Genomic DNA, 72,089 nt, shown 5'->3' on the forward strand with positions numbered 1-72,089 from the left:
AAAGCCTTAGATATCAGCAACTCAATCAAGATATTGATCCAATCATATAAATATAAGGTTTCAACAACAAACTTTAGAATTACATGTCAAACTCTACTAGGGTCTCTCGAAAAACCCTATTTTTATCAACAATCAAGTTAGCATACTCACATATACATATCTAGGATTTCATTATCATGCACCAGTACCTCATTTCGATATCTACAAATTAAACTCTAAATACAAATATTAAGGCAACAATTTTGACCAGGCTAGGGTTTCAATGATACAAACGAATATACACCTAGGGTTTCATTCCTAGGATCTTAGTTTTGCTATCGCACTAATTCAACAAACCCTAAAGAACTAGGTTTTTTACCAAAACATTATCAAAACCTTAAACATCAAAGGAATAGGATTTCATATGTTATATAATTTATCAACGTCCCATAAGTACACTAAGGTTCCATTATTAACATCGACATACCCTTAGCATCCAAAGGTGAGGGTTTCATAGTGAACCCATAAATTAGGGCTTTTGTGAAAAATGAACAAATGACAAGAGACAATATGATGAGGGTAGATTTAATTTAATGATTAATCACCCTAACACAAATATATATGATTCAAAACCCTAGACACAAAGAAGGTTAGTAATACAAGCAAAATTATATTTTTAAAAAGTTTATCTAGAAAATATTATGGTCTTATACATACCTTGAGTTGTTTCAATTTACAAATTTTTTGTAGGGTTTCCTTGAATTGATCATTCTAAATTTAGCCATAATTTTAATACTTGAAATACTTATTGACAAATACAACCAAGAAAAATATCTGATACTAAAAGCATGATGTTAATTTGATGATCTAGAGTTTCCATGAAACAAAAAAGGATGAAATCCTAGGGTTTCTAGTTACAAACACTACATTTAGTAACAATCAAATTATCCTCCCTTTTAATCAATACTAGGGTTTATTCTACATCCTATATAACCTACAAACCCTATAAGAAAATACTAGTGAGTGATTAGGATTAGGATTTCTATTTGACTAGGGTTTTTCATGTGACATTTTTTGGGTTTTCAATCCTAGATAAGAATATTTATTATAGTGGAAACTACAAACCCTATATTCATATGAATCATTAAATCATAAGGAAATTCATGTTAGAAACTTATTAAATGAATATTCCATGCCTCACAATTACGTACCTTAGTCCTTCATGATCATAGAAGTTGGTATAGAGCCTTCCTTTGGATGCCAAGATTTCCTTGTTCTTCAAGACTGTCAAAAGATGCCTTCAAGGGGTACTTCATTTTTTCATTGATATCATGAATACTGCTAACTGACGTAGACTGATTCCTTCCTGAAGAAAAAGATATATTTTATTTGAAATGGTTCCTGAGAAGTGCCAAGATATATCTTCTCTTATTGATGCAAAAAGGAACACCTGTAGCTCTTCCTTGTAGAAAAAATTTAGAGATTGTAGTGAGTTATTTGATAGGTTTGTTATTTTCATCAGATCTTCAAGAAGAAATAATTACACCTCCCCTTTTCCACTTATTGTTAGGTCATAATTGTAGACTTTACATACTATCTTCAACAAGAAGGACTTCTTCCTTTACTGTTGTAGTTAATATGGCTGATTCTCTTATAAATTTAATGCAAATCCCCAGGATATGTACTAGATACGTGAGAGATTGCTACAAGCCTAGAAAATATATGTTTCTTGAGAGATAGACACTATGATTAAGGATTTCTATAGACCTTAAAAATAGGCCTAATGATCTTCATATAATGCATGCATACTTTGATTTCAAGAGACATCCTGCAAAGTACTGTTAGGACGTGGATAAATATATGATCACAAGTCTGTATCTTATCTTCATAGGAGTCTCGATTCCCTTTTCTAAGTTACTATCTTTATGAGTTAGACTTTGCAATTCTTGTTGGATAACTTGGTCTCGAATCATTTCTTTAAGAATTTGTAAGAGATACTTAAAATCTAATTCAGTCATCCCTCAATTATGCACAAAAATCTCAGAAAGTATTAAAATTTTAGATTTCTAAAAGTATGATTTTAGACCTTCATTTGTATGCTCAGATCCTACATTTATTTTGCAATGGACTTGGCCTTTACTAGACTATATTCTTAGCATTACGATCCTTATAAATTGAGCTTCTAGGTTCTTCTTTGTGATGGTTCAAATTTCCCATGTTTATAGTCAAACTGTAAAGGAAATGTTTTATAGTCATGCCTAGAAATAAGTTTGGTATTTCTTCTATATGCTTCTATCTACAATTGTAGATGTGAAACCATTTTTATTTTAACACAAAATTAATCTTTATCTATATTGATTCACTGACCTTATATCTGATACCATGTTGAGAAATCCATTAAGACAAAATTATGGTTTCTTATTTATTGGATTTCTCCTTTACTTGGAAATTCCTTGTGATTAGTTATTATTTATTATTCTTAATTATATTTTCATCATGAAGAGAATTGTAAGAACTTAAAATACAACAAGAGAACAAAAGATGTAGGCACTCAGCCAGGGCAGAACCCCGAAGAAGGGGAAAACCTAGTCAAACTCTTCCACTATAGATTCAAATCAAGATGAGACAACCAAGACCTATTGACTAAGACAAGAACTCTTCTCCATCCACCAAATTGAAATAATTATGACAACATAAATATGCTTTAGTTAGAATCTTATACCTTTACTCCAACACTATTCCCTTGTTTTATTATTCGCATAGGTGAGAAAGTCACATAAATTTTGGCCAAGAACATTCTCTCTTTCTATTTAGATCTTGTCCTTATTCACTTCCCTTCAAAACCTCTTTTTTCTCACTTCAATGTACAACCTTTTTTCACCTCAAATTTCAAATAAACTTCATGAATCAAATATCTGTAAAATAGGGGGAGTATGGTTATTATATAAAGTGATTGAAGTCTCTACTTTTGAGGCCAACATGATGAGATTGAGGTTGACTTGTGAGGAAGTTGACTTTGTGGACAATAGACACAAAAAATATTTTTTCTTTCTTGACCTTAGGAGGGTCTCTTACAAAACTGACTTGGAGTTTGACTCAACAAAAGTCCTAGAACCATTCAATGGCAGCTTGGACTATTGACCATTTACCCAAGCATGAAACCCATGCTTTAATAAGTTAGTTTGTATTCAAATATATATATATATACAAATACATTACAATATGACTCAAATAAAATTATGAAGATCGACACTAGTTACATTGCTCAACACATTGGAAGCTTATGAATTTTGGAACCTCATTGTCTTGATCTGCCCATAAATATTACTGAATATAAGGTTGCATTTCCAAAGAAATGGTAGTTATATGCTATGAGCATGGCATTGTTGAGGGTGAAAAACTATATGAAATGGACATAAGTGTTTACATGGGAGAGATACTTAGAAATTATGAATTTAGGGATGTGTGCATCTATACATTGCTATGTTAGATGGTCAATAAATAAGTTGGTGAAAAATAAAATCTAAATGTTAAAGGTTAATTAGAAGTTGAAGTAGCCACCAAGGGAGATGGGATGGTGATATTTATAATGAAAAGGATATAGGATAATATGATATCATTTAACAAGGCCATATGAAATAATTAAAAAAGTTATAGCTATAAAAAAAGTTGCAAAATGTCAAAAACACAAACATGAAGAGAATGAAATATGAATTTTTGTTGAGGATGAATTTTGTAAATTCTAACTTCATGAGCATGTGTATGGGGAGAAAATCTAGTCTTGAGACTGATATTTAGCACATAAATGAAAATCACATAGTTGTTTGTCTTGAATTCACTCCTTTCAAATACAATGTAGTTGTGAGAACTAATATAGAGAAGATAAAGAAAAATGGTATATTGATTTATTTTTATTTTTTTTGAATTCAGTCCTCTCAAATGACAAAGAGCCATGTCCCTATCCTGTCTCATATTATTATGGATATAAAGAATATGAAATTTAATAAGAATATTATTTTTGAGAAAGAATGATATAAGATGCAATACTTTTCAAAGAACCTTCAATAACTACATTGATTATTTCCAGCATAGATTCTTCAAATAAATGTTGTAAACAAGATAACTATTGGTTGGGGGAGGGTGTGATGAATCAGTTGTGATAGCCTTTATATAAAATTTAAAAACTTTTTACCATAATATCAAAATGACCACATCCACAATAATAGCTTTATCAAAAAATGTAAGTAGAAATAAACTCAAAACATAACGACCATGAGAAATATCAACACAAGCATGCACACATAAGAACACAAGTATTTCTAGTGGAAACCCTTTCAGTAGAAAACCACCTTATTGTTGTTGCGTCACTAAAATATTTTATTAATCTGCTAAAAAAATTGTACATGGATTAAATTACACCCTTAATTCAGAAGATTTGGTTTTCTCTATAGTATGTTGGCATCTATCAGACAGGAAAATTGTTTCTCTCATGGATCTACATAAATATCTGAGCTGGAAGCTCCCACAACCAATGACCCTCACCCAACTACCATTAGACTATCCAATTCCTATTGGATGGAGAAATATCATCCTACTACTGCATTCACCAAATCACTGTATACTCTGAAGCCTCCATGCCCTCACTTGCTCCATGTGAACCAAGATTCATAAATGTTTCATACTAGTTTCTCAATTTTCCCAACATGAGAAAACCAACAAAGCCATCATTCTACACATCAAATATGAATCACAAATTTTTCCTTGGAGAGGATTATTTCTTATCTTCTACTCACAACAATCTCTACTCCTAAACACACACAAACTCAAAATTCTCTTCCACTCTGAAACACATAAAATCTAAAAAATTTCTTCTCAAATCATCTCTTGTTTCTACATACACAATACTAATATATCTCTGCAATAATATGTGAATAGATGCAACAATATATACTTAGTCACAATTCCCTTAGAATGGCATGCTCTCACACTCTCAAAAAACCCAACCAAATAGATCTAAAGCCTTCCTCTATTTATCATTTTTATTTGTTGAGTAACTTAGTAAATGCTATAGGTTATGAATCACTCAAAAATTATTTTCGAACGCTTCATATTTGGTTAATATAGACTTTATAGCCAAATAAACCAATAACTCCACTAACATTGTGATATATTTAACCTTGATCAGGTTCTGGAGGCCAAAAGAATGATTCTGACCATATGCTGGATTTTTTTGATCAAGAACATGAACACAACACCAAAATTAGTTGAGTAGTGTGAGGAATACAGAGAAAAACTCATGAAATACCTTAGTCACACACATGACACTAGCTGCATGCAACTTAAAACTTCAGTTGTTCCTATAGGCCTATATTCTAGGGACTCGAGCCTTTTAGTCGCTTCCATAGGCTTGGATCCATGCGGCTGTAGCTAAGATGATCAAAAATTAGTCAACTCAACTTAGATACTGCTCAACCTTTTTCCAGAGCTTGAAAATCCTCTATAGGGCCTATGGAAGTCAATGGAACCTCTGGAAAACTTCAAAAATCACTGCCACATCACTATCATCATCAACATCAATCAAACTAGGTTGAATAGGATTCCAACCAAGAAGCGTAATAAACATCTGGTCCATCAAACTTATCTCTGCCATCAATATGTAGCTCTAGTGCCTATAAAAGATCCTCCAACACCTGTAAAACCATATAATTCATTCACTGAAACTTGTATATACTCTCCAAGCACAACGTATAACATCATCAACAAGGGATACCTAATCTAGGACATGGAGACCTAATCAATAAGGATCCTCAACTCAAACTTCTGTAGCATCCACCAAATCCTGTATGTAACAACATGATCAACATATTGATCATGTGAGGGCCTCTGAACAAGTGCAACACACCACCATCTAATTCAACAACAATAACATGATCATGAGGACCATGACATCCTATGATCACACTCCATATGCAACAACTGCAAGTCACACATAAACATGCATAACTAATTTACCTGCAACACAAATAACTAGTTTGACATCAATGCCAACCAAAAACACACGTGCAACACTACAACACATATCAATTCCAACAATATCCCTCTTTGGCGTTGATGACAACACCAATTGAAACAATCATCTAAATCTATCCTTTGAAAATTGATCCTCATCCTAACATTCTCCCCCATTGAAATCAATGGAAAAGGGATAAACATGTCAAGGAAGAATGCTACATACTCCTCTACATGCAATGGGTTCGATCAAGAAAAACATATACTCCACTCAAATTCATATGTAGGTGATGAATAAAGGAGTGTAAAAATAAAAGATAACAACAACACTCCCTTGGAAAATATGTGCACTAAATCCCCTTGGACTTAAGTTATGCCTAATCGAAAACACACATAACAACAATATACATCTCCTATTAGTAGCAATAACTAAAACAAATGCTCTCTCTCCTAAGCAACAATAACATAATCCATGGCATAATAGTAATAAGAGATCAAATCACCAATACATAGTAAGCAACAACATATTGTGACCAACTAGCATCAACAACTCTAATCAATTCTATAGCCGCATCAACATATATCCAACCAAATATGGAACAACATCAACAAGTACATCCTCTCCACACTAAACTATCCAGTAGCAAAAAACTCATACATCATCAACAACAATGATTATCTCCATAGCTAAAAGTAAACTGATATATATAACTGCCAATACCACCATTCCATATGCAAGATGCTGCTCCACATGGACCAATGACTATGACCAAATGATATGAAATAGAGTACATGGATTCATAGGCCTATCACATGACTACCAAAATGATAATACATGATTGTAACACCAATAAACCCATATATGGATGAACCATGACTCATGTACCTATCTCTCTCAATGCATTTATGACTCAAGAATGTCCCACCATGATAAGTATGAGAGTGTAAAATAATAATACATGAAATACATGGTTGAAAAAAGACTACTAACAACCCATACATAGCCAAACTAACAATCATGACTTATTATTCATAAACACTACTAACAACCCATACATAGTTGGACTAACTCTCATGACTTATTATGAAACATATGCCAAACATGGATCTCATAACAATCCTCATTAATGCATGTCTAATACAATGTAATAGTACAAGCACATATAGCATATGATTAGTCACATATCCTCTTTATGATAGCAAGATAATGTCAATATAAATCACATAAGAGACATGTATCAACCTCTATAAATCATCAACCATGGATTTATATATCAACAATAATCATCTACACATAACAATGTATAGTGGCCCAACAATAGCCTGTATCAACAACATCATGAATCAAAAATATAATAGCCAATTAGACTAGTATGTCAGCTCTCTATAGCAATACATGGAAGCAACAATAACTGTCATATGGAGCATGATCCTTTACAAGATACTCAAAAGCTGATAGTAACAAATACACATATAATTATGTAATGACAACAACAACATCACACCAACAACCATACTAAAAAATATAAGCATCATCATATGTAGCAACATCATGAATATGAAACACATCCATCATAAATATAATCATCACGCAACATCATCATCATACTAATATCCATGGAACCACCACATCCATAAAATCATAAACCCAAAATACATGATACAAGCCAACTGCATAAGTAGAAAATTATCCATTCATAATCAAAATAAAAGCTCTTGCAACAATGACATATCAAATAAACATATAGCATGGAACATATAGTTGAAGCCTCCAAGGAACCATGGTGCCATCAAAACCATCAAAATTTTGGAACCATATAAAGCGCTCTTGCTGAACATGTGCTATCTCTCTCCTTGATCACACCTTAGCAAAAACAATATGAGTAGCAAAAATCCATCATAAAGAAAACATAGTCAAAGAGATAAACATCAATACAAACTACTACATGCTGAAAAAAATGTGTCATATACTTCCCCTAAGCCTATGAAGGCTACACATCCATTTTACATTCTAAAATATCTATCATGCAAGAGCGGACTTAAATATGTGTTGATCTCTTCTACTTTTAATTTGAAGATGAAGAGCACTTATTTGATCTCCTTTCTTTGCTTACTCTTCCCTTTAATATAGCCATTGGAGCATCAAGTGTGGCCTAGGCCTAAAAGACCTAGGGATCTTATCCCATGCTCTCAGTGCTAAGGTGTTGTGGAGGTGGAATGCCAAATATGGGATCAAGTGTGGATAGCAGCCCTTGCAACATCATTCACAACTCCCTAACAGATCCTCATTATAGAACTAGGCTAAAATTCAGCAAGCCTTCATCCACACATGGATTTTGGGAAATTAGGAATGGTGGCAGTGCGATATATTGGAGTGAATGCTAGATGCAGCATCTAGGACTACATCAAGAACATGCCTTCTTAGTGGCTAGGGACTCCACCTCTCGACTAGGAGTAGAATTCATCAAGGACTTATGGAAGGAATCCCTTCTAGAATCAAAATGGTGGGAATGAAATACCTCTCTGGACTGCCCCACATAGGGCATGGGAGGTCCTCCTTAAAACTCTTCGATAATGACCCATCCTCAATAATGGAGAACCAGATAAGCTATGCTAGGGATACAGACCGCACAGAATGTTCACCTTGAAGGAAGCATACTCCCTTTTGTCGATGGAAGGGAATATGGAGCCGAACTCCATATGGAAATGAATTTCATATTATCACCTATTGCCTAAAGTGTTCTTCTTTTGGTTAGCAAGAATGGGTATGAAAGGCTTCAGTGGGCCATCACGTTTCCCTCTATCTTACAAGGAGGAGGAAACAATTAACCATCTCTTAAACTCATGCCCATAGCACTAGAAGTATGGGAGCATCACTTGGAGCTCTTTGAAGCTCAGAAAAATCAAATAATAGCCTTGAGGAAACTATAGAAACATGGATATGGCCTGTGTTCAACAACCCTATCGTCAACAAATCTTGGTGCCTCTCACAGGGCTTAATACTATGGAACATATGGAAAGCGAGGAAAAAAGTAATCTTCCATTTAGAACCCTTTCATCCACTCATGATCTAGACAACTATAATTCAGAACATCCAAGAGACCCTCACCATTGGTAAGTGGAAGGATGAAGATTGGAAGGAGGAAGGACGGGAGAATACCATCCTCTTGGTGATATATATTTCTCAAAATTCCTCTATCACACCTCTGACCCGAAACCTATATGTAAAGTAGGTGTCCTCCAGTAGGTTCCAATGCCCCCACAATGATTCCACAAATTGAACTTTGATGGAGCATCTAAGGGCAACCCTCAGATAGAGGGCTTGGGGGAATCATATGGAATGACAAAGGATAGGCGATTAGAATATATGCAGCTTCATTTGGACACACAAAAAGTAACATGGAAGAGTATTTAGCCCTATACAGAGGATTATAGATGGTCAAAGATCTTAGAATCACAAAACTACAAGTCACTAGGGACTCGCAGATTGCTATCTCTATGCTTTAGCGCCTTATCAACTACTCACCCTTAGTCAAGGTAATTAAAAGATGGTTCTTGGAATTGATAGGGGAACACATCCAATCCCACCTCTCATGTTTTGATTATGTGATCACGAAGCATGTTGATTGGAAATGTAACAAGGCAACGAACCTCCTAGAAAATCAGGGCTATGAGATACAGGGCTGGGAAATGCAGCAAGACTAGCCTCCATCCTGTGGAGGTAACCATCTGGAAGAGTTACAGACAATAGTGTGGGAGGAGGCCACTTCCCTAATGGGGGTGAGTACTGATAATAACGTGGCTATCAGGCCTCATGAAGAGTGACAAATGGGCCGCTGGAGAGGGTTGTACCTCCCAGTCACCTCTCCATATACGATGGAGGGAATGGCGTACAGGGACATTCGATTTGTGGTGTGTGAGTAATCAATGCGCCTCGAGAAGGGGAAGTGATGATGAATTGAAAGGTAGGATGAGGGAGGAGCATAGAATTCATTTCAATGCATAGGTCTGGTGGTGGAGCTACACTTGGTTTCTTGCTCGACGATGGAAGCAACATCGGAGGTGTGACAAAATTGGTGGTTTATGGATTTTATTTTGGAAATTGTGGTATGTTGCTTATAACGGAGTCCAAATTCTAGTTTTTCTAAAGCCTTGTAGGGCAAGACTAGGTTGACAAGTGCTAGGGGAAGGTAAATGCTATTTTTGGTTTATTTGGGATAAGGAATGTCTTTTCAAAAGCTGGCAATGCCATGGAGAGAGAGGTGATCAGAAAGCACCAACCTCATGGAAAACTATCGTCCTCCTGGTAGCCGGATCTATACAATGGAGTAACTGGTGTGGCAGGGACAAGGAAGGTGGTGTTAATGGTGATGGTTGTACTGACTCTCTGGGCTTCAAGCATGTGATCCTAGCTCTCGGGCGAATTGACAAGTGGAGTGAAGATGCATCTGGCGAGCGTTGGAGTAGGTGGGGCTCTAGGAGGCTGATCTACTGGATGAGAGGGTAGCAATTCAGGCCAATGGATGGGGTCACACTCTCGGCTATTGTGGGAGCACTTGGTTAGTGGTAAATGCACCCCTTTCCATGACACGAGTGGGATATCCTCCTAGTGGAGCCCAGAAAGGGGAGGGAGCAGGCCCTCACATTGCTAACCATGGTGGATAGAAGTAGGAGAAATCCAGTGGGAAGGGATTGAGGTGTAGCTTCTAGAGCGCATGGAGGGTGAGGTAGTGGATAGGTGAATCAGCGTGGCAGTAGTGGTGGCTCAAATAGATCCTGCACTGATAGAATCTCTCAGACGCTGGGCTCTTCGATGGGTGGTGGGCATAGGAGAGGTCAATTTACTCAATGCGATGATTGTGATGAAGAGCTTGACCCACAGGCATTCTAACATTGTTGCTGGGAAAATTTCCGTGGCCTAATTCAATCCTTAATGGACTGGGTAGATGTGGTAATGAAAATTAATCGGGAAAAGCATCAGGAGCTAATGGCAACTCTAGAACACATGCATTAATTCTAGTTCCAAGTTAGGGAGCGAGTGGTGGTAGTATAGTAGGGACAAAACCATCTAGCGAAGAAAGTGGAAAGGTTGGATACCTAGATGAAACACTTCAAAGGGCACATTCAGTGTAACTTCGGCTCTCTGCCTCCTCCAGGAAATGCTCTAGATAACCCTTCTTCTGTCATCTCAAATGATTAGTATGTCCTCTAGTTCTCTTTATGTTTTACATGTCTATTGGACCCTATGTCCCTCTTGTTTGTGGACACTACTACTAGTATCTTTTTTGTAGTTTTGCCATCTTCCACACACTTTGGTTAATAAACCTAGTCAGGGTGAGACTACATGTTTTTCTGCAGCATTAGATGTATATCTTTTTTTTTCTGAATGAATAGAATGTTGACTCACAATACATATATATATATATATATATATATATATATATATATATATATATATATATATATATATATATATATATATATATATATATATATATATATATATATATATATAAGAATTTTTAGATATATGTATTTATGGGAAAAACGATACCTTTCACACTTTAATGTGATATGTTTATTTTAAATGTTTATATGTCCCATGAAATTATGAATAGTGGTTATGAGTCTTATGAATAGTGAAATTAATTAATTAAATCCATATTAACTTTGGGTCTATTAAAAATTGAGATGGGTAAAATCTCTCGTGGTGCAAACCTCTTTTTTGAGTGCAAAATTTCAAGAAATGTTTGCACCTCAAGGGATTTGATCTCTCAAGAGATTTGATCTCTCTCAATGCTTCATAGATTCATAGTTAATATGGATCTAATTTGATATATATAATATCGGTAGTTAAGAAAGTGTACTTGAAGCTCTATTATTAGACTCTAAAACCTAATAAAATCCTCTGTTATTCCATAAAATTCAATAAGAATATATAACTTTGTTTTTGCAAGAATCGAAGATATTAACTATGTTCGATTTAATTTTATTTTTAACGTTACCATTCGATCTCATAAATAAGACTAAACTAATTTCTTATGAACATCTGAGAGACATATTCACTGAATTTTCATGCTGAGGTTAAAATCAATAGTTGGCACAGTCTAAACTAAGAAACTCTAATAAATTTTAATACACACAAAAAAATATAAACAAAATGTAGGACTACCTGAAACATTTTTTATTTTTTATTTTTATTTATTTATTTATTTATTTTTGATTATTTATTTATTTATTTATTTATTATTTATTTATTATTTTATTTTATTTTATTTTTATTTTTATTTTATTTTTATTTTTAATTTAATTTAATTTATTTATTTATTTATTTTCTGTGTTGTCGTTTCTCTTCATGGTCAAGAGTAAAATTTCAAACATATAAAATAAAATGAATAACATACACAACAATGTGCAAAAACATAATTTTTGAATTATATTTAACAAGGTGAGCAAGGTTGTTTTCCTAAGTTTTACCTAGAAGACATGCATCCACAAAACTATGAAGTATTCTTGTAATGTGCCTTTATTGAGTGGTTCTCTTTTCCAAATCATCTATGAAATTTGCTTAAGGTTATGCTATTTGTTGTGGAAATTGTGATTTATTTTGATCTAGCTAAAAGCTTTTATTGCAATCAATGTCTCATATTAGCAAATAATACCTTTAAAATAGGCTATATTAGAGAAGAATTCCTAGGGAAAAGCCATGGGTTTTGAAAACTTGGAGCCCAAAAATATCCATCCATAAATTTACTATTTATCTCAATTTAATTATTAATTAATTATTTTATTTTGTCTTTTATTTTTTAAAATTATTTATTAGTGTAATTTGGACATTAGAGAAGAATAACACGGGAAAAACCATGTGTTGTGAGAACTTCAAGCCCAAAGTCATCCATCTATAAAATTACTACCATCCATAAATTTACTATTGATTTGTCTAAGGGTCCAACTTTCTTATTTCTAGGCTTGCAGCTGCAAAGGTTTGCCTTGTTATGATGAATTTCCATCACGATACTATACATTGTAGTGTACTCACACATAATGATTGTGATGGTTCACAACATATGTTAATGTAACAACCTATACCTACCCTACATGGTGTTGCATGATGAATTAGGCCCTAGATTGAAGGTTGTTCATGATTAATGTGACATGAGGCTTCAAAAATTTACTATTTAACCTCAATTTTATTAAAATTATTTTTTATTTTATTTTATTTTATTTTATTTTTTTTAATATAATTTGACCATTAGAGAAGAATACCATCGGAACAACCATGGGTTGTGAAAACCTAGAGCCCAAAATATTACTATTTTATCTAAATTTTATTTTAATTATTTTATTTCTATTAATTAATTATTTATTTTTTTCATGTAATTTGACCAAGCCAAAATGTTTACATAACATAATATATGTATACTTATGAGCCCGACATTTAAAAAATATTCACATATTTAACTCCTACACATCTAACATCTAACACTTACACATCTACCCCATACTAAGGTTGTAGAGAGCCTGTTAGTGCAATAATTTATATTGTTAACATTTATTGCAACATTGATATTTATTTTAAAGTAATGTGAGATAAATATCATGTATTGGTAAAAAATTGATAAAAGCATTCATGAGTGTAACAGCTACCTCCCACTCTCTTAAAGAATTAAAGAATTTTCAAAATGTGGAAGGCGTTATCTATTTGACTTGATCTCCAAGGGTTATTATGAAGACGGGGTTAGAAAAAACCTCAATTTTGAAAATCTATAGAAATTTAATATGATACCACAATAGTGTTTAGCTTGTCGAGAATGTTTTGGTGATATAATATTTGTCTCACTTCGAGTCCTAAATTAAAATTTATGCTTGTTAGAAGTTTTTTGTTATCAAAAGAGGCCATGTCATCCCAACAACATGGCCTCCACGAGGCCTTAGTGACATTTCAAATTACTACTATAGGGCCCACACTCCCTTACTCAGTGGAGAACCAAGGCCATATCATGTTGCAATGGTCATTCCCTTACAAGCTCACCTGCTGCAAGGTAATCAATTACAAAAACATATCTATCTCTCAATGGGAAGGGTCCCTACACTAGAATCGTAGTGGGATCAACCTAAATCCCATCACTTTTCACTCATTTTGATATTTTAACAACATGCAAGGATTGTAGTAGTAGGTAGTGGCATGATGATAAGGTTCTGCTCTAAAACCATGGTTGGGTCATCTCGCTTGCCATGAGTCGCTTGTCTTTGCAAAGGTTACTAAAGCGTTGGAAATGGGTGGTGATAAGGTTCCATGATGGAACCATTTCCAAATCAGCCTATACTTCCTCAGCATTGATAGTTTTAACAAGGTTATCAAGGTGTAAGGATCACAATAGTGGTGATGGCTTAACATCATGGTTCCCCTAGCTGGAACATCGACCTAATTAAAAAGCTATCATTAGCATGTCCATTCACAAGATGTTAAGGTTCACAACACTCGTGATGGGTGGTGATAAGGTTCCATGCTGGAATCATGGCCAAATCAACCAACACTTTGTCAAAAATTTCAATTAGTAGAGTTGGGAAGTTGCAAGACTATTGGCAATGGGCGACCCTCTAGAGAGAATGTGAAATCATAGCCAACTTGAGATATAAATGGGTCCTCTGTTATAATGAATAATGGAGATTGAGACCCATTCTACACTAAGTGTTCCCATCGTCAAAGAGACCTGCCTATGTATCACCATGAACGAAATTTCATTAGCAAGGATTCTATATATGGTCCTTTAAGATCAATACAAGCCATAGTCATGGTATTAGAGTAAGTGTGAAAAAATGAATTACTTATTGCATTATTCATAAAGTAAATACCTAGGAGCACACTTCATGCATATGATCAACTCATAGCTTATAAAAATAATCTACAAATTATGAGCATGGAAACAACTCCACAATATTAGTAGTCATTGAAATCATGAAGAAATACAATAACTAGCAATGACTATAATAGCAATATTCAAGCATCTAAACATGAACATATAAAACCATAAAACAATCATTATCACAAAAGAAATATCATAGCCTAATATTCAAATATGCATAACCTTTATACTTATATTAAATATTGTAATGGTTGTAAACTCGAGGGATTTTCACTCTTCACCCAATAATAGGCCAACTACACTGCAATTTTCTTGTAGCTAATAATCCTTGAGTTAGATCTGACATTAGATGGAGTGCTTTCTCAGGGAAAATTCACACAAAAGCTTGGTAGACACTCAAGCAATGGATCCCACTACCCAGGAGGTTTCTCGACTACCTTTTGCCAATAAGCACCATAATGACTTACTTGCTTCTCTGGGTTCAATCATAGGGCTTCATCCAAGGTCCACGTGGGGAATGTTTTAGTAAAGCAGGTTGAATCCACTTTCTAGGTGGTCTATCAGTGGTATTTTTGTAGCAAGCACCACAATGGTATTCCATCCATTGTCGAGGTTGTTAATAACTCTCCAATAATCACCACAGTGACTTAGATTGCCTTGTCTAGGTGGTTGATATTTATACACCAAGCACCACAATGATTCGATCATCCACTGTGCCTCCTAATAACCACATAGTCATAAACAAACAATACAGTGGCCTCAAACATAATTAATATGGATTACATCTAAAGCTTAGATAGGGAATTTCTTAATACGGGAGGTGCAATCCAATCTCTAGGTGGTTTTTTAACTTCCTTCTAGTAGTAAGCACATAGTGTTTCATCATCCACTAAGCCACCACTAATAACACTTGCATAGGTAACATAGTGCAATTGACTCAATTTTTCTCTTTTAATTTCAATTCTCTAATAACACCTTATGGATGACTGCCAATTTCCAGGAAATTTTCCATGTCCATGGAGAACTAATATTCCCTCATATTATTACTCTCCCCTCCAACATTCTTCCACTAATCTCGTCTTCTACCACTTCCAAACTAGATCCTGTATTTCTTCTTTAATACTTGGTTCCTCAGCCTTAATCCCTAAGTGGACCAGGGATGAGAAAAATCATCTCCCTATACACCCAATCTCATCCCTTCAATTTTTGTTAATATTGGTGGTTTGGTGGGTAGTAAGTGGTGATGGGAATTTAATATGGATAGGTGTGGCTGCATAAAATCAAAGAAAATGGTATGGTTCAACCATATGACACAATTACCCTCCCTTAAAACTATGGATCTATGTGTCCCTCTATCTAGGCTAGTCATTAAATTTGCATTCACTCTTCAAGTGTTAACAAAGTTTTTCTTTTGCTAATCGTTTCTCTCATAATGGTAAAACACTATTATATTTACATACGTGGGGGTGTAGAAAAAACATTGTTATAGACCACACCCACTTAAGGGAATACAACACTTAGTTTCCTATAAACAAAAGACAAAAATAAATACTAAGCTTTATATATAAAACTATTACCTTCATTTATACATTCGAACAAATGGGTAGTGCACCATCATTTGATCTTCCATCTTCAAGGTTTCTTCATCAAGTCTAAGGCACTTCCATTAAACATTAACATGATATATTACTCAAATTTCAAGCATGATATATCTCTTGTGTAGGAAGCATAGTGTTTCTAGATGGAATTCTCACTTGGATTCCACCTTTATCACAAATCAATCAATGACATGATTAGTGTAACATACACATGTTTTAACCAAAGAAGTGTGAAATAGATCATGTGTTTTCATGGTAGGTGGTATGGCTAGTTCATAAGCCACTCATCCCAATCTTTCCAAAATATAGAATGGTCCAAAAAATGTAGGTGCTAACTTAGCATAAGAGCCCACTTTAGGTGAGCTATTCCTTTGTGTGATGTGGAGATATACACGCTCTCCCACTTGGAATTTTTTGTGTATTCTGTGATGATCTACATAAGTCTTTTTCATATCTTGGGAAACCTTCAATTTCTCCTTGATATTTCACACTTATTTCTCCATTTCCTTCATTATGTTAGGTCCAAGAACCAATATTTTTATTGGGTCATCCTATCTCATAGGAGTGTTAGATTTTTAGTGTAACACCCCTCCCTTGTATACTAAATTATTGTAAACCTAAGCTAAGTTAAAGCTAGGTGTGATATCCTCCCTTGTGTGTTAAATGTTTGTAAACCTAAGTTGAGGAAAGCTAGGTTTGATACCCTCCTTTATTGGTTGAACTATTCTAAACCTAAACCAAGGAAAGCTAGGTGATATGTAATATGAAAAGAAAATGTGTTATTAAATAAATTAATAAAATAAATCACTTGGAGGGTGGAGCACCAAGAGAGAGGAGATGCTTACCAAATCCCATGAGGAATTGGATAGAGATGAATCTTTCATGATAAAGCTTCTAGATGTGGTTCCAGATAAGCTTGGATGAATTAAAGATCCATTAGACATAAAAGCTTTGCAGGAGATAAAGGCAAGCTTTTATGAGGAAAAGCCTCGTGGGAGATAGATATGAGCTTTTCCGAGAAAGACCTAGGAAAATGAAAAATCCATAAAAGCGGGACTCTGCTAATGGTAAATAAATCATGAAAGAGGGATTAAATACCTAGTGCATTGATCAATTGAGGACAGTTGATCCTTGGCAGGATCTTTGGCTTGAGGGTAATGAGATGTGATTCATGGCTGGGTGGTGGTGCTCCTCCCTCCAAATGAGGTTTTAGTTGGTGTCAGATGCATGGAATGGTTGTATGATGATTCTTACTCTCTATCTATGTTATAGTTTGAATTTATTTATGAGAATAATTCTTAAGTTTTCTTCACCATGAGAATGCTTGATGAATAGTATATGCTTATGTATTAATAGATTTAATGATGTTTCCCTCTAATCTCATGAGATTCAATTGCATGGTATGTGTTTTGCGTTAATACTTACATGTTATGAGGTTAAAATCAATTAGCTCAGATATAATGATAGTGGAATTTATCTCTATTATGGAATGACAAATTTATTATGCAGGTTGCATTCCAGTGTGAAGTTAATAGTAGAAGCATGTTCAATGGGTAAAAGTTCTAGAACCCATTCATGGTAGAAATTGGCATGTGACAACTATTCATAAGTAGATTACATGTGTGAATGTTTCCTTATGAAATGCTTGCATCCATTGTGGCTTGATGTGCATATTAGTATTCCTTTGACCATGCTTAAGGAGTTGCAAAATGGTAACTATACCTGATAAATGATTTTGGTCCTAAGTATGAAATCGTGAAGCCAAATCTTTATGTTATTTAATCCATGCAATAAGTTACTATAAGCTCAATCTCTTTCCTTGATGTATTCCACTTATGTACTTTCATGGCATAAGATATTTGTTGATGCTTCTATATGTATTCTTATAATTAATCTCATTTTATGCATGTGGACGTGTCTAATATCTGATGAATCTAAAGGTAATCATCATTTTAAAGGATCAGAGTATGTATGTCTCTAGTTAACATGGCAGATAGTGGTGGCTACATGCAGAACATATGGTATAATTCATTTAATGCAACAGTTCATGATGGTCAAAAGATATATGGTATGTATACTCAATAAGGCTCGATCTTCATTCTTCCTGTTTCTTAAGAGTAATCTTTATGATGAAAATGATGGATTCTTATCATGCATATGTTCTTATTGCATTATGATGTAACAGTAGACATACTAAGTGTATGAAAACGTAAGTCGTTGATTTGAATTACAAACTCTGGCAAGGGGCTCTAAATGCCCTCATCTTAGTACTGGTTAAGGACAATGTAGGTATTCTTTCAAGTGCATAATAGATAAGACAATAGTAGCTTTGATTATGCCTAAAGTAGGATGCATGCCCATACTATCGAAAATAGATGTAGGGAAATGTTCTATTAATGTTGCATGGAATATTGCATGAAGACATTATAGTAGTTGTAAGGGTTGCATGTCAGGAGAGCATGTGATTTTACACCCAGGGTATATGATTCTCTACCTTGATATTTCACTGTGGTTATAATCTTGGGTCCAATAGATTCATGGTGACTGTGAAATCATAATTGTAGTCAAGAAAAAAATTTTAAATTTATGGGGCCAAGAGGCTATTTTCTTGGGTAGGCTAAGGAGGTTCATTACATTTAGCCATACAATGCCATAAAAGGACTTAGATTGAGTGACTTGTGATAGACAGTTTTCTATGCAAACTCGGCTAATGGTAGGAATTCTTCCCACCACTTTGGATGATGCATGAAATACATCCTCAACATGTCCTATAAAATTAAATTTAACCTTTTTGTTTGATCATTTGTCTAAGGATGATATGTTGTACTGAAAGTTGGATGAGTCCCAAATCCATCAAATAATTCCTTCAAAAAATTCGATGTGAGCTTGACATCCCGATATGAAATGATATTCTTGGGTATACCATGTAATATAATTATTTCTTTCATGAAAATATGAGCTATGTCAATGGACATGTGGGTGGAATTGAAAACTCTAAAGTGGGTTGTGTTTCTTAATTTCTTCATTACCACGAGAATGTCATCATGTTTTTTAAATCTCTTTGGAAATATTGTAAGAAGTCCATAAATATGACTTTCCATTTCCAGTCATGGATTGTGGTTGGTTGCAACAATCCTTTTGGGTGTTGATATTCCACTTTGACTTGCTAGCATTATACCCACTTGACAACGTACTAAACAATATACTCCATTCCTAGACGATAATATGGTTTATTTATGGATGCTATCCTTTTTTGTTAATGCGGATGAGTTGAATAAGGTCACTTATGAAATTCATCCATTACGAGCTTCTTTAACTTGGCCACACAAGGCACATACCACATATATTTGAAGAACATCATACCATGATCGTTAGTGAGCTTGTAATTCTTGCTCATTATTCCCTTTTCTTCTTGTCATAATAATTCCTTCACATGTAAAAAATTCTCACCATGTATCAAAGGATATTTAATCCTTTCTTTGATGTTAATCTCACAAGTGATATTTGTTGGGTTGTGTTATATTCTTTCCATGACTAGCCCATAGATTTAACTAGGGGGTTAGAGGGGGGGTCACAGAGGGTTTGAGGTGTACCTATAACACCACTTTATGGGGTCTGGGGCATCGCCCAGGAAAATTTTGGTTTTGGATCCTATGTTAGGTTGGGCGGACCCACCTATGTTTTTGTGCATGATTTTCGCACATGTTTTTTTGGAAGCGATGGTTTTCGGTCCATGGTATTGGATGCTTCAGCATGTATAAATATGTATTATAACATTGAAAGGAATATAATGAAAAATCAAGCTGGTAGTCCCGGTTTTAGTATCTAGGGGAAAATATCTATGTATATGTGTTTTACGTGTTATGCTCTCACATTTCTTATTTTCTATGTTTTAGAATTCATATGCAGGTAATTTCTGTACGGGATTAAAACCTACATTTGGTATTAGAGCTATTTTGGCTTCAAAAGGATGCCTTTGTTGCTGAGGGGTTTTGCTCAGGCCTGTGGTAGACCATGTTTAGTGGGAGATCTACGAGATCAATTCTAGTGGTGAAAGAAGATGGCGAGCAATGGAAAGATAGAGATCGAGAAATTTAATGGTCAAAGTTTTGAGTTGTGGAAACTCAAGATGGAGCATCTGTTGGTGGATAAGGATTAGCAGATCGTGGTAGATCTGGGTACTAAACCAACGGGAGTGTACGATGAAGAATGGAAGAAGTTGGATCGGAAGGCAAAGAGCATAATATGATTGTGTGTCTCAGATTTAGTATTGTTGAATGTATCAGAGGAAGCTAAGATAAAGGCTTTGTGGGACAAGTTAGGGACTTTGTACCAATCTAAGTCTTTGGTGAATAAACTGTTCCTATAGAAAAAGTTGTATAACCTGAGGATGAAAGATGGAGACTCAGTGACAGAGCATCTGAATGCATTTAATAGTGTGGTAAGTCAGTTAGCATCTTCTGATATTAAAATTTCAGATGAAGATAAGTGCATTGGTTTGTTGTGTTTTCTACCAGATTTGTGGGATAGTCTGGTTATTACAATAGGTAGCAATGTAACTACCTTGTAGTTTGATGAAATAGTCCCATCCTTGCTGATGGAGAAGATGAGACAGAAAAATATGGAGAGCCAGAATGGTGATCCCTTGTTTGCATGAGGAAGGTCCCTGAACAAAAACAAAAATAAGTCATTGAGTGGGAGATTTAAATCTACAGGGTGATCTAAATCTCTGGGACAACTTGTAAATGTGGTGTGTTGGAAATGTAGAGAGGAAGGGCACTACAAAAGTGAATGTAAATCTAAAGCTCTTGATAAAGGAAAGGGATCTGATGATGCTCCTTTCGCAAAGGTGAAAACCACCTCGGATGAAGATGGGTATGTGTACTTGGCTTCTTCAAGTACACATGTAGATCATGAGGCATGGCTGATTGACTCAGGTGCATCCTTTCACTTCACTCCGCATAGAGAGTGGTTTTGAGACTATGAGAAATACGATGGTGGTGATGTCTTCTTAGGGGATGATAGGAAGGCTAGAATTGTTGGTCGCAAAAAAGTAAAGTTGAAGTTGCGAGGTGGAAGGGTTAGAACACCTTTGGGTGTTCTGTATATTCCTGAATTGATTAGAAATTTGATTTTTGTAAGCAAGTTGGATGATGTAGTGGTAAAAACAGTGTTCGAGAAGGATACCTACAAGATGGTTCAGGGAGCACTAGTGTTGATGCCGGGAGTTCGGATTGGAACTGTGTACAAGCTACAAGGTAGCACTATTATTAAAGGGTGCAACAGTTTTGTGGTTCCTGAAAGTGGAGCAGAAAATCTAGTGGTCTCTAGAGAAAAGACCATGCTGTGGCATCAAAGGCTTGGACATATTGGAGAGAAGGGCATTCGAATACTTCATGGTAAAGGTATGGTAGAAGGTATGAGTAATAGCTCTCTAGATTTTGATTTCAGTAAAAATTGTGTATACGGGAATCAGAATCGGGTGAGTTTCCCTCTGGTGGTAAGAGGGAAAAACTGATATTAGAGCTTCTGCACAGTGATATGTTTGGACCTGTGAAGGTTCCATCACTAGGAATGTCTGGGTACTATGTATAATTTATAGATGACTTCTCAAGGAAGACATGGATATTGTTAGTGCCTAGATTTACCTCAGGCTGAAAAGGTAGGATCTGGGGCCAACATCAAACCATGCTTAGCCTGGTAGCTAGCCCTACCAGGCTACGAGAGGGCTCTCTCTGGGTCAATCTCAGCAAATTATGATCAATGAGGGCTTGATATGACTGATAGAAATATTTATCTTAGGCTAGGTATATGTGCAAGAGAGTTTGATTGAATAAAATGATGTTTTTGTTGGCTCATATGGAAAGGTAGATTTTGGGTGCGGGGATTGAGGCTCAGTTCTGCAGAGATCTTAATGGGACAAGGTAGGCAACCATTTTTGGCACTTAAAATTGAAAGAGATGGAAGGAATAGACAAGAGAGGTGTTGAAGAGGGAAAGAGCAACCATGGATCCTCCCCAAATAGCTAAAAACATCAAGAAACTAAAGCAAACTTCAAGTAGAGCACCGCAATTTCAATGGATTCTACTTACACTCTTGTTTGTTTAGTTCAGAAGAAACAAGATAGAGAATGGAATACAAGACATATAAGAAAATTCACAATTACAAAAGAAAGTGCTATACCAAGACAAATTGCCACATGAATCCGAAAGAGTGTTGCAAACCCTGGTCTCAATTCCTTAGCCAAAATGCTGATATGAGTGTACAACGAAGCTCAAGGCTTTCTCAAAAATCCAACCATGCTAATTACTGAAAAAACTCAAGATATAGGCAAAACAAAACTCATTATAGCCTCTATGGGTCGATCTCATGAGTTTAGGAGCTAATCCAACTGATTCTAAACTGAGAACTAGAAAATAGGCAATATAATACCATTCCTCTAGAAACAAGGGAACTGATTCATTCAGAACAACCTTTAAATTGATGAATCTACCTCTACAAGTGAAAATTTGACATGTTGACATCATGATCCATCAATGTACATTAAATTACATCACAAATTTGCCATTAAGAAAGTAAAAAAGTACCCGGATGCGGGTGGTATCACGTCAATTTAATGATAAGCCGCATACCAAAGGCAGTTGGCAGGGCAGACGGCAGGTGGAATGTCTGTCGAGGACGCGTAGCAGGTGGGCAGCAGTGCTTAAAGGTATGTGAATTCATTGCTGGGCAGTCTCGAATGTGGGTTCAGCAGGCCGGAGTTAATGCAGGCATGCATGATCGGCAGAGAATTTGTTATATTGCCATGGATCGGTTCATCACACCTGGTTCAGTCACTGGAGCGTTTCATTGTGCGGCAGAGCTGTCTCAGAACCTCTGTCTTGTATTCCGAATCTGGCTATTAGCGTGGATTGGTAAACTCCTTGAAGCTGCTTGCGTTCCTCAGGTAATTGATTTTCTCTGTTTCAATCTATCTGCTAGTCAATTTGTGCTCTGGAGAATGCCTCGACGCCGCGGTGTTCCTCGCAGAGGTAGTCATACAGGGGATAGAGGCCAACCGTCTCGCCCTGTTCCTCAAAATGTCATTCCTATTGCCTCTGCGTCTCCTTCTTCTCCGCCTCCGGAACAAGCCAGGCCCATTCCGAACAGCTCTTTCCAGACCGCCAGATTCACTTTCCAAAGCCGGCTTAATAGGCCCATTTTGACTGCAAGCCTCACTATTGTTCTCGCGGAGGAAGATAGTAATCAGGTGAGCTCGGCTAATACTACCCCCTCTCAGTCTCAGGGAGACAGCGTGCTTCTCGGGGACCTGACTGGGATGGTGTTCCAGGCAGATAACCAGCAAGAAGGTGGCCATGTCTCGGAGGTGCCACAACATCCTGTGGATCCGGCTCAAAATGATATTGTGCCTTGCGGCCCGACTCAGTGGGCAGGTGGTGTTTTAAATTTGGTGACCACTCCTGATGGTGGCGAACCTGTTTATGATGAAAGTGGATTTGTGACCTGGGTTGCTTCTACCAGTCAAGCGGAAGCGGAAATGCCAGACTCATCCAAGCATGCAGATTAGAACTGTTTACTCTCTGCCGGGGGGTCTAAGTAATTTTGGGTATGTGTCGTTAATTCTGAGGATAGATGTCTCTGTCTGGTCCATACTCTGGCTACGGAGAGGGGCCAATGTCATTCCAGTCTCTGTTTTCTGTTTTAGATATGGTTTTGTTAGCTGTGTCTTAATTTTTGTGGTCATTACAGGGCATGATGAACTCAGTCAGGGTAATCTTTTTAAGTATGTCAGTGCCCGAACCAAAAATTTTGCAGTATGTTTTGTAAATCTGGCATCAAGCCTGAACTGTAAGGTCCATGAGTTTTTGGTAGAGGAATGGCCGCGGCCTCCTCAGAGGTTCTAACCTCTTTGTATATATTTTTATCTTTCTTTAATAGAATTAGCATTTACGGAGAAAAAAAAAAAAAAAGTAAAAAAGTGAACCTAGAAAAATCCGGGCGAAAAACAGAGCAAAACTTGGTCAAACTGGTAATTTTTCCTCTATGCACCACACCTGATTCTCTATGCATTGCGCCTGTTTGGACCCACTTTTGTAGGCCTTCACAATGTTCAAATTCAATCCAAGTGTGCTTGTTGGAAAGGTCTGCCTGTCTACTTTCAAACCCAAGTGGAATTTTTCAATTTTGGCAGAGAGATGAAGTCATCCCAAGTGATGCCATGTAAACCAAGTTGATGAACGAACACAATTTTGATGAGATAAAAATGATAAATACTGTTAAACTGCTATTGAGGAGTCTTGTGCTGCACAAGGGTGGTCATATTCTCTATGTTCCGGCACATAAAGTAAGGGATGTTCATCATCCGCACTCAGGTAAAATGCATCAGTAGCTTGATATGATAAGCATATAAGCGGGAGAACCAGCGCTCATAGCTAAAATACTTCATGATGAGTTTCATTAAAGGAGCATATTCATCTTTGAGGTACCGAGAAGGAAACACTCTCTGAGCTGTCGCAAAAAGCCGGGCTTGATGTACGGTTCATAACGCTTCTGGTCAATTTTCAACCTCTTGTTCCATGGCTCTCCAATGTTAGGTATGCCAGTTGCTAATGAAATGGGTTCCGGTGTTAATGTGAAAGTGACACCAGCTAGAGTGGCTTGATCACCATGTAAATGCAGTACAAACAAGTGGGCCAACTCATGATGAAACTGAATATTATTAACCTTCTCACAAAATTCATAACATGACTGATGCTGGAAATAAAAGATGGCAAGAGGGTAGGCCTATAATTCAGCAAGAGTGGTTGGTCCTTCTCTAATGTGTTTGCCACCTTTATTAGGCCTCTTGGGTGCATGTCCCTCTGTAGGTGAGTCACTTTGGGTCACCTCTTCATAATCATATGAAGGAACAGATGCCATGTCTGCTGGTAGATAAACTATCTTGGAGAAATAGGCACTGATGTGTTAAACTGTCTTGACCTGTCTTCGATGATGTGTTTGACCTTTGCCACCAAGGGAAAACAGTGAAATGAGGGATTGTGGAGGGGGAATTTAGAGAAATAGGGAATTACGAAATGATTTGGGAGGGGCTAGGGTTTGCGATTTTAATTATGAGACTAGGGTTTGGTGCATTTGGGATTTTGGGAAAGGGAACTTGGGATAGGGGATTAGGGGTATGTGAATTTGGGGAATTAACAAAGCAAGGAAAATATGAAATAAGGGAGTAATGAGGTGAGGGTATACTTGGTGGCAAAACAACCAAATACAAAACCCTAATAGCAATCTCCTTTGAAAATGTTGAAAAGTAGGGTTTGATTTTTTTAAACATTCACCATGTAACACACACCATCAAACAATCATCAAATTTGGACGAAGAGCAATGACAAAGGGTCAACCTACTTGGACTAGTGAGAATCCATGTGTTTTTGGGAATTGGAGCAAGTTTTGGAAGTTTTTGGGCTCTTTGGCTATGTGCGCCACACATCCAACCCAATGCACCGCGCCCAGTGTATGCGCCGCGCCCGTGCTTTTTTACGCTATAAAATGCGGCCCAATGTGCCGCCCTCCTGCCCAGTGCGCCGTGCCGGTCAACTTGGAGTGATTTTCACCCAATATCCTCACTTGCTGACCACAACCACTTTGCCTTGTTTTCTCTTTGCTCTTGGAGTGAAAATGAGCTTTAAACATTTGGAGAAATGATTTATACATGGATCTTTTCAATTTTAATTTTGCCAAACCCACTTTCATAATGTTTTGCAAATGAATTTATTTTCAAACTCTGTTTTTTGGAATTTTTCACTTCTTTTAAGTTTTGTGATGAACTAAATGACCTGAGCTTTGCTTGTTTTGCAGGTGTTGGAACTACTGGGGCTAAGGAAAGAAACCAGGGTTGCAGATGGAGTGCTATGCAATGAGGAAAACAAAATTTCATGATTTTTGTACAATAAAAGCTAAATACTTTGTTTTTTCCTCAAAACAGAGTTTTGAGGAAAAACACATTTTTGAACACTTGGTGATGAAATTTATTGATGTTGAAACCTCCTCATGGCCTGCTGGTAATTATTGGACACTTTGAAACATTTTTTGACGAAACCCTAATGAAACCCTAGACCTAATTGACAATGAAACCCTAAAGACAACCTTTGCAATCTTAAGATAAAAAGAAGACTGTATATGCTTTTTTAATGAATAAACATGAGCCAGCAGGTAGATAACATGAGGGAAACTGTAGGAATGCCACTTTTGTTAGATAACCTATGCGCCTAATGGAATGCAAATGACTGGGCGGGACACCTAATATGACATGCAATAAGAGGATTTGATCTCTAACAGAGGGATGAAGATACCGACACTAACATTGGCTCCAATGGGGATGGTAGCTCTTTGGACGTGCCAAGAACTACAGATCTCTAGGAAAGCAGGCAGTGCCATCGTCCATTGGGCTATGGAGTCAATAACATCGACAAACGAAAACTAATATCTTGACAACAAAACATCAAAACTCAAGACTTAAGACTCATAATTGAAATGAGTAAGACTAACTCAAACTGAAACAAGATACTCAAAAGCTGAAACTAGACATTCAGCAGCTGAAAGTGACGAAAACAAAATATGACTCAAGGCTTAACTGAAACAAGTACTTACAAATATTTTTAATGGAAATAGACCATCGAGATTTGAGAGCTTCAAATCATGATGACAACCACCTACCTACTGATGAAATATGTACAATCATGTGTAGTGAGCCTTCTAATGTAACCAATCCAGCAGATGGTTACATACCGAAATTCTGCTCTCACGTTTCCTGAACAAGTAGAACAATGTACATGCAGGAAACTCACAATAACCACTAAAACCAAGTTTTATGATAATGAACCAGGAAACATTTATCTTTTCTAATGCTTGTAAAAGAATGCCGAAGGGATCTCGAAAATCATGAAGCACTAGCTTGTCTTGAGATCCAGCAGTAAAAGTACAAGTACTCCCTTCATTCTGATCTGAAAGACTAATTGATTTCCGAGTGACAGGAAGGCATAGAGAGGTATAAGCTTTTGCTATTTGATAGTTAGTTGTAATGCCCTCGAACATGAGAGATTCTGGCATATTATCTCTCTCAGGCTCGTATTCCTCAATTGCATGGTCTAGGTCATTCTTAAACAAAAAACAATCTTCAGGATTATCAAACATGATAGCCTTATCATCTTCATGAAAGAAAATATTATCTATTTCCTAATCTATAAAGCTAATTACATGACTGTCATAATTTTCAAAAGAGGAAGAAGTTTCACTAACACTTTCTTGACCATGTGCACATTGCAAACCTGCATTAGCTTTGGCTGTAATCTGACCTTTCAAGAGTCGATCTATCTCATCTTCAGACATAGGAGATAATACTTTCTATTTTGTTTTGCTCAAGTGATTTTTGTCTTCTTGAAATAGCATTTCAAAACATGAAAAACTTGAATGACAATCCTCGTTTCCCTGATCTTCTGAAATTTGAAAACATTGTTGATCATCTTCATATGACATGGCAATCAAATTATCATTTACCACTGAGTTATCGAAAGAGGATTTTTCACTTACTTGAATAAAGATCTCATCTTGTTTTTCATGAAATGACTGGATTACCTCCTCATGAAGGCTTGGATCAGTAACTTTGTCTTATTTATTCCAGATGATCTCAATAACAAATCTCTCCTTCATGGGATTCAAAACAAGGTAGTCTTCATCATTACAATCTGAATCTAGATCTGCAATAGTTGACTTGAATTTATCACATTCTGAGATTGAAACTTGACTTTCCTACATGCTATATTCTTCTATGGACAGATCTAAAATAAAAACTTCTCTTTCATCATTTTCCATTGTACTAAGATCTTGATCCTGCTGCAAATTTTCCTGATCATCTTGATAAGTATCACTCTCTTTATGCTGCTGAAATGGATTTTCATACAGGGCTTCCATAATCTCATCATCCATGAAATCATAATCTTCATACACCTTCTCAAGACTTTCTATAAAACTAAAAACATGTTTGCAACAGTTCTGAACTAAATTTAATGATGGATAAGATTCTTTATACCTTGCAAAGAACATGGCATGAAAATCCTTTAAACAATAAATACAAGCAGGTGGAAAACTTTCATACCAAGATCGGGCTTCACCTTCCAGAGTGGCCATGAATATCTTCATCAAGCAATATTCAGGAAAATCAACCTTCAACTTGTGAATATGTATGTGAAATCTAACCGGATGTAAAGCAACATCCTTCCTATCATCATCTTTAAACATAGGCAAATTCCTTTGCCAATCTACCTTAAGAATTTTATTTCGAAAACCTGGAATGTGATCTCAGCTCATGGGAGGATACCTTCGATCCAACAAAACCATTTTGATAACAATGAATTCACCAAGAAATCCTTCAGGCTACTGGTTCTTGAAGAGTAGAGTCACCATAAAAAGTCTGAACCTTGGGATTTTCGACACTGGAGTCGCCAGGTGAATGATTTCAGCCTTCCGATGTCTGACCATTATCCACCATCAACAATCAGATCTGAACTTGATTACATTTTACTGAGGACATTTGCAAGTTAGATTTTTCTATTTATAAGACTAGACCAAAGATTGATTGAAGCAACGTTTATCTACTTGCGCTAATGCAAAGCAAAAGCATTTTGAAGGCTACCTGGCTAATCTTCAGACTCCGTCTATAGTTTATGAAATGAAGAACACTAAGAACACTAACAAACAAACAATATCTTCCCTAGTGGAGTCGCCACTATGTTAGTTCCTAGATTTAACTCAGGCTGAAAAGGTAGGATCCAGGGCCAACATCAAACCACACTCAACCTGGTAGCTAGCGCTACCGGGTGAGGAGAGGGCTCTCTTAGGGTCAATCTCAGCAAATTATGATCAATGACAGCTTCAGATGACTGATAGAAATACTGATCTTAAGCTAGGTATATGTGCAGGACAGTTTGATTGAATAAAATGATGTTTTTGTTGGCTCAGAAGGAAAGGAAGATTTTGGGTGTGGGGATTGAGGCTCAGTTTTGCAGAGATCTCAATGGGGCAAGGTAGGCAATTGTTTTTGGCACTTAAAATTGAATGAGATGGAAGGAATAGATAGGTGAGGTGTTGAAGAGGGCAAGACCAACCATGGATCCTCCCCAAATAGCTGAAAATATCAAGAAACTAAAGAAAACTTCAAGTAGAGCACTGCAATTTCAATGGATTCTACTAACACTCTTGTTTTTTTTAGTTCAGAAGAAATGAGATAGAGAATGGCATACTTGAAAAATAAGCAAATTCAAAATTACAAAAGAAATAACTGTACCAAGACAAATTGCCACATGAATCCGAAAGAGTGTTGCAAACCCTGGTCTCAATTCCTTAGCCAAAATGTTGATATGAGTGTACAATGAAGCTGAAGGCTTTCTCAAAAGTCCAACCATGCTAATGACTGAAAAAACATAAGATATAGGCAAAAAACAAGTCATCCTAGCCTCTAGGGGTAGATCTCATGAGTTTAGGAGCTGATCCAACTAATTCTAAACTAAGAACTAGAAAATACGCAACATAACAACATGCCTCTAGAAACAAGGGAACTGATTCATTCAGAACAACCTTTAAACTGATGAATCTACCTCTACAAGTGAAAATTTAACATATTGAAATCATGATCCATCAATGTACACTAAATTATAACACAAATTTTCCATTAGGAAAGTAAAGAAGTGAAACTAGCCAAAGTTGGGCGAAAAACAGAGCAAAGCTTGGTCAAACTGGCAATTTTTCCTCTATGCACCGCCCCTGATTCTCTATGCATCGCGCCTATGTCGACCCACTTTTGGACGCCTTCTTAATGTCCAAATTCACTCCAAGTGTGCTTGTTGCAAAGGTCTACCTGTCTAATTTCCAACCCAAGTAGAATTTTTCAATTTGACCTCCATTTGCCCCTCCAAAATTCCATTCTCTAAACACTGCTCCCTGTGTGTCAAAATAGGGGCAGAAAGGCCATTTTTCGAGTGTTTTTGACCTTTGTGAGGGCTCAAAACCTACCCAAATTTCTTGGCCATAGCTAGGCAAGCATAATTTTTCATGCAAAATTCAAAAATGCTGAGTTTTTGTGATTTGGAGCCTCCTAGCAAAAGCAAGCACCACGTGGCGCAGTGCATAGGGCAGAAAAACCTGTGTTTTGTGCCAAAAATTTCCAAAATACAAAAATTGCTCCAAATTTCTTGAAATTTAGGCTGAGTCTTCTCTATCAAGTATGATGTTGGGCCAAGGAAGCCTTAGCCAATATCTGAAGTCCTTCATCCTTTTTTTGCCTCCTTGATGCTCTCTTCAACTTTGCTTTCAAACCCCTGATTCGCACTTGGCACACCAAGATCCGTGACAAGTAATGATATGACAGGTTTCTAAGCATATTCTTTTCATTGATGGCCTTCTCCACCTTCCTCTCCAAGTGGATATTGACTCTTTCAAGCCATGACTCCCTATCGGCATTGATCTCTTGCTCGAATGAAGTGAATTCCACCCTCCCCCTTTTGGCAGCTTGGCGATTCTCCTGAATGTTTTGCAACTCCATAATCACCTGCTGGTCCTTGAGCTGATTATTCCTCTGCTCCAAGTACTGTATAGTCCATTGAGCTCTATCCAAGTTGGTAGAGAAGGCATCAATGTTCACCTACCGCTCCTTAATGATTTCTCTAATATTTTTGCTTTACGGGCCCATATCGGTATCATCACCCTCAATGGGGATGAAATTAGTCTCCCGCTCACCTGATGGTCCTTCCTCTTGTAGTGGCCTCTTGCCTCAGTCCTGAACCTACTGTGTTGATGATGGAAGCAAGGCTCGTTCCACCCTGTGTGGAGATAACACTCACTTTGCTGCTGCAAACAACCGTCTAGTGCCCTTCGGATAGGTGATGAACACTGACACACTAGCAGTCTATGTCGCATGGCCTTCATGCTGATAGGAAGGTCCACCTATCTCATGCCCAACCTTTGAAGGTCCCTGTGAAGCTCTGAAAAACTCATGAGAGATGAAGTCATCCCAAGTGATACCCTGTAAACCAAGCTGATGAACGACCACAATTTTGATGAGGCCAAAATGATAGATATTGTTGAACTGATATTGAGGAGTCTTGTGCTGCACAAGGGTGGTCATATTCTCTATGTTTCGGCACATGAAGTAAGGGATGTTCACCATCGGCACTCGGGTAAAATGCATCAGTAGTCTGATATGATAAGCATATAAGCGAGAGAACCAGCCCTCACAGCTGAAATACTTCATGATGAGTTTCATTAAAGGAGCATATTCATATTTGAGGTACGAAAAAGGAAACACTCTCTTGAGCTATCTCAAAAACCTGGGATTGATGTATGGTTCATAATGCTACCAGTTAATTTTTTTCCTCTTGTTCCATGGCTCTCCAATGTTAGGTATGTCGGTTACTAATGAAATGGATTCTGGTGTTAATGTGAAAGTGACACCAGCAAGAGTGTCTTAATCACCATGTAAATGCAGTACAAAGAAGCGGGCAAACTCATGATGAAACTGAATATTAGCAACCTTCTCACAAAATTCATAACATGAATGATGCTGGAAACAAAAGATGGCAAGAGGCAGGCCTGTAATTCAACAAGAGTGGTTGGTTCTTCTCTAATGTGTTTGCCACCTCTACGAGGCCTCCTAGGTGCATGTCCCTCTGTAGGTGAGTCACTTTGGGTCTCCTCTTCATAATCATGTGAAGGAACAGATGGCATGTCTTCTGGTAGATAAATTGTCTTGGAGAAATAGGCACTGATGTGTTAAACTGTCTTGACCTATCTTTGATGATGTGTTTGACCTCTGCCACCAAGGGAAAACAGTGAAATGAGGGACTGTGGAGGGGGAATTTAGAGAAATAGGGAATTAGGGAATGATTTAGGAGGGGCTAGGGTTTGGGATTTTAAGTATGAGACTAGGGTTTGGTGCATTTGGGATTTTGGGAAAGGGAACTTGGGATAGGGGATTAGGGGTATGTGAATTTGGGGAATTAGGAAAGCAAGGAAAATATGAAATAAGGGAGTAATGAGGTGAGGGGATACTTGGTGGCAAAACAGCCAAATACAAAACCCTAATAGCAATCTCCTTTGAAAATGTTGAAAAAGTAGGGTTTGATTCTTTTAAACATTCACCATGTAACACTCGTCATCAAACAATAATCAAATTTGGAGGAAGAGCAATGACAAAGGGTCAACCCACTTGGACTAGTGAGAATCCATGCGTTTTTGGGCGATTGGAGTAATTTCTGGAAGTTTTCGGGCTCTCTGGCTGTGTGCGCCATGCATCCAACCCAATGCGTTGTGCCCGTGCTTTTTTACACTATAAAATGCGGCCCAATGCACCATGCCTAGTGAGTTCGCCGCCCCTCCTGCCCAGTGCACTACACCGGTCAACTTGGAGCGATCTTCACCCAATATCCTCACTTGCTGACCACAACCACTTTGCCTTGTTTTCTCTTTGCTCTTGGAGTGCAAATGAGCTTTAAACATTTGGAGAAATGATTTATAGATGGAGCTTTTCAATTTTTTGCCAAACCCACTTTCATAATGCTTTGCAAATGACTTTATTTTCAAACTCTATTTTTTGGACTTTCTCACTTCTTTTAAGTTTTGTGATGAACTAAATGACCTTAGGTTTGCTTGTTTTGCAGGAGTTGGAACTACTGGGCCTATGGAAAGAAACCAGGGTTGCAGATGGAGTCCTATGCAATGAGGAAAACAAAATTTCATGATTTTTTTACAATAAAAGTTAAATACTCGAAAACACATTTTCGAACACTTGGTGATGAAATTTATTGATGTTGAAACCTCCTCATGGCCTGCTGGTAATTATTGGACACTTTGAAACATTTTTTGACGAAACCCTAATGAAATGCTAGACCTAATTGACAATGAAACCCTAAAGACAACCTTTGCAATCTTAAGATAACAAGAAGATTGTATATGCTTTTTTAATGAACAAACATGAGCCAGCATGTAGATAACATGAGGGAAACTGTAGGAATGCCACTACCGTCAGATGATCCATGCACCTAATGGAATGCAAATGACTAGGCGAGACACCTAATATGACATGCAACAAGAGGATTTTATCTCCGACGGAGGGATGAAGATACCGACAGTAACAGATATATTTCCTTAAGAAGAAATATGAAGTCTTTGACAGGTTTAAAGAATTTAAGGCTCTCATGGAAAATCAAACATAGAAGAGGATAATGGTGTTGAGGACAGATAATGGTGGAGAGTTTTACAGCAAGGAATTTGAAGAATTCTGTAAGATGCACGCTCAGTGGTGCTAGGTTAGGACAAGAATTCTAGGTAGAGGTGGTGGATACTGCATGTTACTTGGTCACTAGTCACCTTCATCAACGTTGGAGGATAAGACTCCACAAGAGGTATCGACTAGTAAGAAACCCTCTCTTTCACATCTAATGGTATTTGGATGTGATGCATATGTACATGTTCCAAAGGAAAAATGAACCAAGTTGGATAGTAAATATGAAAAGTGCATCTTTATTGGGTATAAGGATGGTTTAAAGGGTTATAAACTTTGGAACCTAGTAACAAGGAAGGTTGCGTACAGTCGAGATGTGGTGTTCAGAGAGGTGAAAAATATTATTAAACATCAAGTCCAACCAAAGGAACCTGAGAAGATAGAGTTTGGGCTAAAGGAGGAAGAATCAGACTCTACAGCAGAGGAGAAATCAGAAGATGAAGAGCCACAAACTCCAGCTGTGAGAAAATGAGTTCGAGAAAGAAGGCAGCTAGAAAGGTATAGTCCATATGCTTTCTATTCAAATTTTTCTTTGTCTATTACTGATGATGATCCCAAAACTGTGAAGGGAGCAGTGGATTCAAATGATGGAAAACTTAGGAAAGAGGCCATGGTTGATGAAATGGCATATTTGCACAAAAATGAGGCTTGGGATCTGGTGGAGTTGCCAACTCGAAGGAAAGCCATTGGTAGCAAATGGGTGTTCAAGAAGAAGACAAATGCAGAAGGAAAGGTGGAGAAATACAAAGCTTGGTTGGTAGCAAAAGGTTATTCCCAAGTGATGGGAATTGATTTTGGTGATATTTTTTCTCCTGTTGCCAAGGTAACATCTATTAGATTACTTTTATCTACTGCTGCTGCTTTTAATTTTGAGGTAGAACAGATGGATCTGAAGACAACATTTCTTCATGGGGATCTGGAAGAGGAGATCTACATGAAGCAACCTGAAGGCTTTCTGGTGAAGGGTAAGAAAGAACTAGTATGTAAGTTAAAGAAGTCTTTGTATACATTTATACAGGGACTTGGCTTCACTAGAAGCTAAGTAGATCACTGTGTGTATTTTAAATTAGTTTCTAACCATGTTATTTATCTGGTCTTGTATGTGGATGATATGTTGCTGGTTGGAAATGACAAAGAAATTATCCAAGATTTGAAGATCCAATAGTCCTCCAAATTCGACATGAAATATCTTGGTGCTACAAACTATATTTTGGCAATGGAAATTAAAGAGATCAGACAAAGAGAAAGCTTTGGTTAAAACAGAGGAAGTATGTCGAGACAATATTGTAAAGGTTTAATATGAAAGATAGTAAACCAGTGAAGGTTCCTCTTCCTATAGGTGTGAGGTTATCTGCTGAACAATGTCCCAAGACATAAGAAGAGGAAGATGACATGTCCCATGTTCCATATGCAAGTGCAGTCGGTAGCCTGATGTATGTAATGGTGTATACTATACCAGACATTGCACATGCAATGGGAGTATTGAGTAGGTTTATGTCAAAACCAAGGAAGGAGCATTGGATAGCAGTGAAGTGAGTTTTCAGTTATTTGCGTGACACTAGTGATTATGGTTTGTGCTATCAAGGAAGACCAGGATTGGATAGAGTGTTACATATTCATGGCTTTGTTGATGCAGACTGGGCTACAGATCTGGATTAGAGAAGATCTACAAGTGGGTATTGTTTTAACCTATTTGGAGGTTCAGTCAGTTGGATGAGTAAGAAACAATCTGTAGTAGCACTATCAACTACAGAGGTAGAATACATGGCAGACACTCATGCAAGCAAGGAAGCAGTTTGATTGCAGAGATTGTGTTCAAGTATGGGGTTAGTAAAGGGAGCTATAAGGATAGACTATGACAGCCAAAGTGCAATTTTATTGGCAAAGAACCCTGCATATCATTCAAAGACAAAGCACATTGATGTTCAGTATCACTTTGTGAGGGATATGATAGAAGACAAAAAGGTGTTGCTCGTAAAGGTGGACACTTTAAAGAATACTAGAGATGCATTGACAAAATCTATGAGTTCTGAGAAGTTCTCTTGGTGTAGAGAAATGATGGGCATTGGAGGGCTGGATAAATGGCTAAGCTCTCTTGTGGCCCCTTGTGGAAAGAAAACAACAAGTGGGAGAATGTTGGGTTGTGTTATATTCTTTCCATGATTAGCCCACAGAGTTAACCGAGGGGTTAGAGTGGGGGTCATAGGGGGTTTAAGGTGTACCTATAACCCCACTTGATGGGGTCTGGGGCAGTGCCCCAGAAAATTTTGGTTTTGGACCCTATGTTAGGTTGGGCAAACCCACCTATGGTTTTGCGCATGATTTTCGCACATGTTTTTTGGAGACGATGGTTTTCGGTCCATGGTATTGGATGCTTCGACATGTATAAATATGTATTATAAAATTGAAAGGAATATAATGAAAAATCAAGCTGGTAGTCCCAGTTTTGGGATCCAGGTGAAAATCTCTGTGTATATTTGTTTTATGTGTTATGCTCTCACATTCTTTATTTTCTATGTTTTAGAATTTGTATGTAGGTAATTTTTGTATGGGGTTAAAACCCACAATAATGGATTCCATGTTCACCACTTGTAGACTTCTACTAAGTGCATCTACTACTTTGTTTTCTTTACCCTTAATATGCTTGATCTCAAAATAAAACTAGATAATTAGGGTTGTCCATCTCGATTACTTAGCATTTAATTTGAACTGATCAAGAAATTATCTCAACCCTCCATGATCTTACATCAATACAAACTTCCTCCCTAGCAAGTAGTTCCTCCACATCTTACTATATGTATTATTACTGCTAGTTGTAAGTGATGAGTGACATAATTATGTTAATGATAGTTTAATTTTCTCGATTCATAATAGGATACATGTCTTTCTTTCATTAGGACTCGACCTAGTCCTTACTTGCATGGATCTCTATAGACTAGGAAGTCCCTTTGTGGGTTTGTTATCCTCAAAATAGGTGCACATGTGATCAATTTCTTTAGATATTCAAAACTAGCTACACACTTTAACATCCATTAAAATTTGAATCCTTTCCTTTGGAAGGCTATGATTGGATGCCTAATATTTAAAAAATCTTGAATGAACCACTAGTAATATTTGGCTAATCCCATAAAGGATCTAACTTCCATGACAATTTGGGGATTGGGCCACCCCATTACACCCTTAATATTTTAGGATCCATATGAAATCCTTCTCTTGAAATGAAATGTCCCAAATATTGAACTTGTGATTGGAAGAAATCACATTTATCAACTTTGGAATTCAACTTGTGTTCCCTCAATAATTGCAACACTCCCTTCAATTACACTTCATGCTCCTCTTTGGTTTTTGAGCAAACTGGGAAGTAATTCACAAAACCCAATCAGAACTTGTTAAATAAGGGTTGAGGACATTATTCATCAACCACATAAAAGTGGCAGGGGAATTTCTGAGCCAAAATGACACCACCAAAAACTCGTAGTGCCAATTTCTTGTCTTGAACATAGCCTTGTGAATTCCTTTGTCTTTAATTTGGAAATAATGATAACCATATCTCAAATCTATTTTAGAGAACACTACATCCTATTATGAGCTAATAGAATAGGTCATCAATTGAGGAAAATGGGTAGTTGTTTTTCACTATAGCTTTATTTAGCTTCTAGTAATCAATGCACAATAACAACGTGCCATATTATTTACAAATAATATTTGAGCTCCCCAAGCCCACACATGGGTTTGATATACCACTTGACCAACATTTATTTCAAATGCAACTTTAATTCTACCAATTTTTGCATGCTCATATGATATGGATATTTTTAAAATGGCCTTGGACTAGAATCAACTCAATGGAGAAGTCGATTTCCCTCCTGGGTGGAGATCATGATATTTCTTATTTTGGAAACACGTAATTTAATTACTTTATTAAAGGGTGATCTTTAATTCTCTCCTTACTTCTTTCTGGCACACTAGTCATATGGACCACGTACAAGGCACATGTCTTCCTGCTACACTCCTTTACATGCAGAATTTATAAGTATCTACAGAGATAAGATTGCTTACTCCTTGAAATATTTTTTTTCGAAATACATTTGTGATTCTACTAAAATGAAAGCTAGTGAGTTTTTGATTTCCTTCATGCATAATCCAAAGAATTATATCAATGCTTTGAGAGTACCTCTGTCCTAATGATCACCATGGTTAATATTATTTCTTTGTGTGTACCCTATTATTGGATATAGAATATTCTAACAAGATCTACAATTATTAAAGGCTAATTGTATTCAAACATTTTTCCATCATGGAACCTACATTTTTTTCTTGTTGTAGATGGATAACTAGAAAGCACTATATTTCTTTGGAAGTGCAATGTTGTTGCTGGAAATGTTCTTCACTCGTGCTAAAAGGAAATATAGGAGACATGACAGGACATTTCAGAAGCTAAATTTCATAGATGGGCCCATTGTCCATGCTTTTTCCAAAACTCATTTACCAATTTCCATTCTTCCTAAAATTGATCATAGATCGATCTTAACTAAGGATGTAACATGAGCCCACATGAAAAAGTTTTTAGAGTGTAAAATATAATGTGTTGTTTTTCATTGTTTAAATTGTATTTTTGAATGATAAATAGAATAAATATAGAACCAAATAAAAATTTTAACCATAATTGTTTTTCTATATATAGATATATATGAAGCTGATATAGACATAAATTAGTTAACATATATATTCAAATAGTTTATTTAAATTTCTTGTTGAAATATTTTTGAAAAGTATAAGATTTAAACATCTAATTCACACATTTTTTTTTTTTTCTAATTACTTTACAACACACACACACACACAGACACACACACATATACATATATATTTTAATTATAGTTGACATTATTTTTCTATTTAGAACATAATTTTTAATTTTTGTTTTTATTTTAAAGAGTGAACAAACTTACACATCCCGTCATACCAGGATGTAGAATAAGCCTATACTAGGGTGTAGAATAAGCCTATAGGCTCAATGATTCACCAAAATTTTGCACACTTCATAAAATTATTAGAAATTTGAATATTTTTACCAAAATATCATGAAATATTTTATATTTTTCATATTTTTATTAGAAATTTAATTTTTGTTTACCAAAACATTTTTGATACATTTTTTATTTTTCATATTAAGGACTAGTGATATTTACTAAGGTTTCTCCACTTTATGATGAATACATTAGTTTTTCTACATGGCTAAGTGTTTTTATTGGACTTATGTTTGGTTGATAAGAAATGATAGTCATAGCTAGTTTTTCTTCATGCTGTAATGTATTTTTTTGCAACAAACTTATGATTGTGCTAGAAGGATAGCTAGTGTATGCTAGTTATCCTTGCAGTAGGTACTAGGTTTCCATTACCTTGTAATGTTGTTATTGGAAATGTGCTTTTTCTTCTTCTAGAATGAATGCTAAGAGTTTCCATATTTTCTTCATGATATAATGTTATTGTTTGCAAAGTAGTTGTCATTGTACTAGAAGGAAAACTATTATTCACTAGTAACCTTTCATGGTGAAGGCTTGTCATTGGGAATGCACTTCTTCTTGTATAGAAAACAAATATTCATTTCATTGTGCAACCTTTTAATGCAATGTTCTTGTGCTATAAATAAACTTTGTATGCATTAAATTTCCTTCAAAGTGTTATATTGATGTTGATAATGTGTTTTTGTTTTTTCTAGTAGGCACTATCTTTCTTCATGGTGCAATGTATTTGTTGGAAATGTATTTGTGATTGTGTTAGAAGGTGTTGTGGCCACAACCACCACCCTATCAAAATTTTCCTTGGCAACAATTTTGAATGGGTCCCCTAAAAGGTTGGTTAATCCCAGAGACTTTAACTCGTTGCCGAGCCAAATTTTCAAGTCTTGATGATCAAGAAAACCATTTAATCCCTGCTGCATGGTCCATTCACCACACAACCTAGCCTTCCATTCATTCCCTCTATCAGAACCTTTTCAACCTTTTCAACCTTCTATCGTATCATTTTCCCATTATAACTTGCTATAATAAAAATACTCAAAACATGCATAAATCCCTTTTGGGCCTATTGCAATTAACACTATGCATTCATGGCTTTCGAACCCGACAGGTTTTACTAACCCAAATGCATATATTTCGGGTCTGGAGCCCCATCGTAAATCACTATTGGCCAAGCCCCAAAGCTATATATAAAGGGCGCGTGTGTCCCCTGGACCTGACGGCATTATAAACCATAGTATACATATATGATGGGTCTGAAACCCGGTCGCATATCGCAATTGGCCTAGGTGGAAGGCTTATACTTATAAGTTGTGTTGCTATGCTCTGGACCTGACAACAAATTTAACTATACTTCATACATATGTCGGATCCGGGGCCATATTGTATATCACATATTGGTGGAGCTCGAGCCTTACACACAATGCGCGCGGCTATATGGCAGACCCGACGAGCCTATTAAATATGGTATATATATTTTTGGGTCTGAAGCTCCATCGTATATCGCAATTGGTCGATCCCCAGGCTTGTGCATATTGCGATATACGATATGGCGGACCCGACGATATTTATAAGCCCTGAAATATAAAATTTGAGGTCCGGCCTGAGTGCTCGGGGTGGGATTTTCTTTGTTTTCCTGTGTTTTACAAATTTTCTAAAATAACAAAGGTATCAGGTTTTCAGTGTAAAAGTTGGGCCTATGGAGTCTCGATAGTGTAATTGCACATCATGGAAGTGGAGGGCATCGGTACTGTGACCTACAGAGGGGCCGATACTCGATTGCGATTAAAAGATGCCCTCGAAAATTGTGCCAAGCCTATGGATTGAGCAGGAAATTGTGTGTTTCCTATGTTTTATGCATAAATCGTTTTCACACTTGTTCCCATAGTTTATAAAAGCTAATGAAGACAATGTTTATGTTCTATGTGAATATTTATGTTATATTGTTGACAATCATGAAGCTAATGATAGCTATCTCTGCACGTGAGAAGTAAAGGATGCAGGAGTGGATTCAAAGAGCCATGTATGCAAAAGCATTGTGTTTGAAGGTCTGGCCTTAGGCGTTTCAGGTCAGAATCCCACACGTTGCCTATACAGTCTGAAAGCAAAGTTGTCCTGGTTTTCCATCATGGAAAGGCGACACACAGTCACCCCTTTTATCAACATCTGTTCACTTCCTTAGGAAATGAAGCGCTCCAGTGGATATGCTTTCTACGTGTCAGCGGTTTCGCTAACAATCCTATCTCTGTATACTCAGCTTGTATATTGAAAACAATGGAGGGAGATGAGGAGGCAGGGAAGACCGAGAGTCACAGGCTTTTTCATAAGTATTACCCCCGAAGATGAAAAGGGGCTTTTTGTTTGGATAAGAATAGTTTGAAGCTATTGTGAATAATGAGGATTGTTTAGTCGAAGAAGGAACCTTTAGTTTTTGATTTATTTCCCTTTTCTTTGAGGTGTTTTGAAGCAAGGTGTTGCTGCTTCCATGAATATAAATGTGATTTGTGTTTATGCATATTGATGGCATACTGTTCATGATTAGTCTTGTTTATTTGAATATGGTTCAATTACATGGTTAACTTATGAGTGATCTCTAATTCAAAAATGTATTAAACACCAGTTGCTAGTTTATTTGTACTGAAAGGAATGTGCATTCCTGTATGAGTAATCTAATTGCAATCAAGCACTAATACAGCTTTGTTCATCTATGACTCAGTAATTGATTCTTTATGGGCTTGGAATTTCTTCATGGTGTTTAATCTCTTTTAGTTTGCTCCTGTGAGATAGATTAAGATAGCTAGGACTAGATTAGAGTGGTTAGAAGTAGTGTAAATAGGATTTACTACTTAAAGGTTAGTTGTTTTATTTTTGTTGATTTAATTGAAATCTTCCACCCAGAAGCAATCTATCAATGCATTAAACAGTTTATGGGGTCCCTTAAAACCTGTTGGAACTAGCCATTCCAAATGAAAGCAGGCCTAATTGGGGCTTGTGAATGGGTTAGTTCCCCTTGTTAGTATAGCGAACATTCGCAATGGCAACAAAAGGAAAGCTAGCATGCATTATATTTCTCTCAAAATGAAATGTTATTATTGGAAATGTCCTTTTCCTTATTCTAGAAGGAAATATAACATGAATGAGCTTTCCTTCATAGTGCATTGTTACTATTAGTAATTCCCTTGTGCTTATTCTAACAATAAAATATAATATTACTAGCTTTCTTGCATGGTAAAATGTTTTTGTTTGGGAATGCACTTATTCTTGTGTTAGAAGAAATTTCATTAGATTCTAGCATTCCTTCAAGTGGAACATTGTTGTTGGAAATGTGCTTATGATTGCTAATTATTTCATGTTGTAATGTGAGTGTTCCAAATGTAGTCATTCTTTTGATAAAAGGAAAGCTAGTGGGAATTATCTTTCATTCAAGGTGCAATCATTCTGATGGGAATATGTTCCTGCTTATATTAAAAGGAAAACTAGCAAGTGTAAGCTTTCCTTCATAGAAAATGTGTAAGTGATGGAAATTAGGATGAAATCTGTGCATAGAGGGTTATTTAAGCCTTGTGTGGCCTTCTATTAACTCTAAAATAGAGAGGAATATTAATGATTATGAAGGAAGAATTATATTCAAATATGTTATTGTCATTTCTTATACATTTATTCTTGTCATAGGTGGGAAGATAATATGTGTTATGATTCCTTAATTATGAAATGTTATTGTACTTATGGTACTTTGGATTATTAGAAAGGAAAAGCTAGCTTCAATGTTGTTTTTGGAAATGTGTTTGTACTTGCAATGTTGTTGTTTGAAACCGACTTTTGTTTGGGCTAGGAAAAAAATAACAAGGCCTTATATTTCTTTTAGGAATATGAAAAATTATGAAATGAGTGTTGTGGGAGTGTATTTCTCCTAATGATCAGAATGGTTACTTTTTCCCCCTTTTTATGATTGGTGGAATTGATATAGAACTTATGCTAGAAGGAAATACATTAGGTTATAACTTCCAAATTAGTGTTGTGGGAGTACATTTCTCCTAATGATCAACATGGTTACTTTTTTCCCTTTTTATCATTGGTGGAGTTGATTTCGAACTTATTCTAGAAGGATATATATTAGATTATAACATTAAGGTTAGTGGTTATTATTTTTTTCTTTACATTTGTTATGTTGTTGTTGGAAATGCACTTATACTTGTGCTAGAAGGAAAGCTAGTGGACACTAACTTTACTTCATTGTCCAATGTTTTCATTAACAATTCACTTGTGCCTATGCTAGAAGGTAAGCTACCAAGAACTCAGTCTTATTCATAGTATAATGTTGTTATATATGGAAATGGTTAAGGGTTAATTTGAAGGATGCAACTAATTCTTGAATTGTGCCTTTTTTCTAACAATTTCATGGTTGGTTTTCTTTCTTTGTGTGAGCCTTTTTCTGGATATGTAACAAGTTAATAAGATATAAATTTATGGAAGAAAATTTGTACTTGAATATGATGTGTTACTGGATTAAATTTTTTAGATGTAATTAATAGTTATTTTTCCTTCACAATGCAATGTTATTGTTGGCAATGCACTTGTGTTAGAAAAAGGCTATTAGATGATAAATTTCATTCATAGTGCAATGTTGTTGTTGGAAATGTGCTTATTTATACATGTGTTCTTAATGTGTTAAGGTTGGTTCTAGTAATTTCCTTCCATGGTGCAACATTTTTATTAGTAATGTATTTGTGCTAGAATTATTTCTAGTGGACTTTATTATGTTATTGTTGGAAATGTACTTTTTCTTGTGTTATTATTTGCAATGTTTTTGTTAGAAAGGTATTTTGTTAAAAAGGAAAGCTAGCACACATAATATTTACTCCATGATGTAATGTATTTTTAGCAATGAACTTGTGTTTTTTCCATAAATAAATCCAATGAGAACTATGTTGTGCTATATGGAAACCTAGCATGTGGTAACTTTTCTTAATACTGCAATTTTGTTGTTAGAAATTCTATTTCTCTTATATTGGAAGGAAATATGGAAATAGTGTTAGTTCTCGAAGAAGTATATGGTATTTTTACTTCTAGTACAAGCATAAGAGGCAACCAATGCTCTAGGCTCAACTCTGCGATAACAATCGTTATGGTTAGGTTTTTTTTCCTTTGTGTGTGCATAAAGCTAGTGCACATAATATTTACTTCATTATGTAATGTTTTTTAGCAATGAACTTGTGTTTTTTCAAGAAATAAATCTAATGAGAACTGTTGGACTATATGGAAACATAGCATGTGGTAACTTTGCTTAATAGTGCAATTTTTTTGTTAGAAATGCTCTTCCTCTTATGTTAGAGGGAAATATGGAAATAGTGTTAGTTCTAGAAGAAGCGTAAGGTATTTTTCTTCTGGTATAAGAATAAGAGGCAACCAATGCTTTAGGTGCAATTCAATGCTAGCAATTGTTATGGTTAGGTTTTTTTCCTTTGTGTGCCCCCATTTATTAGGTGTGGAGAAATATAAAAATATGCATGATTGTGTAAGAAGTGCATTTTAGAAGTGTCATATTCCTTTTAGATATCCATACTTGCTTTTGTTGGAATGTAGTCTAGTGGATGCTATATTTACAGGTTGGAAGAAGAAAAAATATATAACTATTTTTCTTGTCCTCACATGAACCTTTACCTCAATAACATGTATCACAAAACCCTATTTATAATTCCTCTACTGGGTGAGACATTATTATTGGGTGCTAAAAAAAGTAAGGATGTAATGCCACCCTAATCAAAGTAAATATTGCCATGTGTTTGTCAACTTTATGCTCATTCTTTTGCTAGACAAGAAGGTAAGGGATTTTAGAGTTTCTTCTACCATAATCACAATATGTAATCAATGTTATAGGGATATATTTGTTTTAACAATCCCCATGGTTATAAGTTTTCATTTTTTTGTACTATTTTATTGGTTTTGCATTATTGAGAAGATACATAAATGTGAACTAAAATAGTGTGTATAATTATGATTTTTGCTATTGGCTATGCACTTTTATTATGTTTGTTTTAACAATCACCATGGTTATAATTTTTCATTTTTTCGTACTATTTTATTGGTTTTGGATTATTGAGAAAATACATAATTGTGAAATAAAATAGTGCATTTAAATATGATTTTTGCTATTGGATATGAACTTTTATTATGTTTGTTTTAACAATCCCCGCGGTTATAATTTTTCATTTTTTTGTACTATTTTATTGGTTTTGGATTATTGAGAAGATACATAATTGTGAAAAAATATAGTGCTTTTAAATATGATTTTATCTATTGGTTATGCACATTTATTATGTTCAAATATAAGGTAATTTTTTTTTTTCTTTAAGAACAAAAAGCATGCAATCACTTTTTAGTGATTCTTTTTTCCTTACATCTATAATTTTTTTTAATAAACTCTTAGATTTCTATTATTAAAATATAGATTGCATGGCCACAATTCTTTACATATGTAATTACAAAACATTCTTTTATAATTTCTGCTACTTCAAAATTATAATAAATTCATAGTATTTGTGCATTGATACCTTCCATATATTCTAAAAATATGACCCAAAAGCAAGACAAACTTGCAATACATAGATAATAGAGAAATTGAACTAGTTTTGAAGGATGAACTTCATCAATTCCATTACAGATGACTTATTTTTCTTTGCTTATGCACGACCACTAGAGTAATCTTGATGTTCCTAGATATTAGGATCTATATTTCTAGACACATATTCTTGAACATCTACCAAGAGGAAAAATCTCAAGACCTCCACTTTATTGGATATTAACTCAGTCTCCAACTTTGTGAATTTTCTTTCCAAATTAACTTCAAACCCTTCAAAATTTTCATATACCAAGATAGCTCTTGCCTCCCTTTCACTCGCTATAAGGTCCAGCCTTTTGGAGAGAAGTTCTATCCTTCCCATCAATAGTTTGAACAAATGAAGCACCATTTTCCTACACTGCACCAACTTTGGCTCCAAGGATTGGCCCTCTTCCAATGCCATTGTTAGACTTTCAGATACCCATAGATGTGGTACGAATACCAAGATAAATGGAAGGAAGTTGACCAAAAAAACCAACTAACCCTTCTTAAATATGCATTCCCCATCATTTCTTCCAAATAGGGGTTCTTATGTCTCCACTAAGACGAGATCTCCACCCATCTCCAAATTTGTTGTAGAATTATCCTTCACCAAATATTGGAACAATAAAGAATTTATGAATAATGATGAGAGGAATTATCTCCTAGGTGGGATCCCATAGCTCTAAGGATCAATGCCATCCAAATGTCCATTGGGATCCCATAGCTCCAAGGATCAATGGCATCCAATTTTCCATTATCTTGTTATTAGTAAGCTTGGAGAATAACCCATAGTACCAGGGATTATCACTTACTAGTCTAATCTTATTAAGCCATCCAAGTGGTCTCTCCTTATTTATCATGACAACTCCTTTGTGCATGCTTATATTAAATGCCTTTAATCAACATTTCAAGTGGTTGGGAGCTTTGATAGACATTGGATCCAAGTTCATTTGCATTGGGTTATGGCACATGGGAAAATCCCTTGCCATTTGCATTAATTTTGATGGTTCCACTTTTAAGTCCTACCCCTAAGTTAGCCAATATGTCTCCCTCTCCATTTAACTCCATCATAACCTAATAAAGGGAGATTTATTCAAACTTTTTCAATAGGAGTGCAATTCTTCTCACCATAGGAGGAAATGAAGAGTCTTCAAATGATAGAGACTTGGTGATCATTATAAGAATAATCATCACAGTCCCCAAGAATTTCAAGCTTTCTTATGCCTTTATTCTTAGCAATATCCAAGCCTTTCCACCATGCTATAAATTAGGCTCTCTTGTTTGTAGTTGTGCCTAAACCCCAAGGGTATATCATCTCTTCATATTCTTTTAAGAAATATATCACCCTTCCTCCTGGTGCAACCCTCATCCTCAGTGCTATATTCAACACAAGTAAATGTATCATTTGATCATGCATATCCATAATCCTACTGATGATTCTCCTACCCTCATGAGTCATAATGGTTGACTGAACAAAAAATAAGGAGTTGATTGCACCCTCAAAACTGATATATTTCTTATGGAAATTTCATCATTTCCCTTATGTTTTTACTAGGAGGAAAGCTAATGCTTGCTGCTGCTAGCTTTTCTTTTGGCACAATAAAAACTTCAATCACCATGATTGGATTTTTCTTTTTTATATTTGTTCCCACTTGTTTTAGAATAATCTAATAAACTCCCTGCTGGAGCGATATGAAATTTACATAAATATGTTGTTATTGCTTAAGTTGCACTTGTGCTTGCTCTAGGAGGAAAGCTAGTGGTAGCTAGCTTTCCTTCATGAAGAAGAGAAAGTATGAAACTATTAGTGCTACCTTTTACATGAAATGCATATTTAATGTAACAAGATGTATGAATTTGAAATTTATTAGCCATAAACCTAATCTCGATCCCCTCCATCACAGCGAATGATTATGGTTTTTTGGAAAAGTAAGGAGGTTTTTCCATCCTACTAAGGCTACTCTTCCATCTTTATTGGTGGAAATGTACTTCTTCTTGTGCTAGAAGGAAAGAGAGATACTACTATATTTTCTTATGGCATAAGTAGAAGATGCAATCAAAGTTTTTAGGGTGACTATGTTTTAAGTATCATAGTTGCTATATTTTTTCCTTTATGTGTTCCCATTTATTGGGTCTTTAGCAACCTTAAAATATTGATGATGATCCAATAAGGCAATATATAAATTTACTATTGTTGTCCTCTCTAAATTTGTTCTTATATTGGAATGGAAGTAAGTGGTTGTTATTTTATATTAATAAATAAGCACAAGTATAAAATTATAGCTAAAGGCCTCCTTTGCCATCAAATGAACTTTTACTATAACTAAATGTATCAATTCATACATTATTACCCATAACCCTAGTTTAAATTCCAATGTATGATGGGACATGATTAATTGTTGCTAGACAAAGTAAGGAGGTGATTCCATCCTGACCAAGGATACTATTATGATATACTAGTAGAAATTGAACATGTGCTTATGCTAGAATGAAAGCTTGTAGCTACCCAATTCCCTTTTGGAATAATCACAAGATGTAATGAATGCTATATGGGTGCTTTCATCTTGACAATTATGGAAATTTTAGGGGTTCTTGTTTGTCTATGTATTTTTTTTTCACTTTTGGTTCATGGATACCCGGGTCAGTGGGTAGCCGCTACGTTCAGGGTTGTTCAACACTGAGTGGACCCCATCCGAAGGGGATCAAGACCCCTTGGCCTATTCACTAACCTGACCCCAAGAGATTTCAGGAATTGACCTTGTGACCTCCCGATTGGTGAGGCACTGATTTGACTGATTGAGCTAGCTCTTGGGGCTATTTGTCTATGTGTTTTATTTACATTCCTTTCTAACTTAAGATATGTTGACAAAGAATTATTGCAATACAACATAAATTGGAAATTAAAAAATGAAACAATTCGATTCTTTTATCAGTATAATCTCTTATATTTGAAATATGAAAGTCTCCTATAATTTTGATAATTAGTGTCACTCAACCACAAATATTGTGAAAGATGTGGATGAAGGGGACATACATCCATCTAATATTATAGACTTGAAAAACAACAGGTAAGTTATAGCGTGTTAAGTGTTGTTAAGTTTTTTGATAGTATATTGAATGAGATATGAGAAAAAATAGTCTGTTTGATTGTGTATACAAAATGTGAGAAAAGGTATGTATTTTTCGAAGTGGAGTGCCGATTGGGTATACATAGGGAAATGTTTCATCTACAATTTCTATTGGAAAAAATATATTTTTTCCAATGTGGAGTGAAGAGTGAGGGATTTGTATTCAATATAGAGCTCTTCAGTAAGGTGCATGGAAGGATGATAAAGGAAGGAATCATATTGGTTAAAAATGCCACTTTACCAAATCTAGTGGGATTTAGACATACACTAGGAGTGCATTGAAATCTTACCACATTTGGAATCCCATTGTCACGATCATCCCAAAAATATTCGTAATATAGGGTTGCATTCCCAAGGAAATGGGAGTTAATGTCCATCACGATGACATGGTCGAGGCCACTTTGAAACATTAATGAAATAGACATAAGTATTTGAATGAAAGAGATACATAGAAATTATTAATGATGCAAGGTTTTTTATAAGTGTATACATTTCTAGGTTAGATGGCAATAAATAAGTAAGTGAAAAACAAAATCTAAATGTTAAGAGTTAATAAAAAGTTGAAGTAGCCACCAAGGGAAATAGGGTGGTGATATTTATATTGAAAAATATATAGGGTGTGGAAATTATGGATTTCATAGAGATGTTGTGATTCTTCCAACATTTTTCATAATAGGTAGTTTTGGAGAATAGAACTTAGAACCTGGGTTCAAGTTGTGATACCATGAAGGAGTTTAGGGTTACACCAAAACCTTAAGGTTTTTGTAAACTTTCCAAACTAATAACTAGGATCCCCAAATAAAAATTATGGATTCCATAGAAGTGAGATAACATTTTCTATAATTAATTGAACTTAAAAATCCCTAATTCAACTACAAAGTAGCCAAACCTGACCTAAATCATTAGGAAGAAAAAAATGATATATTAATGAAGGCCTAAGAGGCTGAGAAACCTAACTTGAAGCTTTAGGATTATCCATGCCAAAAATTAAATGATTATGAAAACTTACCAGACTGAAAACCCTAACGAGAACTTTGCATGGAATGACCTTATTAGGAACCCTAACTCGAATGGATCAGACAGCAATGCATACAGGGTTAGGGTTTTAAAATCTGCTGCCGCTAATTGATTAGTACTTATGCGTTGCCAGACCAGCCGACCCTAATTTATAGTAGCTGGGTAGGAAATAGGGCAAATCAAAGTGGTCCAAATTGTGCCACCTCAAGCACTTTGAATTAATTAGTTGTAACTGACAATTTAAAACAATAAATCGGATTCTCTTCACTTTAGGTTTTAGGCAGTAGAGAGCGGTTCTCTTATCATACTTTAAAATAGAAAATAATAGAAAATAACTAATAAAATGATTTCTTAATTAAATTATAATTTCATAAAAAAATTTAAATTATTATTTAAATTATAAATGTTAATTAAATAATAAATGATTTACAATTTAAATTATTATTATTTTAATTACAAATATTAATTAAATAATAATTTATTTGCAATTTAAATTATTATTATTTTAATTATAAATATTAATGAAATAATAATTTAGTTACCATTTAAATTATTATTTTAAATAAATTACAATTGAGTGTAATTTTTAAATTATTATATTAATTATAAATTTTATATTTACATTTTTATGAATATAGTTTTTTATTATTTATAATTATCACTAAATTAGTTGAGATTTGTATAATTTTACATTTATTAAGTGTTTTTAGGGACTAAATCTCTTTTCACTCTAAAAATTGTTTGTGTTTTAAGAGATTTTGATACTTAAAATAGATCTAGACTAGTTTAATTAAATTATAAGTTATTTATAGTTATTTATTATTTTTATTGTTAATTTTACTGATATGTGATATGTAATTATTATTTTCTTAATTCACTTTAAAAGAGGTTTGCATGTCAAGAAATTTGATCCCTCTCTATGATTGGTAGATCCAGGATGAATATAGGCTAGTTTCATTATTAATTATTAATTATAAATATAAATATAAATATAAAATGAAGTTAAGATAGATTTAAGTTAGTTTAATTATTAATTATAATTAAAATTATAAATAAAATTATTAGTTTTATATTATTTTATTTTAATTTATTATTATTTTTTTTACCAAGTCAAAGATGTAAAGATTACAATATGCGTACCACACCTTCATCAAATGTTTACATAGGAGTTAAGTTTACTTGTGAACCTAAATGGCATAATTTTCTAGAGCTAGTTATGTATCTAAATATGACATTAAACTAAGATGGAACTAGGCTAGCTTATTTTCCTCTCTAAATCGGTTATATTCCATGTAAATACCATGGGTCAATACCATGAACTCTTAATACCATGTGTAAATATCACCGATCATTTTTATTATATTATTATTTAATTTTTATAAGGTCATTTTTTTAATTTTATTTTCATTGAGCTTAAATGTTTACATTACATTAAGTTACACATCTCGACCATATTTTAATTTTAAATTGTCCTAGTCAAAATGTTTACATTATGTTACACATCTTTAACATTGCTAGAGAGAAACCCAGGGACACTCAAATTCTGTAGATTAAATTAAATAGAAAAAATTCCTTGAAAATATTCATTTTGTTTATAAGTTAGAAGACACCATAAAATAGATAGGCATACGAATTCTAGAATTTTAATTTAATTATTAGTAATTATACCTATATGAGGCTCTATTTTGAAATGGGAATTTCCTAATTTTAATTAAATTATCAATAATTATTAGTAGCAACGATATAGATACTTATATTTACATCAAATATAGTTATACCTCTCTTTTTTTTTGTGAATCAATTTTTATTACCATTGAACATCAAGTTACATCATCGTTTGCATAAGCACACTATACAAGGATACATTTTCTTCCTTCATAGAATCAAGTTGTAGGATTATTCATGGGTATTTCCTTCTTTCTTTTTCTCTTCTCTATGTCTATCCATCTCATGAGGTTATCACGAACATATGTAGATGTGACAATGATGAAATTTCCTTGAGACACTTCCACAGTCAAATGCTCTTGCACATTTCTTGTTTCCATTTCCCAATTTGAACGATCTGATTTGTGGGTGTGTTTGTGCCCTCTTATTGGTGTTTCCAAAATTATGGTTGTCTCTTACCACATTGATTGAAGGATGGCTGAACATGAGGCTAAGTTGAGTTTGAGGTGCATATTTGGCAATAGGTGATCATTGTTTCTGTGAGTTATCCTACTTGTGAGCCGCGATGGTTAAGGATCCTTTGGTTCTTTTTATATAATCACATCCACTATTCATTTTATTAGCATCTCAGTGAGAATAAAGTCCTTGTGAATAGGGACACGTATTCTGAAGATGACTATCTAGGTCTAACAAGTCCTTCAATGAAAATACGTGTTTTCATAATCTATTTATTCTGAATACACACTAACTCTCCATTTGAGAAGGATCTTCTCTAGAAATCCTTTTCTCAGGTCCACTTCAACACATATGTGAACAAATAAGAGGATTCCTTTTGCAATCTTATCAATGTTAATTTTGATGAAGCGACCTAGTAAGTTTCCCACATTTTTTAAGATATCTGAGTGTGTCATAGGGATGGGAAGGTTGGGGGGCCTTATCCAAACTGGAGTTTCCACAACCAACATAGAGAGAGGATTAAAATCCAAAAACCAAGGTTTAAAGGAGAGGTCAAAGCGGCTTCAAATCTAATTTCCTTGATCAAAAACCTTCTTCTAGTATTCTAAATGGCTAAAGAGCACACCAAAAAATCCATTTGTGCATAAATGTAGCATAGTATTCTAAGACCAATTCTCGTGTACCCACTCATGAAGAGTAGATGTTATAGGTAAAAAAACCATTGAAATGTCAATTAATTGGTTGTTGTTCATAATCCACAACTATGACCCTACTTATATCATTTTTCATTTTAAGAGAAGGGGTTTCTATTTCGTGCTCCCTAAAAATACTAGTCTAGAGAGATCCTTGGGGTTTGGAGGTGGAGGTCCTAGTTGAAGAAAATCCTTAGAGGATTTGGTTTGGGATGAGGAGGATACACCCCAGACATTGGTTCCACCTCACATTCTTGATACGATATGAACCATGGCATCCTTGATCATTTCATATCCATAGAAAGATTGTTGATATGAAAGTTGCCAACCTTTACATAACAGCCGAAAACTTCGATATGGGATTCCTACCAACTCATGTATCTTAGCTACAAGTGAGGAAACAAGATCTATAACTTTGACTTGCAAATAAAGGGATCATCTTGAGATCAGTTTCACAAAAAATATAAGGTTGAAGAGATCTAGGGTAAAACCCTCATATTAAGAATAAAAAGATCCTTGCCCAACAAGAGGCCTTAGGATTTAAGATTATCTCAAGCCTAGTGAAGGGTCTCCAACTCTTCTAACACAAACATCAAAGGCTAGTTTTGCTCAACCCATGGGTTCTAAAAGGGTTCTTGCTTGACCTAACTCGAGTCCTTCCTCTTCCATGTCATTCCTCATCCAACTTGCAATAAGAACAATAGGTGCAAGATCCCTTGTATGGTGATAAAAAACATAATGTCCACCATTTCTGAAGGGAGTAGACAACATAAAATATTATGGAATCCATGGCCATGATTGCAACTTGAAGCAGTGATGCATGAGAAAGAATAATACCCAGAATCTGTGTGCGAAAAAGAGTGCAGGTCTCAACCCAAAGGTCAGTGAGAGACTCAATGAAAACTGCGGTCTCGATCATCATGTGGAGGTAACCCATGAGCCAGGTTCCCTTGAAGGGATAAGGAATGTTGAACACGGCCTGAAAGGTCATTATTATAGCCATCTCAACATCAACCAACTCGATCTCTAGCCTCTCAAAGGTCACTTAACGCCTACTAAAGCCTTGCATTCATTTCAAGACATTATTTTGCCAACAAGAGGCACCATTACTCTAGAGAGATCTAGGGTTTTTAGAGCTTCACTATGAGCGTAATTATGCCTTATTTTCTTTTAATTTTTTTTTGTAAGCTTGGTAGGACTACATCTTCATTATGTCCAACTTTTCACCTTGATGGGGGAGATAACACAATATTTGAACCCAAGACTTCCAGTTTTGTGAGACATCATTTCCATGCCTATTGCCAAATGAGCTACCCCAAGTAGACTTATTTTCTTTTAATTTAATTGAAAAAATGTTATTAAATTAAATTAAAATAAAAAATATATAAAATATTTTGACTATGAAATGACCTATTGTTTTTTGCACATGTCTTATTGATAAGAGATGGTATTAGCCCATAATATTGTAACAAAGTCTATTTGTAGATTACGAATGTCCATAGTAAAGTTACATGTTTTTTTATATGTATATATGTTTAGCATATATATTAATTATTTGTATATTAATAATAATTTAGTTAATTTTCATGTTTATTATAATGTTGGTAATGTGTATGATAAGGTAAATAATTTGATGACTATGATAGGTTGTTGCATTTTATTTTATTTTTCTGCGTAAATACTAATTCTATTAAAAAAGAGAAAATTTATGTACAAGGAGGTCGAGACCTCAGAGGGGGCAGATGCCAGCCCTCAGCCAGAGATTCAGAGACATACATTTCATGCTTTCTGTTGTTTTCAAATTACAGACTTCAAAAGATTTTGTGTTAGACCATGACCCCCTGAGATATTTCTGTTCTGATTCTAACATGACATAGCTAACATCTTTAGAGATTTTACTAAGACGCATGCTATCATGCCCGCCATGAACAAAAAGACAAAATGGTACCCATCAAACCCATAGTTGTAACTGCAAACAGAGAGCAGGTTGGCTAGCGCCACGAGCTTAAACAAGAACATAAACCAGACACAGGACCAGAGACTTGGAAACAAAGACACATAGCAAAAACTACACAGAGCAAAGGCAAGAGTGCCACCCGTCGGTGATGAACCGGCCTTAGTCTACATGCTGCGGAGAGTCAGGCATGTCCTTATCCATCTGGCTAGACGAAGTGACCCAGGTGACAAAGCCATTGTCATCATTTCCTTCAATTCCGCCTTCAGGAGTAGTCACTAGGTTGAGAATGTAGCCTTCCCAGTGAGACGGTCCAGAGGCGAGAATCTCGTTCTGAGTTGAGTCGGTCAGATGCAGAGGCGCTTCAGAAATAGGGGTGTCATCCTGCATATTGTCAGCGTTAGACACCACCCCGACCCTTTCCCCTTGAAGGACACTATCTTCCTGAGATTGAGAGGAAGTAGTGTGAGCCGAGCTGGTGGGATTACTCTCTTCCTCAGCGAGAATGACTGTGATGCTGGCCGTCAATACAGGCCTGTTGAGCCTACTGTGGAAGGTGAACCTGGTAGTCTGAAATGAATTGTGCAGAAGAGGCCTAGCTTGACCCAGGGGTGGAGATGAAGGGGAGGCCGATGCAATGGGTATGACATTCTGCGGAGCAGGCCGAGAGGTTCTTCCTCTATTCCTAGTGTTGCTTCCTCTGTGTGGGACTCCTCGACGGCGAGGCATACTTTGGATGACAGGCTGACTGAGAAAGGGAAGGAGGCGGAGCTGACGGGAGAGAATTTGAGCGCAGAGGAGCCCAACAACACCAATTAACCAGGCGAGCTTCCAAGCAAGTTGAGCCAGGCAAGGGTGCGGGAAGAACCTCGAGCGGAGGTGAAATGAACTAGTGACAATGGCGTGAATTAGATATGAAGCCATACATAAAACCTTACACAAATGCTCTTGAACCAAGCGCTCATAAATGTTGAATTGTGTGACCAACATACCGTTCTGCAGCAGATTAAATTCGCGTGCCTTTGAAGGTGTCTGCCAGCCCGAGGCGCATGCGATGGGGGTCATCCGCCAGCCAGGTGCAGGGCCAGCTACCTGCTCTGTGCGTCCCCTCATAAATAACATTTATTAACACCCGCATCCGGGTGATAGGTTGTTGCATATTGAAGTGTACAAGTTATTTAATTTATATGGTTTGTGTTCATAGAGTTGTGTTCATTAATATTTTACACATTTAAGCCTTGATTGTTGGCTCAATTGTTAAAGTCCTTCCCATTAAGGAAACTTTTCTATTGATAGGCTACGAGTTCAATTCTCTTGACGCTCTTGGGGTTAGGTTCTATGGTTGCTCCTTTCGAGTAGATTTTCCTAGTACAAATATTCCATGGATTTAGTACTGAGAACTATGAACCACATAGAAAAGGAAAGGGAGATAATTACTACATATATATTTTATATAAGAAATATTTTTTTATTTTTTTTATTATAATAATGATTTAATTAGTATTAATAACTTATAAAAGTATTAATTTTATTAAAATTTGTAACATTATAACCATCTCACCTATATAAATTAAATGGTTGGTAGAAGCCCATAGGCATGAATCCATAATCTGCATCAAAATCACAAGACATATCACATCTTTAATATTAAAAACCATCAAATTTAGATAATTACAACTTTATTTTACATTATTATTAATTACGAAATAATTAATACATTTAAAAAAGTAAGTGACAATGTTTTTAACTATTTAGATTATTAACTTGCAAATATAATTTTTTAAAATACTATGGATTACCTATACAACATGCCCAAAAAAACCATAACTCCTTTCATCTGACTTTATTTTTTAATTATTCAATTTAACTTGAAGGATATATTATATTTTGGCATAAATATCAAGCTTTAATCTATAACTACTATTAAGAACATTCTAGAATGCTCCACAAAGGCTAAAACCCTACCATCTAGCTAATACTCATTGATAATTAAATTAAAAATATATTAAAATTAATCTTATTAAAATTGGTAATATTATAACTAGCACGACCATACAAATTTAATGGTTGGTAAATGTCAATAGTGATGAATCCATGACATATATCAAAACACTTAAATCCAAGGAATATTTTAGGGCTAATATTAGTAGGTGGGCTAATTTTCCATGTTGTTTCAAATAAACGATTTACCCTTCCATTTTTCCCAAAATTAATTCACCCAAATTTTATAATATAAAATTATTTCAACTTAAAGATTTCCTATATAAAACTATATAAAATCATTAGAAATTTGAATATTTTACAAATATGTTTTCAAACATTTTATAGCTTGCATATTAGGGTGAACAAAATTAGCCAAGTTTCATAAACTTTAAGGTAAATTTCCATCCTTGATATTTTCCATGCTTACCTCATCAATCACATCACATCCTCAAATATAGTGATATGTGGTTTAATGGTAGGTTTCAGTGGTGAAGCCAATAAGACTCTGATTCAAATCCCATTGAGTATATGGCCTACCTTGTGTATGGACACAAGGGGTAGACTATCCACTTTGCAAGAGTCTTGGCTAACAATAAAATTACAATATAACAAGTTTCTTAACCATGGATATCAAATTGTAAATAGGTTTTGTCACAATACCATTGGCCAATACCATGGCTTATTAATACCACGTACCAAAAAACCATAACTCATTTCAAAAAAAAAAATGTAAAATATTTTAGACATTACATATAGCATTGACTACATAGAGCGACAGGGAGAAGAGAGAGAGAGGAAGGGAGTGAGGAAGAGAGAGAGGGAGAGAGATGGAGTTGGAGGGGGTGTAGAGAGGGAGGGAAGAAGAAAGACATAAAGAGATAGAGGGAGAGAGAGATGAGAGACAAGGGAGAGAGGGAGAGAGGAGAGGAGGGAGCATAGAGAGAAGGAGAGGAGAGAGAGGTAGAGAAATGGAAGAGAGAGAGGGAGACATAGAGATGGAGGGGGGAGAGTGGGAGAGAGAGAGAAGGATAGAGGGAGTTTGATAGTGGGATAGTTGGAGGGTAGAGAGAGAGATTGGGGAGAGAGAGAGGGAGGTGGGAGAGAAAGGGAGAGAGAAGAAGGAAGAGAGAGAGGACCGAGAGGGACAAGGAGAGAGGGAGTGAGATATGGAGTTGGATGGGGGGAGAGAGAGAGGAAATAAAAAAAATATAGAGATATAAAGGTGGAGAGAGAGAGAGGGTTGATAAGGAAGATATCGAAAGAAAGTGAGTGAGAGATGAGAGGAGGAAGAGAGATAGAAGGAGAGGCGAGAGAGAGAGAGGGAGACACAAATATTGATGGGGAGAGAAAGGGAGAGAGAGAAGGATATGGGGAGGGAGACAGTGACATAGTTGGATGACATAGAGAGAGATAGGAGGAGAGATAGTGATGGAGAGGAGAGAGATGGAGGTAGGAGAGAAAGGGAGAGAGAAGAAGGAAAAGAGAAAGGTCTTGAGAGAGCGAAGGAGAGATAGAGGGAGAGAGATGGAGTTGGATGAGGAGAGAGAGTGAGGGAAGAATAAATACATAAAGAGATAAAGGTGGAGAGAGAGAGTGGGTGATAAGGGACAGATGAAGATAGAGTGAGGGAGAGAGTAGAGAGGGAGGGAAGAGAGAGGGAGGGAGAGATAGATCCAACCTAGATACGATATGTGTGTATATAAAAACTAGCATAGATCCATCTTAAATTTGGATCTATCAAGCCCCCACAGTGACCAAATATCTTTTGACTTGAAAATAGGTTTGTGTCTCAAGCTATTTGATCCCTCTAGGTGCTTGATAGATCCAGAGTTAAGATGGATCTAGGCTGGTATATTCTATGAAATTATGAATACTCATTATGAGTTCAACGAAGGACTATAAATTTAAATTTCAAGAGAGGTAATTTAATTAGTTATTTACATAATTCACATTTATTGTATCAATATTTCATTTATCTTAAAATAATGTGAGTTAAATCTTATATGTATTCACAATAAATTTAGAGAAATATTCAAAATATGACAATTATTTCTCACTTTCTCAAAGGATTTTCAAGATGTGGGAAGAGTTATTTGTTTGAATCGATCTCTAATGTTTGTTATGAAGATAGGGTTAGAAAAAACCTCATTTTCGAAAGTCCACATAAATTTACTTTGATATAATCATGGTGTTCATCTCAATGAAAGAATCATTTTTTCTAAATATGAGTTTCAAATCAAAATTTATGTTTCTTAGTAGTTTTGGCCTATCAAAAGAGGCCATGTCATCCTAATTCCTAGGTGGTACCACTGTTGATGGCCAAAAATGACCTCATCAACATTTGGGAATACCACCTGGCCAGATTTCCAAATCTAACTTTTTTCTATTTGTAATGATTTCTCTGACTAGTTCTATTGGGTCTAGTTATGCCCTTACCCTCCTTGTTGACTTGTGACATTGACACCTGATTTCTTAATTAATTACTAGCTAGATAAATACTTTTATCTCTTATAACCTAGTATTTTACATGGTTGCTAAATTGGTAGTAAAGAGGAACTTATTTAAATAATATGGATGAGAATGATATAATGACTAAAAATGTCATGGTTGTGAACCAAAAATAATAAATAAAATAAAAAGGAAATTAAAGAATATATTATTATTTCTTTATAATTTTTCAGGTAATTAGAATGAGTTAGGATTCATACCTTTCCTCTCCTTCCTAGAGAGAAAATGGACTCTCAGTAGAAGAGGGTGTTGGGGAGAATTACAAAAGAGGCTGGAAGAACCCAATAAAGGGAGAGGAAATGAAACTGCACGCTTTGAACTAATCGAGACCTTAAGTTGATTATTCCTCACTCGGTTCGGAACCTTGATATCATTGAATAAGACCCGAGTGGTCAATGTATTATACTTCTCTAGAGCCTGGATGCTCCGGGGAGAGCAACAAGTGTTATATCCATGCTGGTGGTTGGGTGAAGAGCTTTGCTCATCATTAGATATTCCTAATTGGATTACAAATAAGTGTGCATAAATTATTTGTTATTATTCTATGTGATTAAATTTTCTTTCAGAATAGTAGTCAAGATTAAATTCTCTACAAAATTTACATATCATTGTGTTGTTATTACATGAAAAAATTTACGTATGTATGAATAAAGGTTTTTTCTTTTAGAACAATAGTCAAGTTTCACTGTGGGCATAAGTGGTCAATTTGGTACGGATGGAGGCAAATACAAGCTTACATTAATAGAGAAAAATTGTAGCAGAATACCATTGGACCACTAGACTCAACAATTAGAATGGAGGGATTGAAGGAAAGGGATAGATTTAAGAAAAAACATGCCCTTCACCGACATTCATATTGTTTATTTTTTTGAAAGAATACAATTATGACAAGTTACATGATAACAAAAATAACAGAGAAATTATGATAAATAAAATTGACTAACTGAAGCATGCAAGGGTTGGTTTAGCCACATGGTAGACCAACATGTGCCAACAACCCTAAGACTCCTTGAGGCCTTCACTAGTTGTGAGTGATAGAATGTAGACTATAGTTAAAAACAAATTCTACCCATTTCACAAAATAGAGCAAGAAGGAAAATTTACAGGGCTACATTTACATCTTTCTAATTTAGAAAAGAATTTTTTTTTTTGAACAAAATTGTTCAGCGTGTAAACACACACACATATAACTATAGATCAAGAGAAACATTTTGTTAACATAATCGCAAATGCTCATTCATATGAGAAGACTAACTCTACTTCATGGGAATTTAATTTAAAAACTTAGCCAGTTAAAAGGACTATTCGGTGCAATAATAAGTTATCCACTATCGAAAGGAATATGGAGAATGAATAGTTCAATTTAAATACCATAATATAGTGCTCACAGTCAAAACACTTGAGCCTCATAAAAAAATTACTCATATATCTTTTGCGTCTAGATAACCATGTCTTGCTAATAAAAACCCCTACAGAGGAATTCGAATCCTAAAGCATAAACCATCAACGTAATGACTTGGAAAAGATGAACACACCTAAGAGACAATATTTCTACCTGGATGAGAGAATGTGGAAATAAATAGAGAGCTTTGAGAACATGAGGCATTGTTTGAAGGACAAATCAAAATGATGAAGGGTAGAGTTAAAACATGTAACAGTAACACATAAGTGTATGAGTACTAGGTAGAACTAATAAGCCATTTGAAAACCTCGTTAAGTGTGAAATGAGAAGATAACTAGAGGGTGTTGGTCCAAATCAATTCCTTGCAGTAGGAATCACTATAGAGCGACACGACCCCAAAAGAGACTGAAACAAAAAAAAATGGTTACTTATGATGGGTCAAGAACTAAACAAACAAGCTCATAACCAGGCTTTATACCTATCTGAGTGAGCATATAAGTTTTTGAGGATGGAAGGGTCTTCTTTTGGGAAATGGGCTAGAAATTGTAACCTCCATGTGTAACATCGATACTGGAAACCGTAAGTGAGCCGAGATTAAGTCCCTAACAAGAGGTTAAGATTAGATCTAGCTTGATCCATGTCTTTTGGACCATTCTAACATAGTTTTATATTAATCCACATTAATATTTTAATTTTCCTAAGTTTAGACATAGGACTCCATTAAAAATATTAATTATTTTACTATCTCCCTAACTATTTAGAATCTTCCCAAACCCTTTCCGTGTATTGGAGATCTCATGTTCCCTAAGCTCTCCACCAAATTTCATGGCTAGAGCACATCCGATGCTACCCGATATCAACACTTGATCTTAGTGAGAACTATGCTATAGCAATACTCACTCAGTATTACTTTGATCATCTGGCATCAGTCCCTATGGTGATGCTAGGCTTGCTACCCACCATCCTCTACATAGTTGTATCCTATACTTCTGCCCAAGGTTCTTCCACTTCCACTGCTGCATCGTGTTGCCCACTATTGCACTGTAACTTAGTTACTGAGAAGTAAGTATTTGATCTCCCAACTCTGACCTCTTTATTGGGCTAGAGACCCTCCTCATGCTGAAGCTCCATTTGCCACTAACAAGTTCTCCCTCTTTGACCTCTGTGCTACTGCAACAACTCCCTCCATCTCGCACCATTGCACACCTCTCTATGCCATCCTGCACTAATGCAACATTCCCGTACCTCTCATACTGCTATAGCCTACTAGCCTCACACTGTCTTCGGACTCCTATAGTGTAACTCTCTCTGATGCTCCATTTGCATCCATCTATACCCACATCAACCACTACTGTTACTCCTCTTTAGGGCTCCTGTAGCAAGGTCTAATTCAAGAGGCTGGGTACCTCAAGGATCCTGCCCCTCATTGCTTGTAGTTTGCCTGACTACAACTCGATGTATCCCCACTTCTGCTCAAGTGGTGCGTGTGCACTCATGGCATAGTCACCGACCGTCTCCACTTCCTTCTTGACCCTTGCTGGCGCTGCCTTAGTCTCGGAAGACTCTCCCTTACACTTCTTCGTTGGACATTGTGTCACATAATGACCCAGCTCCCCATAGTGGAAGCACTAGATCTTGGAGAGATCCTTCTTCTTCTGCTTTTCTTGCTTTCCCTCAGATGCTAGGGTAAAATCTTCCTCCTCTTTGACTCTGATCCCCTTAGTGCTGCTTCCCGCCTTTGCCTACCATTTGATCTCTTCTTGGCAAAGAGCTGCCCACATCTCATCCTAAGGCAGAAGTGTCCCTCTACCCAGTATACTTTGGACAAATACCTCCCAGTGTTCTGAGACTGCATTCAGTTCTATCCTCACCATCAATTGCTGATATGGTGTGGCTTATATGGTAGTCAGCTAATCTCAGATCTCATTCTGTCCTCCGAGGAAGGTGTCAACCAGTTCTCCCTTCTTCCTCTGATATGACCTCAATGGATTTCCTAGTAACATTCTTCTCTGCACGGATGTATGCTGGTACAATTTATTTAGGGCCTCCCACATCTCATTTTTCATTTCCTTCTCAGTAATGTGTGGTACTACATGGTCCTTGACCCTGTCAAGGATGATGCTCTTGGACCTCGTCATTGTCTCCTCGTACTTGTCATTCTTAGTTGGGTCGACTGGGATAGTTATCGTCTTCAAGGCGAAGTGCTTGAAACAATTTATTTCAAGTACGTATAAGGTTCTAGCCTTTGAGACTATGAAGTTTGACTCTCCATCCAGCCTTTCCCGGTCTCTTACTCCATGTAGTGCCATGATGCTCTTCTACTTCCCTCCTGGAAATTCTCAATGTGATGACCTCTTAGTCTCGATTTCCCTCCTACAAATCCTTCTTTCGATGTTGAGATTCCCCCTACTCTGATCGTCTGTGCAACAACACTACTGATCCAAATTTCTCAGTTATAAACCATCGATAGCAACTCCCTCCTCTTGGCCTTGCCTTGTCAGGCACTATTATGACTACAGTACCTCATTAGCTCCACTTTGCAACTTTCCCACAACCTCCTAAACCCCAACAACCTGAAGGTGAGAGTTCTTCGGCTCTGCATAATCTCGGCACCAGCAACCTGGCCTCCTCAACCAACTGTATCAACCATCCTAGCTTCTGCATGGCTCTGTGTGAGTTTCCCTTTGCCTCCCTTAGCCTCTGTGCTGCCTCTTCTTGGCTCACCCTTGATGACGTAGACACTGCGTTAGCTTTCCCTTGTTGTGCTCTACTAGAAATGACTTCTGTCACTTGAGACAATTGTTTTCTGCTGCTATTACTCTACTTAGCTAATGCCCTCTATTCTCCTGTTATCTACAACCATGTTCGGATACCATGTTGAAGTTTCTAAGTCTACGAGTTAGAAACCCTCCTTGCACTTTACTGATTTATTCCTACCTACTTGTTTCGTTACTTAACAAGTTATTTACAATGTAAATACTAAAAGTAAAACCTAGTGCATGCTTATAATATTACAGATCATCAACTGAAGGGAGCAAAAGCAAGCACAAAAAATGACACCGTTATTTTTGGACCAATGTCCCCGGAAAAACCCAATGTGGGAAAATCGATGCAACTATCTAAGGATTTTATTATTAAGAAATTTCAGAGCACAATCTAGGTGCCAAATATAGCTTACCTAATAGAAAATTTCCTTGGTAGTAATACCTCTCAGTTTGAGACAAATGTCCTAGCTGCAACCCCGAATAAACCTTCCAGCAGCTCCTCGGCTCCAATCTGCCCTAGAAACTCCAACATCTGCCTTTCTAGACTATGTCAACCTCTCTCTTCCCAGTGCTAGCCCAACGTCACCCTAAATGGGCTTGCGTAAACCTCAAGGGGCCCTGGGTTAGCCTTTTGGCCCTCTGCATCAGCAACGCTGGCCTCTTTGAAGCACTACACAACTCTTGGCTACCTCTGTGTGGCCTTGCATGAGCCCTGGCTAATATTGCGTCACTCTATCTCACCCCTACGCTAATCTCCCAGTACTATCTCTGTCTCTTTGTCTTTCTGTACTCGATGCCCCTCAGTTGCAACTCTAATCACTGATTCTATCTCTCTTAGCAAACCCTGCTCTAGAGAATATAATGAGAGATCATCTAGTGTGCTCTCCAAGTGACCCTCAAACCACCTCTTATACTTTTCTTATTTTTATATCAACGACCGAGATTAAGTACCTAATCAATGGCTAAGATTAGGTCTAGCTTGATCCATGTCTTTTAGAACATTTTAGCACAATTTTATATTAATCTACATTAATATTTTAATTTCCCTAAGTTTAGACTTAGGGACTCCATTAAAAATATTAAGTATTTTAATATCTCCGTAACTGTTTTGAATCTTCCCAAACCCTTTCTGGGTATAGGAGATCTCATTTTCCCCAAGCTCTCCACCAAATTTCATGTCTAGAGCACATCCGATGCTTACCCAAATCAACATATAGCTCAAAGATAAGGAGGGAAGGGGTGAGAAACTTTTCATAATGGATAATATTATTTTTTGCGGGCTAAATATCTATGGGGATTTGAAGTACCTTAACAAAACACCCATTCACCAGTAATCCAAAACCTCATGGACTTAATAATTGATACTATTATTAAAATACAAATATTTAGTTTCAAATATTTAGGTTTTCATATAATTTTTATATAAGGCATTGGGATTTGTATTTGATATTATTTTGGTAATGGAATAAAAACCGGTCATGTTATTTGTAACTTCGGAAATAAATATTTTATTTAAAGATTATTGATTATTATAATAAGAATAAAATATAGTTATAGATTAAAAATAAATTATTAGAATAGGAAAAGAGAGAAAAATAAGGAAGGTAAGAGGGTGAGAAAGGGTGATAAAGAGAAAATGAATGGTAATAGGAAGGAAGAGAGATGTTTTTAGTGCTAGTTGTGTCGGTATTAAGGATAGTATGTGAGAGATGTTGGAATGCCATGTCCTCTAAACATTTTGACTCTATCAAATTACAAAAAAATTAAAATTAAATATAAATAAAATAAAATAAAAGTTGAATTAAAAAATAAAATTAGTAATTAAACTAAAATTAACATAAATAGTAACATTTTGATTCACTCAAATTACATAAAAATAAAACAAAAAAAAAACAAAATTAAAAATGAATTAAAAATAAATTAATAATTACAATTAAAATTGAGATAAAAGAGTTAATTTACCATTCGTGAGGTTTTGAGAACCTATGATTTTTGCAATGGTATGATTATCTATCTATCTATCTATCTATCTACATAATATATATATATATATATAATCTACCAACTTTGATCCATGTTAACTTTGGATTACCAAGCCCTTAGAGGGATCAAATCTATTGAGGTGCAAACAACTTTTAGGATGAAAAGTGATTTGATGTTTAAGTGTTTGGTATATCTAGAGTTACGATAGGTCTAGGGTGTTGTAGATATTCATTTTAAAGAAATTGTGTTACTCTCAATATATATTCTAAGAGATAGATATTAAAAGAATTACATGTAAGCATAAATATATCAAACTCATACAATATGATTGTTATGCATATATTATCATTTGAAATATACATATAATAATAGTGTGAGAGATAATTATATTTTTAAACAAAAGAGTTAGAAATTTGTATGAAAAAATCTTAGATTACAAGGATAGAAACTTTACATATTCCAATCTTCCTTATGGGTTTGAGGTTGAGCACAAAAGAGTTCCCCATGACACAAATTATTCAATCCCTTCCCAAATAATATTTTCCAAAAGACCCTCGAAATACAAACAAATTTACATTCTCTTTTTCACTATAATTTTATTTTGATCTAGAATGACTTCTTGTTTTTCTTGGAGAAAAACATTCTCCTTTCTTCCCACCTTGAATCCAACCCAGATTTTCTACAAATTCCCTTGGTTCATTCTTCAACAATTCCATGGTATTTTTCTTGAAACCTTCCTCATCCACCTAATTTTCCTAAGAAGTTTCCTTTTGAATGAGATTGCTTGTGGTTTCCATAGGAAATCCATCTTCCATGAGGGTTTGCTACTTTTTTACTAAAGTTGCATCTAGGGAATCCTTAATGGGAACTAAAGGAAACACATTGGCAAGAATATTTTCCTACTTGGATTCTCTTGAGGGAATGTGATTTCTTTGAATGAATTTGCTTTGTTCTTTTCTTGTGGTTCTTTCTTACCGTGAAGCTAGTCTTATTTGAATATTGAATAGTGGTCACCTTGTGCACACCTTCTGCACCTTCCAACCATTCTGGATTTCAGGGTTTTTTCGGATCATTTGTATTATGAGGATGCTCAGGGAAATTTTTATTTACATGCCCATTTCATAGCATTCTCTACACTGAAATGAGATATTCTCATAGTTGAGAATTTCGACCCAAACATAGTTTGGAGTCATCAAATTAATCTTTATGGGAAAACCCTTACTGAAATTTATCTTCACACAAATGTGGGTTTAAGTAGTCTTGAACTTTTATTTTGTTTCATGAAAACTATGATAGAATTTTCCAAATGCACTCCCAATGGAGGAAAGCGATGTGTGATTCTAGAAATGCAAGGGAAGGTTCACTAGTCTTACCCAAACTAGGGTTGTATAAATTGATGTCGTTACTAGATCAAAAGAGAGAGTAGAGGGCTACATGGCTAACACTCGTCCAAAACCATGACCCAACTTCATACATAGACTTCTTATCTACAATATTTTAAAAAACGATAGTGAAGAAACCTCTTGTCAAAAGGGGCTTCCATGTCTCACGGATCCATTTATGCAAATTGGGAAGTTGCTGCGTGAACCCATTATACCTACAACCTAAACCATACTCCGAAAAATATTTTTCATAGCAGAAAACTTCAATATTCACATAAACGTTAAGGGAAGAAATTTATAGTAGCACAGGAAGAGCATAACCAAACTTTAGCATATAGCTTTACAAAACCTAAGAAGAAAAAACAAAAAAAGAAAAAGAAAAAGATTTATTGGTTCCTACTTGCAAAAGAAAAAGATTTATTCCCCAAATCCCAAGGATTCACCATTGAACTATCCACACAAAATCCATGCAAACAAAACAAAGATTAAGTAGCACCAAGGGTTTTTAGAGCTCCTTCCATTCTCATTGAGTAAAATGAAAGAAAATTGTTTTTCATAAAAATATATCTAAAATTTTTAATAAATTTATTTATGAATATTAAAAATATTTATTTTAGTAATTTTGAAAATGTTAATAATAGATTATATAATATTTAATATTAAAATTAATAATAATCAAATTTACTATTTCAGATAAAAATATTTAAAATTTGAAATACTAAATATAAATATAATAATTTAAGTAAATATATTGTGTAATTTTTTTATAATTATTAATTTTTTTTTATGATAAATAATAATATTATTTTATTATTAATTTTAGATATATTTTACTTTTGTTATAATTATTAATATCAAGTAAATAATTAATACGAAAAACTCAAATATACTTTTATATACCAAATAAAGTCATTTTAAATATTTCTCACCGACTTAATCATCCTTTCATATAATTGATGGATATGTAAAATAACGTATAAAAGTTGTAATGGCAACAAAAAAACACACCAAAATAGCTATTATTATTCAAGCCTAAGTTGTAATTATAAAAAAAAGTATAATTGAATTAATTTTATATTTAAAATATGATATAATAAAATGTTAGTTATTTTAATGGGTAAATAAGATAATTTATTTGCATGATGAAAAACCGAATACTACATAGGTAGATCAAGATGCATATGGAAAAGTACAACATTCAGTGAGATCAAAAACAATTTTTATATTGCTAACTATGTCGAATATTTTTATATTGCTAACTATGTCGAATTAATTCCAAGGGTTTTAGTGCTCACTTTGTCTTTTCCATCATGTTGGGAGGGAAAAGAATACTTTGTTTATAAATTGAGAAGAGTACGTTGAAGTACATGTGTCAAAGACATTAAAAACAATTGTTATATAGTTAACTAAATCTAATTAATTCCAGCATTAGTCTAACTAGACTGTTTTTTGCCTTGAAAATCATGGAAATTCATGCAATATTTTAATAACAATTGATAGTTATTTTTGTATGATATTAATTGTACTCCTTTGGGAAATAGACCAACAAGTGTCACCTCCGTGTGTAACATGGATACCCGAAACCCTTAAGTGAGCTCATAAATCCATAGTTTTTAAGTTAATTTGGTAACTTGGTGCTAAATTTTATCTAAACCACCTAAGAGGATAGGAAAAAATTAATACGTTGTCTGAAGGATATTATAGTAGTGTCATATGGCTTCACGACATGTACTCACCATAAAATGGGCATTAAAGACACATAAGGAGGATCTAATTGAGTTAATCCTGCTGTCAATCACCTAGACTGATATTTAGCTAAGTGGGAGATCACAATATTTGTAGAAATGTGTGAATGATTTAAATAATAAAACCCTTAAACAATGAGTTAATGCCCTAGAAATTATCATAGAAAGTGATATGGTGGTAGCAAAGGAAGGGTGACTCGAACTAGATCTAATCAAGCAGAGAAGAAAGTTTGAAAGATATACATCTCAACCTAGAATATAAACCACTCAATGAATAGCTTTGCACTGATTTGTATGTAAATGTTGTTAAGATTTAAATTGTTAGCCATACCTGATTAACTGTGTGATTTTTGGTGAATCTTTTTTTATTTTACTTTCATGGGTGTGATAGTTACACTCGACTATTGAAGGATTCATGAGCATGTGGTTGATATGAAATCAATCATGGAAGGTCCAAGTCATCAACTTTGGCAGAGCATAGAACATGCAAAGAAGAAAAAGAAATCATCATATATGCATTGAAGAAGCTAAAGTCACTGTGGGGATTGATCATTTTCAGCACTGCAAGTTCATGGAGGCCTTGGAAATTGAAAAGAGGCCTGTGAATCTCAATAGATATGATGGTTGGAGTATTATTTTATGTTATTTTTCTCATTATTATTTATTTTGTGTAGCGTACCCCTTTGGGCCTACCCCGAAAAATAGTTAGTAGTCTCCATTAATTAAAAATTTCCTTTCTTATAGTTAAATTTCAATGGACTCATAGGTGGAGTTAACCAATCATTACCTGCACATTAATTGTCGAGGAAACTATACTCAAAATCTTAGTTACTGAATACCAATAAGATAATGAACCATGTTTCACTCTCTTTAGCTTAGCCCTTAAGCTTAATCTTAACTTGGAGAAAGAGAATGAATTATGACATGCAACCCTCAGAACTCTGAAATAACTCTTGCAACAATTAATGGATATCAATTTAAGTTTACTGTAGATGTCATGGTCATACATCATGTTCATAGTCCTGTACACATAGTCAATATGTTATTGGCCATGCTTTCATTCACATGCATAACTAGCTAGAATTAACCTAAGTGGAGGGAGTCTTATTGACAAGCAAACACAGATAATTGAACCATTGGTCATACAATGAAAAACATTATTTCCACAACTGTTCTTCTTGCATAAGAAAGTACCAATTTAGGAAATTATTAGCATATTATATTCCTTTATTAAATAAAATATGATCAGGTATATTTATCTATGATCTCCTCATAAACAAAGTTAGTATTTACAACCACATATTATGCTTCCACTATTAAATTTTCTCTTGAATGTAAAAGGAGTCACATGTATAAAACTGCAGTCATTCGCATAAGAAAAAACCATTAACATAGGTAATCTATTTATGAGTAATTTTCACATGAAAATTCTACCATGATTGGGTACTAGAATTGTTACTCAGTACAGATACTTCTATAGTTAACTTCACACTCGAATGCAACATGCATAAGAAAGTAAATCATTCTCATAATACAAATAAATTCAACCATCAGTATATTTGAGCTAAATGATTTAAAGTCATAACAAGTAAGGATTAACATAAAACACATACCATGCAAGTGAATCTCATTAGAATAGACATAAACACCATTAAATCTATTATTAACAAGCATATGTAATACAATCAAACATTCTCATGGAGAACAAAGTTAAGAAATATTCTCATAAACAAACTAGAACTATAACAGAGAGAGAGAGTAAGAATCAACATACAAAACATTCCACGCATATGAAACCAACTAAAACCTCACTTGGAGAGCAAAGCACCACCACCCAACCATGAATCACCTCTAGTTCCCCACGAGTTGAGGTTCTTGCCAAGGATCAACTGTCCTAATTTGATCAATGCACTATGTATTTAATACCCTCTTTCATGATTGAGTTTCCATTAGTAGTGTCCCGATTATATGGATTCTTTCCATTTGCCTAGGTCTTTTTCAGAAAAGTTCGTCTTTATATCCCACAAGGCTTTTCCTCGTAAAAGCTTGCCTTCATCTCCTGCAAAGATTTTATGTTCGATGGATATTTATCTCCAATCCATCACATGGATCTCGAGTCTTTGGAAGCTTATCTAGAATCACATCTATAAGATTTATCATGAAATATTTATCTCTATCCCATTGCTCAATGAGATTTGCCAAGAATCTCTTCTCTTGTTGCTCCACCCTCCAAGTGATTTATTTTATTAATTTATTTAATAACATATCTTCTTTTCATATTACATATCATACCTAGCTTTCCTCACCTTAGGTTTAAAACAGTTTAACCCACAAAGGACGGGTATCACACCTAGCTTTCCTTAGCTTAGGTTTACAATAATTTAACGCATAAGGGAAGGGTGTTACATACTTGACCCCCTTAAACTTTACACCATCGTTGGTGTATCACTGCATCATGTACTCGTTCACATGTAGCAGGTTTCTGAATCCACAGCTCTCATGGCTTCTCCATCTCATGCAAATCTTCTGATGCAAATCAGTTACAAGAAGTGCTCCAAGCATATCTCCTTCCATAGCTACCTGTAACATTGTTTTTAAACCATCCGTGAGAAGTTGTAGATGCATAAATTTAACTATGATAAATACCATGATCTGTTACTCAATATTTTCATTTTATCTGGAGAATGCAGGTTCTCTTCTCGCATTCTTCCAAGCCTTTATGTTCTTGTCAAAAATATGCTTCTTGCACTTTCTCTACATACAACCCATCCATTAGCATATTTTCCACATCTATATGCCTACAATGTCATAACATAATAGTTCACATAACCATATATATTCATTATATATTTCCATCATATATATTCATCATAATCGTATGTATGCCAAGAAACAATTAACCATGGTTACTTATCCTTGAACCACTTCTTAATTTCCTTCTTCTGTGCATCCTCCAGGTCAATTGCCTGCGAGACATCTACCTAATGTCTTGATGCATACCTGCACACATGGTATATTATACATATTGATATACATATCCTATTTCAATCATGTAACAAACGTAATCATATGAGTACCGTCTGTACTATTGTACATAGTACCATCTCTGCTACAACCCATGATACCATCCTCATGGTATCACCTGCACGACATAAGTTCTAACAAAATGTTTTCCACTATGTTAGAATCATGCCAAGCATTCCTTTATCTATTTCTCATAAATATAACAATTGTGCTTAGCTTATAAGGAATTATTATGAGCATGGTTCAGTTATGTAATCCAAGAAAGTTTTATGTCAAGTGTAGATCAATTTTAGATTTCATTTGGTTGTAACACAATATCCCTAGCATAGTATTGTATTCATGCATATTTTCATCTTAGTCATACCTACTGCTTAATGTTCTAAAGCAGACTAATAACTCATAACCTTTTAAGTTTAATATTCATCAAATCAAACTTCATTTTTGATTAATTCATCTCACATGATTTACTATTGCCCTTTCCATGCCTCAAGAACTTGTTGGCCATGCATAATTTAGGGTATATAAAATCTCATTGCCCCTTCATGAGTTATACATGAAAGTGTTACTACTTTCAATCCTGCACCCTTTTATTTGTAGGCACTTATGATATTAGGGTACTTACATGTTAGCTCCTCCTCTTTAACATTAAATCCCCCTTAACTAAAAGATCAGTTATCCATTTTATGAATTCTTATATGGATTATGTAACATTTCTTATGCTATCCAAACACATTATTAATGAAATCCAACAAAGGAACCTCCCAAAATTGCTTGGTACTAAATATGCATTTTAATTGGTATGACATCAATCTAATAAAATAGATTGTTGGATACCATTTAATTGATTGAGTGGTCGATAACATTTAATCAAACTTTATTCCAACCGGTGAAAAAATCACATTGTATGTAGATGCATTAATCAAAGAATTAAATTGAAAGACAATTTGTACAGTTATATAGTCTTATACTATAACATGTTCTCAC

The sequence above is a fragment of the Pinus tabuliformis genome, chromosome 7, assembly GCF_031772625.1.
Source record: "Pinus tabuliformis cultivar Carrire ecotype Pingquan chromosome 7, CPIR1, whole genome shotgun sequence".
In the NCBI taxonomy this organism is placed as follows: domain Eukaryota; kingdom Viridiplantae; phylum Streptophyta; class Pinopsida; order Pinales; family Pinaceae; genus Pinus; species Pinus tabuliformis.